At 31.9% G+C, this 60,948-nt stretch overlaps 4 protein-coding genes across 5 annotated transcripts; 1 reads left to right on the forward strand and 3 right to left on the reverse strand.

Annotated features, from left to right (window-relative positions):
- Window positions 1-2,348: 2,348 nt before the first annotated feature.
- Window positions 2,349-11,312, reverse strand: LOC134725312 (uncharacterized). Its single transcript, XM_063589026.1, has 3 exons — window positions 11,024-11,312; window positions 4,337-4,511; window positions 2,349-3,595 (listed from the first exon to the last, which is right to left on the reverse strand). Exons 2-3 carry the CDS (start codon window positions 4,502-4,504, stop codon window positions 2,711-2,713), a joined length of 1,053 nt encoding a protein of 350 aa, XP_063445096.1. The 5' UTR covers window positions 4,505-4,511; window positions 11,024-11,312; the 3' UTR covers window positions 2,349-2,710.
- Window positions 11,313-23,829: 12,517 nt separating this feature from the next.
- Window positions 23,830-34,500, reverse strand: LOC134727139 (solute carrier family 25 member 16-like). Of its 2 annotated transcripts, none has more exons than XM_063591520.1 (9): window positions 34,228-34,500; window positions 32,040-32,174; window positions 28,650-28,742; window positions 28,335-28,468; window positions 26,644-26,707; window positions 26,089-26,274; window positions 25,205-25,367; window positions 24,686-24,757; window positions 23,830-24,062 (listed from the first exon to the last, which is right to left on the reverse strand). In XM_063591520.1, exons 2-9 carry the CDS (start codon window positions 32,143-32,145, stop codon window positions 23,891-23,893), a joined length of 990 nt encoding a protein of 329 aa, XP_063447590.1. In that variant the 5' UTR covers window positions 32,146-32,174; window positions 34,228-34,500; the 3' UTR covers window positions 23,830-23,890. The 2 variants fall into 2 exon arrangements, with proteins under 2 accessions (XP_063447590.1, XP_063447592.1); XM_063591522.1 differs by having other exon boundaries at window positions 34,361-34,441.
- A 204-nt stretch (window positions 34,501-34,704) lies between these two features.
- Window positions 34,705-39,728, forward strand: LOC134727140 (uncharacterized). The gene is made up of 4 exons (XM_063591523.1): window positions 34,705-34,889; window positions 36,568-36,962; window positions 38,969-39,028; window positions 39,421-39,728. The coding sequence occupies exons 1-4, from the start codon at window positions 34,775-34,777 to the stop codon at window positions 39,592-39,594; spliced, it is 744 nt and encodes a 247-aa protein (XP_063447593.1). The 5' UTR covers window positions 34,705-34,774; the 3' UTR covers window positions 39,595-39,728.
- A 7,604-nt stretch (window positions 39,729-47,332) lies between these two features.
- Window positions 47,333-60,702, reverse strand: LOC134725313 (transcription factor A, mitochondrial-like). The gene is made up of 10 exons (XM_063589027.1): window positions 60,596-60,702; window positions 59,615-59,763; window positions 56,831-56,904; window positions 56,398-56,559; window positions 53,591-53,689; window positions 53,086-53,142; window positions 50,269-50,388; window positions 49,136-49,207; window positions 48,451-48,489; window positions 47,333-47,489 (listed from the first exon to the last, which is right to left on the reverse strand). The coding sequence occupies exons 1-10, from the start codon at window positions 60,685-60,687 to the stop codon at window positions 47,337-47,339; spliced, it is 1,017 nt and encodes a 338-aa protein (XP_063445097.1). The 5' UTR covers window positions 60,688-60,702; the 3' UTR covers window positions 47,333-47,336.
- Window positions 60,703-60,948: the final 246 nt, after the last annotated feature.

Raw genomic sequence — 60,948 nt, forward strand, 5'->3', positions numbered from 1 at the left:
CAAGAACTTTAACAGGAACGAGACCGGTTTGTTGAAAGGGTTAGTTGCGCCTGCTATGCATGCTTCACTTACAATTCGATTCAACACGTATTTCAAATATTTACCAAATACTCTACACAGAAATTAAGACGGTTGATGTTTCGATGTTCTATTCTTGTATATCAAATTAGAAGAGAAAAATCAATGTATCAAATATTTACTGTGGGAATCGCATGAAGTCCTAAATAAACGACTGTGTGTTTGTGTAGGCGCTAGTGTTTGTGTGTGTGTGTGTGTGTGTATTGAAATAGTACGCATCTCCTAATGTACATGTGTCTTCCGCCCGGCAAATCTGAATATAGCAAAGACCTCCTAACCAGGAATCGATAAGAATTCAGATCAGTCGGTGATACTGGTATATAAACATATTAGACCACGTAACATGTCGCTAGTGAGCTAGAAACATCGACAAATCGTAACGGTCATCACATTCGTGATGGTGACAGTAAAAACTTTCTAGAATTGTCCATTTCGATATTTTAATTACCCTGTCGGAGTAGTATTTTGTGTTAGTATTATAAAGTAAAATAAGAAAAACACCGAAATACGGAAAATTCAAAAGCCCATAATCCAATGGCAAAAGCAAAAGATCAAACGCATCAAACAAATGGCTAAAACATGTCAAATTCCTGACTTAGAGGTACAGCAGTAAAAATTGTGTTATAATCTTAGACACTATAAAAACAAACAAACATTTCAATAAAGAAAACCAAAAAGGTATATGGACAAAGCACATAAGGAAAAACGCAAGGCAAAATACAAAAATGTACCATAGCACAATAACACAACAACGGGAAGTACCGAGCCACGCCAACTGGATATAACCAACAAAAAAAGTAAACAGTAAGAGTAATGATTTAAGATATAAAAAAACAACAAAAAAACAACAACAAAAAACACCAAAATACGTATTTAAGATTATAAATAACGTAAGTACCTAGAATCTACATTTTTAGACTAAGCAAAACCGAAAGACAAAATACAAAAATGTACCATAGCACACTAACACAACAACGGGAAGTACTGAGCCACGCCAACTGGATATAACCAACAAAAAAGGTAAACAGTAAGAGTAATGATTTAAGATAAAAAAAAAAAAATAAAAAAAAACAACACCAAAATATGTATTTAAGATTATAAATAACGTTAGTACCTAGAATCTACATTTTTAGACTAAGCAAAAACGAAAGGCAAAATACAAAAACGTACCATAGTACAATAACACAACAACGGGAAGTACCGAGCCACGCCAACTGGATATTACCAACAAAAAAATAAACAGTAAGAGTAATTATTTAAGATAAAATAAAATCTAAAAAAAACCACCAAAATACGTATTTAAGATTATAAACAACGTTAGTACCTAGAATCTCCATTTTTAGACTATCATGTACTATTTGTGAAGTTGATCCATAAGGTCTTGGTATCTTCAAATAAACATTTTTTAGAAAAAGAAGTAAATGTTTTTGACATAATCCTGGCTCATCATATTTCTACTCAGATACTGGTGACGTTTTACAAAGTAGTTTTGAATTTCGATTGAGTTGTGAAATGTATATCTCAAATGCATATGAAGATGGTGTATTGCTACTAAGGTATGGGAGATTGATGACTTTAAAATTTAAATCGTCTCTTTTGTCAAAGATTCTCTACTGAGATAATCGCTTGTATCAAATTCGAGCTTAAGTCTCAAACTGAGTCAGAGGAAGCCGTGTCTGTTGTTTTTTTTAATTTCTAGTTTTGGAGAACATAAAAATGGAACGAATCAAAAGAGTCTGGATTGTTAATGGAAAGGAAATCATCTCTTTACCTAAATGGGAAATTGATTAATAAGGCTTCTTATATCTTCTTATTAATGTACAAAATGTACTCCGACTCATATGAAATTAAGGAACATGAACAGTTCGACCCCATAGGAATGCCGACAATTTGTTAAAACAGACTACCGACAATTTCAACAAATATGTTGTCAATAAGAAACTCCATTTTACATAGTCGATCATTCACACAGTTTTTACACTTATAAGTTCGACGTTTTGTCAGATACATATTTGTTTTGTTCAATTCTGTGTCCATTTTTTTTCTTCTTTTTTTCGTTTAATCCATGCTCTTATATTTAATTCATTTGAGTTAATCATCTATTCACCGTTGTTTGGTGCCCTTTAAAATTTCCGGTATGCAGAACATCAGATGACATTATATCATACTTTTCCAAGAGGAAATTATCAGGTTCAAATTATAACTATATGTAAAAATTTGAAAATGAAGAGAGACTTTCCAATCGCAGATGCCACAATGAAAGAAATATATAATAGATTCATTTTTATTGAGTCTAAAGCAAAATGATTTATCAGCACTTTTATTTTGGGCTTAAACAAGTCAAATAAACTGTAAAACAGTAAAAGAATGTGTTCCTTTATAAACTCCGTGTTCAATTGTCTTGCAACACATTCTCCACTCGAAATGTGCATATAAGAGCATGTAGCAGCAAATCCTATCTACGGATTCCTTCATTGTTAATGGCACTAAAAACTGTGTTCAGCATTTTGAGACAAAAAATTAAGCATAGCGCTTTGTGTAATTTTGTCTTTCATAAACGCTATGTATCACAGACGTGTATCTTGTAACTTTAAAGTCACAAAAAAGATGAGACATAATAATTTGAATTAAATCAAATCAAAATAATTGGTATTAAGCATGATAGAACACTTAAAATATACACAAGCCAAGAGCTGACACCGTCGGATATAAAGCTGTCTGCTCGTGACATAGGGAGACATTCGCACACGCAAGTATTACCTACACAGCTATGACACACGCATGGCCTAATGTTTTTGTTTTTGAACTTTCGTTGTAGTTTGTTAAATTCCTCTAATAGTGACACTTCACCTCCCTTATCTGTATGGCTTACTAGAGAGTCCCAAAAACTAGTCGGTGTGTCATCATTGTCCCAGTTTGTATTTGTATTGGTATTTGTTTCTTGTGATTGTTCCTTTTCTTGGATAACAGGAGGAGGGGGAATGTAGTTTTTCTTTTTATAGTTATCTCCCGTGATTAAGGAGTCACCCTCTTCAATATCATCGTACCCAATTGCAATATCTGCACATCCATAAAATTGTTCTTGATTTCCACAACCCAAACATCCTCTACCACTTGAATCAACGCCCCAGCTATTTCCCGCATTATATTTCCATTGAAATGTGCAGTCACGACATTTCACATTTTGTGGGAGACGCAGTTTGACAACTAATGTTTGGTAGCCATTTTTGTTCGGAATGTAATACCTATTGCCACTTCCGTCTGCGAGTTCCAAGACATAATTATCTAGACACTTTTGGGTTGTTTTCTGCATTGGATCATTTCTCGGACACAATTTGAATTGGAAATAACCTTTGTGGCTTGCAGTTAGTTCCACTGTTACTGAAATTTCTTCTCCTGTATCGTATGTTTTTGCAATTATTCCATTTGCATATTTCCCGCCTTCTTCATTGTCACGTGGTCCTGGCCAGGGATCTCCACACACTCCGCACTTACCATTGTTCATATCATATTGCACCTTAAAAAAAAGAAAACAGTTTTAATAAATGAAAAATATGTGTACCTACTTTATAAAAAATGTATACGTGAGATAATTTGCTTTGACAAAAAGCGAGTTAAAAATATTCTCATCAAACACTTGTTTTTCCGGTGATTTTCTTCTGCTGTATACTGTTCCTGCAACAACTGAATAAACGTGAACTAATCAAGTATTTTTGTAATTAAGATGGGGTTTTGTTTTAGATGATTTGGCGTTAGTGGTACTTTTAACTAATTATCTTTACATTATGGACAATTAAGAGCTTGTTGTGCCTGTTGTTGGGGACTAACTGTACATTGACTTCTAGGTGAATTTGCATCCCGTCGGATTATTGTCTCATTCCATTAACCCTTACATGACTTACATCTACTTCGAATCATGTTTTTTAGTGATGTATTTTCTTAATAACAAAATAAATAAGTATAGATTTACACGATGCGAGACAAAAAATAGTCCTAATATAATACAATAATGGATTTTCTTGTATATGCTAACTTTTTGTACAATATTTTTCGACTCATTGTCATTTTTGTAATATATATTCTTTAACTTTGTATTCACTGCCACGGTAAAAAAATACCATTCTGGTAGTAATTTGGACAAATTAATCACTTTCTTACATAAAAGTACGTATGTAGAACTGACTTTAGTCAACTGAATAACATTTGATCATTTCCATTTTTGTCAATATGTCATGGCGAAAGGAAATGTGTATCTTACTTGAGCTCCGCCACAATAGAGTTGATTATCATTATAATTTGGTGGATTGTTATATCCATATCGCCACATGCTGGATCTGGATGGCGGATCAATCAGTCGACCATGTCCTTTAACTTCACCGAACCAGTTCGAAATTGCCACATACAATATGTAGATGTAATATTTCATTTTCAATCTAAACAAAATAAATCAAATTTATGATTAAACTAGAGTCATTCATCAGTTAAACAAAACGATAAATAAAGTATATGTTATAAAAAGGTTTAATTTCGTTGTGCAAAAAGGCAAAATAAACTTTTTGCAAGACATATGGTGTAATCATGTAACATGACAGAACGAAATGACAATGTATCATTAGTTTTTATGTGTCGCAGTTAATTTTCTTTTTTTATGAAGCGGTTTCTCTTGTTAATGCTGTCAGTTTTGGCGATTTATTGAATCGATTCATTCAAAAAAATATCTTCGATTGGTTCGTTTCTCACCAGTCATTCGGTAAATGAATTTATTTTGTGTGTGTGTGAGATTTGTTCTTTTTTTTACCGAATTAATTTATCACATTATTAAGCCATAGTTATCTTATCGCTCGTTTCTGTGTGTGTTTTATTTTCGTTTGTGTTTTGTTGCACTTAGTGTTTAATTTGTTTCGTTATATTCCTCTTATAGTTGATGTGTTCCCCTCGGTTTTAGTTTGTAACCCGAATTTGCTTTCCTTCAATTGATTTATGACTTTTGAACAGCGGTATACTACTGTTGCCTTTATTTGGAATAATGCTCTTCTGTTTGGTTAATGACTGTATGCCCGTTCTCTTTTATTTGAGATTAACAGAATTACTATTTCAGTTTATTTCATTAACTTTGATATATATTCTTGCTTCTACTGTCACAATTATATAGTTAAAATATTGATCAGTGATTAAGTTATGTTCACCACTTAAACGAGAAAGGTAATTGTAACTGTTTTAAATTTCAATTAGATTTTTACAATTCGACTTTCTGTGGGAACGGTTCAAATAATGGGATCGCATCTCTTTCTAAGTACCGGTACATAAATGCACCCAGGATTGTGTTAGTAATAGCAAGAACGCATTAAATCAAAGAAGATTAGCTGTAAATAGTTATCAAAGGTACCAGCATAATAAAATAGTATGCAAAATGCGCGTTTTGTCTAAATAAGACACATCAGTGAGGCTCATATCAAAATAGTTATAGAGCCAAACAAGTACAGAGTTGAAGAGCATTGAGGGTCATAATTTCCAAAAAGTTGTCCCAAATAAGGCTCAAGTTATATATGCCTTGCATAAGAAAATCCTTAGTTTTGTAAATAGGAAATTTATAAAAAAAAAAAACAATTGCCACTTAATTGATATTCATGTCAACACCGAAGTACTAGATACTGGGCTGGTGATACCCTCGGGGGACGAAATGTCCACCAGAATCGACCCAGTGGTGTCAATAGACCAGAATTATAATTTAGTACGCCAGACTTATATTGGAAATATCAGTAACAAAGACAAATGGACACATGTCGATGTGGTCGCTCTTATATATGTAAATGAGAAAATGTTGCTCTGATTTAAATACAGCTCTTAAATAGCTTACAACATTATTCATAAATATCTATAAAAACCTTTGACAGTGAGTTTGATTACTTTTGTGACAACGATATGTTATACACTATGTAATTAGAAATGAAAATGCACATGCATTAGTAAATGAACAAAAGGCTGATTTAAGAAAAAGATGTTCTTAAGTTTAATTAAACAAAACCCCTTCGTATCTTCGAAAATAAGGCTGATTCCCTTTATCTTGTAACTCATATTACCTTTAAAATAAAGACTCATTAGTTAAACTTTGAATGCTATTCATAGGTAAATATTTTTAACCTTTTATCGAGCCTGATATGTTTCAGAATTTTGGCAAAATTTGTCGCCATGATTAGTCCGATTTTCTTTAAGTCTGATTCAACTTGTTTATTTCATTATTTGATCTAATAAAAATGACAGTTGTGCATATATACGTCCTTTGATTGTGGCGAATGGTTGTGTTATTGCATGACAATTATTATAATCTGCTTATTTTTCCTAAAAACATATCATCATAAACTCATTTATATCTCATACATGTGCAGCAGGATCTGCTACCTTTCAGACCGGGTGAACCTGATATCACCGTAGGTTTTTTTACGTGTTCCTGATACGCGTCTTTTAGTTATCGATGTAAGGGTATAATCAGGCTTTCCATGAACAAATTGAATTTTAAGGTGTCTAGTGCGTCTTAATTAAAATCGATAAAAACTAAACCATAGAATTTTAATTTTGATATAAAAGGGGAGAAGATAGCTCTTATAACATGCTTTCAGGTAAGAAAAGAAAAAGTGGGGTCACCGGACTTGCCACATGTTAAATTCACAAATTAAAGCTACAGTAGAATAACGCTGTTTAAAAGCAAGAATCGATTGAGAGAAAACAATTCACAAGACTTTCTATTATAAATAAACTCATCATAGATACCAGGACTAAATTTTATATATACGCCAGACGCGCGTTTCGTCTACAAAAGACTCATCAGTGACACTCGAATCCAAAAAAGTTGTTTTTTAAAAGCCAAATAAAGTAAGAAGTTGAAGAGCATTGAGATCTAAAATTCCTTAAAGTGTTGTCAAATACAGCTAAGGTAATCTATGCCTGAGGTAGAAAGCCATCTTAAGAAAATTATCTTATCTGATTCATCTCCCCTACTATATATTTATTTTTATAGTTATTTTCCTTTATTTGGTAAGGTTGAAAAAAAATGAGTCAAACACAAATAGTATGGGGTTGTTTTTTTTTAGAAAATTTCATTAAAAATATATACCAATTGTTATCTGACACTTCAAATTCAAAGTTGGAGAAAGACAACCGGGTCATCTCATAATTCCTTAAATAATCGTATAATACTATAATTTAAACATGTTCTCTAGCATTCTTCTGTTGATATCCAAGTACACAGTATTGTCATTCGCGTTTGTACATTTTGGGATAAAACTTATGTTATTAAATACACTTAAATTGGAAAACAAAATCTAAGAAACACTTTTGACTTTTCAAAAAATCTAAAGACTCACATACAAAAAGATTAAATACATTTACACAGAATGCCAATATCATATCCATTTTATCTTAATTTTATAAGTAATATTAATTGAATTATATTTTGAAGAGGTTTGCAAAATTTATCGATTCTAATATTGAGCCCCAGTCAACTGTTTTTTGTAATTTTCTGCCCTCCCCAAACACTCGATAATTACTGTTTCTAGCTGTATAATGATTAAAAAAACCTATTTAGCTTGTATAGGGAACTACTTTAATATGCTCATGTGTCTTTTGTAACAAATTATTTGTGATAAACAACTATTTACAAGGAAGAAGGCATTTTGATGTGGTCATAATCGACAAGATATAAAACTGACTCTCCATAATACATTCCTAATGGCAAATGTCCACCTTAAGGGCATATTTTTACATTAATATTGTGTCCAAAGCTACGCTTATAAATATGCTAAACACATACTTATATGACAGGAGCTTAAGTATACCAGTATTCAAAAGGAATGCTGGTCTATTTCATTTTGATATAATTGTATTTTAGTGGTTCGCAATAATAACAAAATTGATGAAATTTCGAAAAATATACAAATATATTAGAATAATTGTAATTGTAATTGTAATTAATTTAAAGTTTGTTTTTTTAAAACATATATAACGATATCATATTTTGAAATGCAAAAATTCAAAACCTTTGCTCCATTAAATGACCAAAAGATAGTCTCAATCTTCTGAATTAAGTTTTGCTGCGTAAAACAAAACAGCTGGCAAATTTCGAAATTAGACGTCCATGTCATCAACAACAACAAAATCTTAAACGATTGATTGATAAACTACGTGAGAAAAATGTAAAGTTTGTTTTTCAATAATAAAATGATTTCATAATACGCAAAATAATGTTACTAAAATAAAAGGGGTGCAAGTAATATTCAGCGGATTTTTAATCTAACGTATAAAAAATGTTTATGTTCTATTTTTAAAAAAATGAAAATTTTACTTCATTATACTAGTATTTTCAAAGTATAATTGTGTTAGAAATGTATAAAAATCATATGTATAATCAATTGAAACTATAACAACACTAAATACATATCCATTTTAATCAGAATTGTTTATGAGTTTGTAAGAAAAAGAGATAAAATACATGTTATACAATACCGTGTACCAAATATATCATTATTTAAAAACGCGAAAAAGTGTAATTTATGATTTCGAAATTTCAAACAATCATCATTTAATATCCATGAAATATTGTTCATTAACATGCACTTATCTTATGAAATCGCTTTTAACACAATTTAAGAAGAATAAAGCTTTACCTTAAATGGTAGGACCACTAGACTTTACATGTCAACGAGTTTCCGGTAAGTGAAAATGTTACCTCCAGAATGCAATTGATAGCCATTTTCCTCTCTCTATACACATAAACATATGATATATTTGTTCTTTAATATTCAACCTTTCGGCTTATAATGCACCTAGTAAAATCTATTACAGAAACACTTGAAGACTTTTGCATGTATACAGTTTGTCTCGGGCTGTTTATAAATTTACACTAAAGCCATCTGATGTGTAATGATTGAAATGTTACATTGAGAAAATATGGTTCATCAATTTGTTGCAATGGTTTTTAACCAGCTTTCAGTAACTTCAAGTTACTCTCAAATCTGTACTTTGTGTGTTTCTTCTTGTATATTGTTGCTACATTTGCTTGGTGTTGATATGATAAGTGATACCTTATTCAACCCATTTATATAGTTTGTTTCTGTTGTACTGTTTCACCACTGTCCCAGATTGTGTGGAGGGGTTGAGTGTTAACTTACATGTTAAACACCACAATATTCTTTATATTCTTGTTTCAGGTCAGCAGCCTTTAAATAAGTGGTTGTCAATGACTACTTTCTGTCTTACTTGTTTTTGTGTTTCTTATTTTAGCCTACAGTAAGTCGTTTGTTTTAATTTTTTACTTTTTCAATTTTTGTCATGCCTGGGTCTTTTGTAGCTTACTCTAAAGTTTAGGGTTTCATTATAGGTGAAGCCTCAGAGTACGATACACGTTAGTTAGTTGATAATATGTGTCTTATTGGAAATCATACCACTGTGACAACTCCCTATTTTTATAAGCCGTTGTACATCTAGTCGAAAATGGAGACACTTGAACAGTACCAAAAAATGTATGAAAACTTTCAACGATATGAATGAATGAAAAAAATAAATTTTGAATAATGATTTATTGTTCTTCATAAAAAGAGGCGAAAAGGGGACTTGGATGGAGAGTTGTCATATTGGCACTCATACCACATCTTCCTATATCTATATTGTTGACCAATATACGTAATGAAATCAAAACATATGAAATGTATTCAAGTTACGCTACGAATCAAAAGTACATAAACGTGTATATAACAATTAACATCAAAGACTGATGACGGGTTGTAGGGAAAGGGATAGTAGTCATATATTAGTCAGTACTTAATGTTATATAACGTATCATTACACAATGTTGTCCTCACTAGAACAAACTCGGACAATTCTTTTTATTATTACTAGTATCTTCGTATGACAAATCGCCATCTGTGTTATTACAGATAAATACATAAATCTGCCTTTGCTGTTTAGAATACATAGTTCATACGAAAGATTAAGGACTATATGTTCACCTTGGATTTATTTCCAAGGATGGTGAATCTTAAGTAGTCTTTTAGTTCTAACCAAAATACATAGTATCATTGCATTATGAATGGTCAAATAGGGCAGCTCAAATAGGTTGGTTATACACATTGTTGGAATTTAATGCCTCAAAATAGCTTAAAATTGCAATTTTGTTAAACTTGAGCAATTGATGAGTATTAACCCAAATGTATATATGATGGATAATAGACAGTATGAATCAATATCCATCATTCTGTTTGAAGTATATATTGCCTTTCAGGTACATTTCATTTTAAATAAAGATATCAAAGTCACTAGTCAAATTTTCAGTATTGTCTTCGACAGCATACGCAGCATCAAACAGTATTTTTATCTTATGAAAATTATGAAACTTGATCATATCATATAGGTTCTTTGATATTGAATTTGAATATGTTTAAAAAGGTGTCTGATATGAACCCCTCCTTTTTTATGGGAAAGAATAGATGGCTGCTTCCCTTTTTTATACGATTACATATATTTAGAACAATTGTCAAGGAGAAAATTGCAAAACTGTGTCCTAATATCTATGATGAGTTTATGTGCATAACACTAAGAAACATAGTCTACATGTTAATTTGTACATATCATGCCCTACCCTTAATAAAAATATACCACATGGTTTCAGACATTGAAAGAAATAATATACTAGAAATATTAGACAAATATAAGTAAATGAATATGAATCCTGTTTCTCTTATGTCAAGTTGCAATTTAAAAGATGTTGCAACAGGAGTGTCTATGGTACGAAAAATAAACTACTGTATAAACAAAATTTGATATAGCACATTGTTGATTTTCATCATTTGAACAAAACATAATTAAAGATTGGAAATGCAGACTAAATTTTGTAATAATTCTACACAATAAATGTAAATAATTGAAAATATAGATGTAAATATATCGTACATACCTCTTATGGTGTTTAAAGTGAACATGTGCGTCAGTGATTTGTCATTTTTTTACAAACTGTACATCTTAATTTATGATATACGATTTTTACACTATGATTAATCATGTAGTTTCCTTTTATGTTTCCTTAAAAATTAAATCAAATTTTAAATATTATAACGTTTTTTACCACTATTGACAAGCTGCAGTTGTAGAACTGCCCATGCCAATTTCATACGAAAATAAAGACGTTAATATTTCTGAAGACGGTATAAATCCTCGAGGCGATATTCATACATGCGACAGAACAACGAGGTAATGATCATTCATGACACCTGTCCTTAATTATTCCGAATGTCAATGTACAACATTGTACATGTAAATGTATCTAATAAACATTTGTTCTTCATATAAGTATATGCGATGTTCAATATGATATAATAATATAAAGTAAGCTGTTACCTTCTGTTCTTCAATTGAAATTTTAAAGCTTCTAATTTTTTTCCAAATCTAAATGGTCATATATTTATTTTCATGGGATTGCCTGTCTTGTCCGCCTTCTTTTCAAATGCAGAAAAGATGTCATAAATTCATAACGGAAAATGAAAAAAAAGATAACATTTAAATGATTTTTAAGTTTTATACTTTCCTGTCTTTGCATAAAAAAAACTATTAACATAGAAACTAATCCATAATACGTGGTTTTTGGTGTTTTCGATATACCTGAAGTAAACATGTTTGGAAATACATATTCCATTTGAAAAGCATTTTAGAGCTAACAGCAATTTAAAAAACCTCGATACATTGAACAGACGACAGGGAATTATTTTAATAGAAGTTGAATCTTGATTTTTCTTTTTCTTATATAAAAAGTAGCCAGTTTGACATCAATTTCGATCAAAATAATACAATAAATTTTAAGTGTATGAAAATTAATGTCTGAATGTACCTGTTTGCCTAATGATGTTTGGACGGGAAATTAGTAATCAACGAAACGTTATCATCCCGAATATTATTTCATTTATTCACGGATTTTAGTCAAAATAATGATGACGTCTTGGAAGCTTATTTTCGTTTACTGTGGTGCCTTACAATGACAAAGGATCGGGGGAGGGAGGGTCGAAAAACTGAAAACACTCAACAAACTTCATGAAACGTTTGAAGTATTTGCAGCTGGACATCGACCAGTAAGAAGCGTCTTAGTTTAGAACATCACATTCAGACACGGACTAAAAAAATGTTGCTTTAGTTTTTATATGCCTTGATATCATTTTATATCATACTTTAACTAGAGAGAAGATAAAATGATTTTTATACTTGCCTTTTATTTTGCACTGTAACTGTCCAAGATTAGGAAAGGATTTGGCACCATTAATCTAGTTTAACTCAGCCACATTATATACATATATGTGACTGTACCAAGTTCGTCTGTCATATTTGTTTTTCGTTAATTGTTTTGGTATCAAGTATTTTTCTTAATTGAATTGTTTCATGTTTTATATCCCGACTATACGATATGGGTTTGAGCTATTTGAGAATATTACAAGTAAAATTTGCTGCTAGACATGTTTTTAGTAAAGTAGACTTTATTTGAGTGTAAAGCATGCAATAATTGCTGTTAGACATAGACAAGGAAGAAGTGGTTTCAGTTTAGGTACATAAAAAGAGGGGCAAAAGATACAAGAGGGAGTCAAACTCATAGATCAAATATAAAATGACAACGCTATTGCTACAAAAAAGAAAAGACAAACAGACCGATAATAGTACACAAGACACAACATAGAAAACTAAAGAATAAGCGCCAGCAATCCCCATGCGAGGAGATTGCTGGCGCTCCGTTATAATAAGCAGATCCTTCCCCACATGTGGCACTATTCGTGTTGCCCATGTTATTATAAACCAAGTCATTAGTCTAATTCGTTGATCATATTCGTGAAAAGGGAAAGTGATTGTAGTTACGACATATGGAAAATATCCGATATCATCTGTAAAACGGTTATTCCATAACGGTCAACCAACTGGTACTGGCGTCCGTACAATTTACGATGGGATTCCCATAACTGTACCATTTGGAACTCTTGGTTTAATAGCTTTCTTTTGAGAAGCAATCCTTTATCAAGGAAATCATGATATAATGTTGCTACATAGAAATGAAAAGTTTACAATTGGGAAGCTGAAATAATTTTGAAATTAGTTAGTATTCACATCTGATTCACACCATCTATAGAATAGGCAATTTCACAATGACTTTAAAGCCCGATTTGATTTGCTGATAAAATAGATCTTAATAATTTAGAGAGAGGTTTGGTGGAGCACTTGGAAGATGCAGCAATATACTGTTGTTTGAAGGACACTTATGTAGTTTTGGTATCAGTGTTGAAAGATTCAGTTCTTCATCGTTGGTTAAAATTACAAAGGAACATAGATAAAGTAAACAGTAGTATACCGCTGTTCGAAAGTCATAGATCGATTAAGTGAGAGAAGTTTTCAACCGACCCTCATTTTAAATTTCTAGATGTAAGTCAGATATGAGGCAGACTTAGCTGTATCTGTTGTATCCTTCATCTCTAGTTCGATGGGATAGATGCGTTTAACATAGTCATCAAATTTTTAATTATTTAGTGAGAGAACATCATCTTAATAGCGGAGAGTAAAAGTTAAAGGATATTACTCTTATCTTATATTTCTTCCTAAGAAGTTCCCGTATGGAATCGGTCTAATAATATTAGAGGAACAAATCGGCAAGAAGAGGGACACACTTGGTTCCCATTGAAATACCGACATTCTGTTGAAAAATACCTCCTCCAAACGTTACAAATATGTTCAATCAAGAAATCAAGCCTCTTGATAATGTCAGTTTTAGAGATTTTTTGGCTTGAATCAGAGTGATTCTTTACAAAGTACTATTAGGATTTATCCCGCCCTAAGACAAGATACTTGTATCTACGTTGACCATTCTTTTTTATGAAACAAAGCAATACCATCTTTTTCAATTTGTCTTTAAGTTTGGAATGAGGAATAATTGTGTCACGTGTAGAAACGTCAAATGTTTTGATGCTATTGCAAGATGAAAGAGTCTTACATTGTATGTGCCATAAAAGATCTTTGTTATTAGTAAGTATCCACATCTGATTCACGCCACCTCTAGAATAGGCAGTTTAATAATAACTTTGAAGTCCGGCTTTGATTGCTTATATAGATGTTAATAATTTAGAAAGAATTTTCGTGGAGCACTTGGGAGACCCAGCAATATACCGTTGTTTGTAAGGACACTTATGTAGTTTAGGTATCCAATACAGTAATGGAAGATCCAGTGCTTCATCTTTTGTTAAAATGCAAAAGGAACACAGATAAAGGCAACAATAGCATACCGCAGTTTGAAAGTCATACATCGATTGAGAGGAAAATAAATCTTGGTTATAAACTGAAACCGAGGGAAACACAACAACTATAAGAGGAAGACAACGAAGCAACAGAAACATTGAAGTGCAACAAAAACCTAAAGTTAATGCAACACACACAGAAACGAACAAGATCATAACTGCAACTTTCCTGACTTGGTACTTGGTATAGAACAGACCTACGATTATCCGGGATTTCCTTAGTGTAATATTTGTAATACTTGTGTAATAATTACTACATAGACATAGAGTAGGAAGGAGTGGCTTTAGTTTGAGAACATGATAATAATATTTGCTTCCAGAAATGGACTTGGGAGAATTGACTTTAGTTTGAGTAAATAAGTGTAATAAATTTGCAGGTAAAAATTGATAGGGAGTAGTAGCTTTAGTTTGAGTACATAAAATGTAATATGTGCTACTCAATATAGACTAGGAGGAAATTGCTTTAGTTTGAGTACATAAGTGTAATAAATTTGCTGCAAAAAAGAGCTAGGGAGAAGTGGCTTTAGTTTGAGTAAATAAAATGTAATATTTGCTACTAGACATAGACTTGGAAGAAGTGTCTATAGTTTGAGTACATAAGTATAATAAATGTGCTACTAGAAATGGACTAGGGAGGAGATGCTTTAGTTTCAGTACATAAAACATTTGCTGCTAGGTCTAGACTAGGGAGTTGTGATTTTAGTTTGAGTACAATAAAGAGAGGCGAAAGATATCAGCGGGACAGTTAAACTCATAGATCGAATTTAAACTGACAACGCCATTACATGGCTTAAAAAAAAAGACAAACAAACAATAGTACAAAAGATACGACATAGAAAAAGAAAGCAACACAAACCCCAACAAACAAGAATGTGTCCCAAGGACACGGATGCCCCACTCGCACGTTTATTTTCTGTGTTCAGTGGACCGTGCGATTGGGATAAACTCTAACTTGTCATTAAAATTGAAAGTTCACATCATAGGAAACATGTCTACTAAGTTTCAAGTTGATTGGACTTCAACTTTATTAAAAACTACCTTGACCAAAAACTTTAACCAGAAGCGGGACGAACGGATCCACAGACCAGAAAACATAATGCTATCGTAGGTAGGACATACAAATAGGGGTATCTCAGGTGCTTCGGAAGGATAAGCAGATCCTTCCCCACATGTGGTACTGTTCATTTTATTTCAAAAACCGGTAAAACGTCTAATTTGGTATGTCACATTCTTGAAGAAGGAACGGTTTTGACATAAGAAACATATCCGATATCATCCATAACGGTTCGTCCATACTGTTCAACTAACTCGTGATGCCGTAAAATTTACGAAGGGAAGATTCCAAATGCATAGCGTCTTTGCGAGCAGCAGCCCTTTATCAAGGACAAATTGTAATAGCTTCCTTTTTCAAGGAAAAATAAGCCCAAGAATATCGTATCAATTGGAAGATATATACTCCGTATGCAGGCGCTGCTGGAACGTTGCTACATATTTTCTAGATATAAGACAAGATATGAAGCATAATTGACTTTATCTGTTGTATCCTTTATCTCTTAATTCGATGAGACAGATGCGTTCAAGATAGTCACCAAATTTTGAGATATTTAGTGAGAGAACATCATCTATATAGCGGAAAGTAAAGTTAGTATATTGCTAGTTTCTATAGGAGTCAGACTCGTACGAATAAAGGAGCAAGTCGCTAAAAAGAGGGTCATAATTCGTTCCCATGGGAATACCGATAGTTTGTTAAAATATACGTCCTCCAATCAAAACAAATATCTTGTCAATCATTAAATTAAGCATCTTTATAATGCCAGTTATAGAGAATTGTTTGGTTGAAACAGAGTGATTTTGTTCAAAGTAGGATGTATCCCTCCCTAAGACAAGCTAATTTTAATAGTACTATTTCATAAAGTGTAATAATTGCTTCTAGACATGAACAACGGAGAAATAAATTTAGTTGGAGAACATAAAGTGTAATATTTCCTGCTAAAAATGGACTAGGGAGAAGTGGCATTCGTTGAAGTAAACAACATGTTATGCTGCTTGAAGGCGAGAAATTACCATCAATCTTATGTTGTGTCTTTTTGTTTTACTTTGAATTCTGAACCTGAGTTTTTGTTATACTCTTAGATCTTTACATTACTTTATGATGACATTACACCTTTTTCTAATGTACTAACGGTATCTTGTAATGGATGAACATGTATTTAGATCAAGGATGCAACTTTTTTGTCTGAGTCAATGTACTAGTAAGTATGCTTAAGGCAATAATACCACATCTTCTTTTATTTTTGTTTACATTTATTGAGAAAGTTTACATTGTGGTAAAATAGGGAAAAAAATAACCACAAATTAATGTGTTTACTTTTTTTTTTAACTAACATTAATTGATGACTTGTTGGAGACGATAATGCAATGGAAATCCAAAGACTATTGACATTTTTGTTTCCATCAAAAGAAAAACTTGTTTCTTTCAGTAATCATATATAAAGGAAATATGTCATTCAAAAAATAGATGGGGTAAAAGGAGTATACAGAAAACTGCTGTAAATAATAAAAACATTTCATATTCCCAGCCAGTTACAATTTCATTTCATCATTGATGTAACTATTTGGTATTTTTACGTGCACCAAAGTATTTCTCATATATATGTATGTTCCTGGTGGCGATTAAGTGCTGCAGAAAGGTATGCAGGTCAATGAGATCATACCTATAGATAAAGACAGGAGTTTTGGTATATAATTTCATAATTCATTTAAAGATCTTAAGCTTTTTTTTCCCTTTCAAACGGATCTATTCTTCGAGAAGGAATTACTTCTTTTAGACGTAAGAATGATTGCGTTTTACCTTAATTGTTGTGTCGGTAGGTATAAACAGGGTTTTAACTCAGCTGAAGGATATAATTTCAGAACTTAGAGGGCCCATGTTACAGGCAATGACCACATAGTTAAGTAAGATTCAGATTCGATATTTTATTAAAGTCTCACCACATGTAAAACATAATACATTCCTGCTAGATCTATTTGGAAAACTAGCTTTGGCTTATCATGTTATCCTCTTGATTTGTTTATGAAAAGTGACCTGTAGTCCTGTAACTGTGTAAGGATTCATCCATGTCATCTAAGAGTGTAAAGTAGACTCTGACAAAACTGTCATTCTGACTTTTCTTTCACTCTTCGTGATTTTTATTAAGTTAAAGACCAAATTCATTCTCAGTAAATGAATACTAGTAAAAAGCATTTCGAACCGTTTCACACTGTAGTTCCACTCCAATTTCAACAAATTTAGATGGTGTAATCTTTGAATATATAGAACAATAATGTCTTGGTATGCAGTTTAATCAAGATGAGTTACAGATCTTTTTCACAACAAGAGTGCACACGCTGAAATGTCTCGCATTCTGTACTAATCATTGATATTATGTTGATAGTCCTAAGTATAAAGCTTTATTACAACTGTCACATAAACTTAACATTAATCAAGATAACTAAACAAAGACCAATGAACCTTGTAAATGGGGTCGAGGTCAGATATACCATGCCAGGCAGACATGTACGGCTGACAATGCTTCTATACAACATATATAGTTGACCTATTACTTATAGTTGAAGAAAAATAGACCAAAACACAAAAACTTAACACTGTGCAATGAACCGTGAAAATGAGGTCACGGTAAAAAAAAAACTGCGCAACTGACATAAAGATCATAAAACATTTTTATACACCAAAACAGTTGACCTATGGCATATAGTATTAGATAAAAAGACCAAAATTCAAAAACTTAACTTTGACCACTGAACCATAAAAATGAGGTCAAGGTCACAAAGCATCTGCCCGCTAGACATGTACACATTACAATCATTCCAAACAACAAATATAGTAGACCTGTTGCATTTAGTATGAGAAAAACACACCAAAACACAAAAAACTTAACTATAAACATTGAACCATGAAAATGAGGTCAAGGTCAGATGACACCTGCCAGTTGGACATGTACACCTTACAGTCCTTCCATACACAGAATATACAAGCCCTATTGCTTATAGTATCTGAGATATGGACTTGACCACCAAAACATAACCTTGTTCACTGATCCATGAAATGAGGTCGAGGTCAAGTGAAAACTGTCTGAGAGACATGAGGACCTTGCAAGGCAAGCACATATCAAATATAGTTATCCTATTACTTATAATAAGAGAGAATTCAACATTACAAAAAATCTGAACTTTTTTTTCAAGTGGTCACTGAACCATGAAAATAAGGTCAAGGACATTGGACATGTGACTGACAGAAACTTCGTAACATGAGGCATCTAAATACAAAGTATGAAGCATATAGGTCTTCCACCTTCTAAAATATAAAGCTTTTAAGAAGTTAGCTAATGCTGCCGCTGTAGCCGTCGCCGCCGGATCACTATCCCTATGTCGAGCTTTCTGCAACAAAAGTTGCAGGCTCGACAAAAATAGAGTACTCAGAAATTGGCAAACGTATTTGTGTACTTTTTTGTCATACATATACCTGGAGATACCTTAAAAATCTTCAGTTATGTAATAGTGAGTTACAAACTGTAAAGTGGTCTTTTACAGACTGCAGATTATCCTCAAAGGAGTAGATATACCTACTTTAAATGATGAGTTACAAGTCAGGCTTTCATTTTGTTCTGTTTAACATTTTGACAGGATAATGGCCCTATAGATATAAGATGTGGTATGAGTGCCAATGAGACAACACTCCATCCAATCCATATCTTACTTCCTGTTAGTTGATAATAAATGCTATAAATTGTGCAGTTTTAACAATGAAACGCACTGTCCTTGCAAGTGACAGTTTTTTTTTTACAAGAATGATGTTCACAACTTGATCTACACACAGTTTGAGAGAAAAAAAAAATGGAATTTATAAGTGACGGCAACCTGAACTGTCAGATACTGTCTTTCACCATATTGATTTACACAGCACTGTCCTTGACAAGTTCTCAAGGATGATTCATAGTATGACAATCACTGATAGTCCTGGTAAAAGATGTAAAAGACAGTGACGTTACTGTCGCTAGGGTGAAGTTAGCTTTTTGGTTCATTTGTCTCTTTGAGGTCATAGACCTAAATGATTATAAATAAATCTGATGGATGTATCAATGGTGTCAACTTGATGATCCATGGAAACTTAAATCACTCACTAAAACAATTGCCATGGTTAATGATGCACCTTTGTTTTATCTTAAAACAGGGGGCATCAAAGCTGATCATGACGACTAAGCATCAAGTTGATGTGACCATAAACTGACCTAAACCAAAATATTAACCTGATATTACGCAGATGAACTACTTAACAAATATCCCAAATAAAACTATTACTTTATGACAATAATTTATTTTTTATATTCAATTAGTATTTATAATTTAAAAAATCATGGGATCTTATACAATTATTTTCAACAATTATTTTAACAGCCATTCAAAACATAAAAATAAATAAAAATACATATTAAACATTTCACGTGAAGCAGATTTAAAATCCTACTTTTCATGAATAATATTCTCACATTTTTGTGTCTAACCAAACAAACAAAATAATAGGATACACAATATCAATAAATCTGAAGTATAAACAATTCATCTGCAAGCTTCCTCCTTAAAGAAAATATCATTAAATATTCTATCAAATTATTTCATTATTATTGACCCAAACATTTACTTCTTTAAACACATAATAAGAAAGCATTTTTTGACAATAGCAATGCACTCCCATATTTAGTTTTCACTTTTAAAAGATTCAAACTCGAAACTAGAAAATCAATGAAAACTAAGCTTAAATATACCAATTTATAATTTGCATATGCATGTGTAAACTTCAAACATTCCATATTGTGCCAGTCAGGTTTACACTCGGTGGTTATAAATCATGCTGTTATCCACAATGAATTTAATTAACTCTAAGTGTATAATTAACAGAAAGTTTGAACATCATCAGTAGATATACATAATCAAAAGCATCAAAATAAATCTATTTCAATTACTTTTCAAATAATCATTTTAATGAAGTTTTCCTATTAGTATTCTCAGAACATTTTACACAATAAATTAATGCCCACTAAAACAAATACCTTGATGTATATCAATTGTCACCTCACACTTTTTCAAGTGCACAGCACAATTCACAATCTTGTGATATAGTACATATACATTAAACATAAGATGTCAACAGATTTGAAATGTTTAAAAAGATCACAGGTAAATTAGAAATGCTTTCATTCATGATCAATTTAAACAAATTCCATAAAGGTAGTGCCTTTACACATTGTTACACTTTCCCTACCAACTAAAAAATGTTTAAGACATTTAGATGTTTAAAAATAATTTGCCAAATGATCTCTAGCTGCTCATAATTAAATTATATATTAAATATCAGCTATTAAAAGGATGTTGACAAAAAAAATGTTCATTAAATTTTCTATGTCAAAGGGATGTAACTTGGTTGGAATCTCCGATATTTGATATAAACTATCTGCCATGGATATCACAAGTTAAAATAACACTACTTTCACTTTTTAAATGTCCATCACTTGATTTTTTCCATTTCAATAAAGTGATAATGGCAATTGGTCATATTCAGCAATTGAAATAGAAATCTATTTTAAGTTGACAATTAATCAGCAATATAAATTTGGCTGTTACTCTCAAAAGAATTTTCATGTATTTCACACAAATTCAATAAATAAATTTCTCATTTTAACAAAATTATAGACTCTCTAGCAAATTTAAAACTACCATGTTATAATCATGATCTGAAACAAAAGTCTAAATCCTTATTTACAATAATAGTCTCTGTGGCCACATCACAAGTCGTTAATAACATAGTAAAGAGTAAACAGTCAATCTTACTTTTCAATTTTTCAGATTTGACCTCATAATTATTTAAGCTAATACTATAAACATAAAATTTAATTGGACTTTTCGATGATTCAACAAAACTTAGACTACTTTAGTCATTGTCACTTTCTACTTCTCTTGAAAATATCACAGACATCTGTTTGCACCAATCTCAACTTATTTATTCTCAAATTTAATAATTATCAGATAATTAAAATTCATGATATTTTGACATCAATAAATCAATAAATAAAAATATAAATAAATAAGGGCTGTTCCAGAAAATAGTATGTCCCCCCCCCCCCCAGGGAAGGCAATTTTTTTAAATATTATGTGGGTGGTTGTATTTGAAATACCAAAATGCAAAGGGAGTGCTGTTCTAATAAAATTTTATTTCTGTGGGTGGTGGGGGTTAAAAAAAAAAGTGCCGTCCCTGGGGGGGACATAGTATTTTCTGGAACAGCCCTAAGGATAACAAGTCTAAAAAATAATACATTGAGTGGAAAAAATTGAGAATAGGATATGTCTAAAAAGTTACTACTGGTACATTGTGTTGAAAAAAACGTAGAAGAAATGGATATGCTTTACATCTTGGAGATAGTTATTCGATAAAAAAAATTTTAAAAATCTAGAGATAAATTTAAAAAATCTAAAGATCAATCAATTCTTTACTAATTGTCGCCCTCTTTGTCTAGAAAAGATGTGCAAAAAATTATAAGTTTAAAGTGACAACCAAAAATCAGACATCAACATATAACATAATAGATAAAAACACTGAGATATGTGTGAAATCACCCATACAAGATTTTGGTGCTGTTTTTTCTGGTTTGTCATTTGTCATGAGTAAAAGTTATGAAATTAATCAGTTATTGTCATTGATGACATATAAAAAAAAGTATGAAGTTTAAAAAATATCTGTCAATAAACAAAAATATCAATAGCATCATGATCACTGCTACTAGTGCTTTACAAATATAAATACAAAGATGTTTAAAAGTCTTCCCTTGATTCCCTCAGCTTAAACACTAAGCATATGTCAAAAGCTCAATAGAGCTTATATTGATGATTTAACTTATGCAGATTCAAAATAAATTTTTGTTATTTTTTCACACAAGTATTATTAATATCACCTGACAACATTAGTCACATATTAAGAACGAAAGGTAAAAGAGTTCATCAACAGAATTTTAAATTAAGTCATTTGATAAAAGCAATTAAAATCAACCTAAAATGTATACATGCATGAAAAGACTTTATAGACACTAAAAAAAATCAAAATGAATTTTAAGAAACTTTCAGTAAGATTTTATGTGGCTATCAATGTTATCAAACATCATTCATTTTTAATTATTTACAATTATTTTTTTCAATTTTTTTTTTACAAATAAGTGGATAGATAAAAACATCTCTTATCCTATCCCTTACATTAAATATGGAAAAATATTTATAAATGATGCAAACAAAAACATAATGAAATTATAATGATAATTGAATTTGAGATTCCAAAAAAATCTGTAAAAATACACTTATGCTTCAAAAAGCCTGAAAGATTATCTAAGTTAAAAATCTCAGACACAGAATAACTATAAAGAGAAGATAAAGTATAATCCATGATCCCAGTGAGTGACAGCATTACACCTCAGTCCGACTAAAAGCATTACAGACTAAGGGAAAGACAAACACATGGAAATGAAAACACAAATCCCCCTCCTATCATATTTAGGGCATACACATAGCAATATAAATATAAATATATAGATTTTTCAAGTGCATCAATGTTTTAATTTATGATGTTTCTCCTTTTAACAATAATAATAATCAAAGAAATTATAACTCAATGTATTATAACTCACAATCAATCATATACTAGGTGCCAAATAAGTTCTATATGTAACCTATTATAATCTTGTATCTCACAACTCAATAAATGAGACAGCTGTAAACAATTATATTAAGATTCTTTGGAGCAAGGATACAAAAATGCTATTCCTTTGAAATATCTTTTAAAATGTATTTAAAGTTAAAACACATTTCCTTATTTTTATACACACCAAATAATAGATTATTTTTTAGACTGTTCAAGTTATAATTGCTTAGGCAGGATTCAGGTTAACTTCTGACAATTTTTTAAATACTGGCAATAGTCTGAATAGATTTTATCATTCAATGAATATATTTAACATTTGGATATCTTCGTTTCAAATGATTTGTTTCATAAAATATAATAATGTAAAATAAATAAAATAAATTATGTTGAGAGTTAGCTCTCTGGCAATAAAACACAATTAATCAGCTGTTCTAAGTGAGATTTTCATAAATACGTTTTATACATATACATTTTACTATAAAATGTTTAAATCGTTGATGACAATTATTACAATGATATCAAATTAACTGTCATTTGAGAATATTTAGATACATAATCTATATTCAATTTTTTGTCAAAGAGTTGAAACTATCTAAAACATAATATTCATATCTAAAACTTAATATTCATTAATACAATGCACAAACATTAGTTGAAATCACTTCATTTTTTAAAGCAATATATCAAAAACAGAAACTTTTAACTGCAGATCCCTGATCAAAATTTATGCAAAACTCTAATCTAAAAAGCTAAAGCTAAGCCATCATTATCTGGTGATACATGTATCCATTCCCATCCATTGTTTTAACTGTTCATATACTGTGAAAACAGTGGCTTGCATAGGTATAATCCTGATATAGTTTATAGACATTCCTCTATATAGTCCTTTACTGATACCATGCTCTTTGTACACAATGAAAAAGATTCTGTACCAACGACTGAAAACATAAACATTTACAAGTTTAATGTATGTTGTTTTGCATATTTTAACCAATGTTTAGTTAACAGATAAGTGCAAAATTTCAATGATCCTCATATAAAAAAAAATAAAATCCAAAATTCCAAGGGGCCTCGGTGGCCATGTGGTCGAAACTAGTAACTACTGCTATCACTAGTCAGTCAACACTGAGGTTGTGAGTTCAAACCCAGCTCGTGCTGGTGCACCCTACTCCAAACATAGTTAACTAGGATTTTCAGTTTTCCTATTGAAGGTCAGTGGTTTTCTCTGGCCACTCCAGCTTCCTCCAACAATCAAAACTGGCTGCCACAAAATAGCCCAAAAGCAGTGCTTAAAAGTGGTGGTAAAACACCAAAAATCAAATCATATAAAAAGAAGTGGTGTAAATGTCAATTGTAATAATATCAAAACATTTCTTACATATCATAGTTATTGGTTAATTTTCACATTTCCATACACATCTCTTTCATTTGGCTTAGCTCTTCAGAGTACCATAGTATCTCAGTTTTCTGACATCACAAAGAAATGACCAGATGAAACTTAGTTTGAACTTGTGAATTATCAACATGTTAAAAAGTTTAGTTGATTTGATAACATACTTACACCTTATATTTATGAGATTCTGGTAACATTTCTGACAGCTGTATTTTCCTCTTCACAACATCAAATGGATAACTGAAAACAAAGCAGTATTTTTTACTGGCAACTAATTATCTGAAAGTACTTACTGAACAGCCTTTCAAAGAGAGTTGGATGATTCTTATTTCAACTTTTTTATACTTTTATCTGGGTCTTAAATACTTTTAAGAATTATGTGGTCGTCTTTCACAACCTTTATGATGTCAACTTCTCTAATAACTTGTCTATACATGCATATTTCTTTTATGTAATTTTTGTGAAGTGTATGAATCTGTATTTGAATCTATACATGAAACTTTCTGTAAAATCATTTCATTTAAAAATAAAATGTGAAATTTAGGGCTTAACAAACTCAATATTTACAATTGAGTCTTAACAAATTATTGTATTATCTAACACTCATGTTTTATCGCTGAATTATATTCATATAATGTCTACCCATTACATTCTCTCTACTTAATTACAATTTGCAAATTAACTTACGATACAGTCTGACCAATCAGACCAGCTAATCCTCCACAAAGACTTTTCCCAGGAATAGTAAGTACTATCCCACCAGTATCCTGAGGACAAGGTTTACCAAATAAGTCGGGGAAATAGTCAACACACATTCCCTTTAATGTCTCAAAACTGAAGAATGTTGTACCTGAAATGTAGTTTTAAAATACTCTATATATCCAATCATTTCATGTGTGTTCATTTTGTACTGCAAAAGTCTGACAAATAAACATGATTCATGTGTATATGATGAAAAATTTAGATTAAGATATATAACTGAAGTAAAAATATTTGTCCATAGCACATCATGCCTTTATATATATTATCACATTTACATGTTCAGTGAACTGTAAATTCTAAAGAGTACATCATAAAGAATTGTTGTACTGATATTAAGTTGATATGACCAAAATTCATGGTAAACTAACTAACAAAACCCAAAACTTTAAACATGTGTATATGGTTTAGGACTGGAACAGATGGACATTTTAAATACTAACTTAAATATTTCTTGAAATTCAAAATTTGGGGGTTAAAGTATATCTAAAATGACATTTGGTTTATACGACCTGAAATTAGTCTGATATAGGAATAATATGACCTGCCAATAAGCATTTCTTTATCTCATGTGCAAATAGTAAATATGGATTTGGCTAAAACAAGTTCCTACAAGTACATTTGTATCAGAAAGTTTCAGAACAAGTCAAATGTCAAGTGATGCTATAGCTGATTTTCTATACTGGCCATGAACTCTTCAAAAGAAAGTTACATCTTTTGTCTTTTCCTTTAAATTGTTACAAGTTTTTTTTTTAGTGTTTCCATTAAATGATGAATACTATAAATAATAATTTGAATGAAAAACTGCTAACCTGCATAAGGTATCATTCCCAATAGAGTAGGTGTCATGCCTCTATAGAGACCCATTATACCGTCCTGTTTTATAATACAACCAGCTGTCTCAGTCAGTCCAATACACAAATGATCACCAGTTACTTGGAAAGCTATTCTGGCCCTGATTATATCTAGAGGGTAAGTGATAGACACAGCTGATATTCCTAAAATCATATTCAATGTATGCTTTACTGTAAATTCAAAAATTATTGCATTCATTTATTGCAATCTTGAAGATTTGAGAAAATTGTGAAATCAATTATTGTAATTTTAGAAAAATCTACATAGAAATATATGTTCCAGATATCATAATGTGAGTTCTTATTATTGTGATACCCACCAAGTTGAAATATTTGCATTAAAATAATCTTGCAATCATCTGAATTTACATTACTAAATAAATTTGAAGCTAATTGTTAGTGTATTGTACTTAAATAAAGTTAATCTATAACAAATTTACTCTTTTGTAATCATACATGTATACAGTAATACATTTCTTGGTTGTTTATCTATCATTTAACATGATGACCTACCTGCCATAGATCCTGCTAAGAATTTCCCTATTTGTGGATAATTATGTAAATAAGTTTTGACTATCTGCAAAAAATAAAAACTTTAATGCAAAAACAATAGACTAAATACATCCAAAAACATAAACCAGAAAGGATTGAAAATAAAATTTACTGCAAATCTTTTTTAAAACAAAAATCAAACATTTCAAAGACATGCCAGGTATGCACACCTTGAGCCCACTAATAAAATGTATCAAAGGTAAAATTTCAGCTAATTTTTTTTAGCAAAAAACAAGGACCACCAATTCGCATACTATATTTTGCCTAGATGGTTTCTGCATTTTATTTCCTGATTTTGTGTAATTTTTCAGTATCCCATCTTTTTTTATGGAAAGACATGAACTGGTCTTCTACTTCAACAAGAAGCTGTCAAAAAGTACCAAGTAAAATAAATGGAAAATGTGTTCCTGGGACACAGATGACGCCCCACTTTCATATATATAAGGGACAGAACTCAAGAACTGTGAAAGTGACTAAAACCAAGTTTGTACTTGATCTGAGTTTTGTGTAAAGTTACATAACATTTGGTTGAGGCAACCTTGAATTGGAGAACGGAAACAATATTTAGTATTTTTTTCATTTGTAAAGGGCATAACTCTAGAAAGTAAAAGTGACGCCACCCAAAATTAAAATTGGTCTGTTTTATGTGGTAATAAGCAGTGTGGACAAGTTTCATAACATTTGATTGAGACAAACTAGAGAACAGAAATCACTTTCTGGACGTTCTCGGGTATAGAAGGGCAGACACACAAACAGACAAGGGTAAAACTTAATGCTTCCTCCTCCTACAGCCATTTTGTAATTTAAATTAGAATGCAATTTCTTTTTTGCCATATGGAGAAAAATCCTGTTTAATTCATATAAAAAAATCAAAATATGATTTTAAATTATTGGGATTATAACCCTGTCACATCTTACGTATTAATAATAAAAACATCGCAATAATTTCTGAATTTACAATATAAAAGTAAAATTGTGAAAATTTAGCTGGACCTTCATTTAGCCACATGAAACAACATATCTAAATTTGAAAAGATTTCATCAAATCATTTTCAAGTTAATGCACAGACACTGTTTGGTCTATCTTCATACATTTTTAACTATAAAAAGACAAAAATCATATCTACACCTGCATTTCACAAATCAACAATGCTGTTTAGATGGATAGTCTCCAACACCGTAAAGATTTTATTTTCTGAAGTGTGAGAGTTTTGACACTTTTCATTAAAATGTATGAACTTAGTTGTTAAAATGGCCTTTTAAATGGGTGTCAATAGTACCTTCAAAATTCTCAAATTAAGGAATTATCAATCTGTCCAAAAAACATCGAACCTTCAACTTTGTGTAATTACTAGGCAAAGTATAAATAAAGTTTGAGTGAAACTTTTGGAGTTACAGATGACACAAAGTATCTCTATAACATTCAATGACAAAATGACTAAGTTTCACACATGGGAAATCTCAAAAAAAAATCAGTCTTTAATTATAAGAGATGCACATCTTCAATCTTAGTGCAATTGTTTGGCTAGGTTTAAATCATGCTGAAGGAAAACAAGATGAGTAACACATGACACAAACAAGATACCTCTATGTGTTAATGAATAGGTCATCCGTGGAGCTATTACTAGACCTGGTGTTACAGGTTATAATACCTCTTTAGATTTCTCATATGCCATGAACTGTACACCGGCATACGGAAACACTCTGATCATATGGATACCATTTCCTTTGTATAGACCAGAAATATTTTCCTTTAATTTCACTTTCACTAATGTTGACCAAACACCTACAACAAATCAAACACAATTTTTAAATTCCAGCTGACTGAACGCATAGTGGAAACCCTTCCCAATTATACATGTACTTGGAATTTTAAAACTTAGCCCTTTGAGTGTATAAAAATGTTCGTGTTTCTTTTAAATATGAAGTTTCACAAATAAAAAATTGCACTTGAGATCTATAATTACCTAAATCTTTATAGTGATGGTTGTGAGCTTGAAGCAAGATTTTGATTCTGTCCAAAGGAGCAACTAAAGACTTGGCACAGCAACCTGCAACACCTGAAAGATAACAGATATACAATTAATACTTCTTTGTTGTTTCTTAATAATTCTAAATTGAGATTGGAAAGAAAAAATAAAATAAGGAATTTATAAAAAAAAAAAAAAAAACTTCTTTTATCATGTGTTTCTCAAAATGTATTTATTTTCAGAACAAAAATTATCATTATTTTCATTATAGATTTGAACAAGAATGTGTCCAAAGTACACAGATGCCCCACTTGCACTATCATTTTTCATGTTCAATGGACTGTAAAATTGGGTAAAAATCTAATTTAGTATTAAAAATAAAAAGATAATATCATAAAGAACAGTTGGTTGGACTTCAGCTTCATCAAAAACTACCTTAACCAAAAACTTTAACCTGACACGGGATGAACGGATGAACCAATGCACAAACGAACAAATGGACGGACAGATGGACAGACCAGATAACATAATGCCCCTCTCCTATCGTAGGTGGGGCAGGCATAAAAATAAATTATTACAAAAGAAATAGATCATTTTTCCAGAATCAGTTAGTGTTTACATAGCTTTTTAAATCTAGGCAATGGAAACAGTCTCCGGTATAAGGAAATAATTCGTAAATATAACTCAACATGCAGACATCTTATACGTTCAGGTATTTCACATCCGAAATTTTATGGAAATATTCTTTATAAAGCACAAAAATGTCAGTATTCTCCTCAGAAACTAACAAAACCTTTAAATAGACTTATTAAATAGAGAATAATACATGGCAAAATCCGTATCATATGTCGTATCATCCTGAGACATCAATATCAGCCCGAGGGCCTTTAGGCCCGAGGGATGATATTGGTCGAGGGTGATATGGCATGTGATACGGATTTTGCCATGTATTATACGCTTTATCATATATTTCAACAGAAGAGTATTAAATTATATGAACTGTTTTCTGATCCATAGCACTGGGTTACATTCAGTTCTGCTTTTTTTTTGTTTCAAAGCAATAACTGCTCAATTATTTATACGAAGCAACTGGGTTGCCTTACAATTGTTTTGAAAATATTTTGTTTATTATTGTATTTATTTGAGTGTTTTGTATTTTTTATAGTTGCATTTAGTGTGCCAAAAAATATGTTGTAAAAACTGGATGTTCGTGACGTCACATACAATATGAAAACTTGACGTTCGTGACGTTACATACCAAACAATGACGTCATTAAAAAAAATTTTAAGAGTTTTTTTCTTAAGCAAAAACAAACAAAAAAATTTGATTTTATGTAAAAAAAAAAAAGGTATGCGATACGGGTTTTACCATGCGATATGGGGTATGCGATACGGGTTTAGCTATGCGATAAGGGGTATGCAATACAGGGTAGGTGATACAGACTGGAAAAACGAACCTTTATTAGATACAAAAATAGCTGTATTTTGTACTAAATATATGATAAAAGGGGATATAGTTACGATACTGTTGTCAGGTCATTAAAGATTGCATATTTTGGCTTTAACGTTGATTCACTGATAGGGTCTTTGCATCGGAACTAAACACATTTATTTCTAAAAAAAACAGTTGTTGGCATGACACGGGTTATGTTCTTCTCATATATTTTATGATAATATGATACTAAACCCCTAACGGGAGGTATTGTACCTGATATTCATATGATGAAGACATAATCTTTCAATCAGTTTAATTGAGGTCTGGAGCTGGCATGTCAGTTAACTGCTAGTAGTCTGTTGTTATTCATGTATTATTGTCATTTTATTTATTTTCTTTTGTTACATCTTTTAACATCGGACTAGGACTTCTCTTGAACTGAATTTTAATGTGCATATTGTTATTCTTTTACTTTTCTACATTGGCTAGAGGTAGAGGGGGAGGGTTGAGATCTCATAAACATGTTTAACCCCGCCGCAATTTTGCGCCTGTCCCAAGTCAGAGCCTCTGGCCTTTGTTAGTCTTGTATGATTTTAAATTTTAGTTTCTTGTGTATAATTCGGAGTTTAGTATGACGTCCATTATCACTGTACTATTATGCATATTTTAGGGGCCAGCTGAAGGACACCTACGGGTGCGGGAATTCTCGCTACATTGAAGACCCATTGGTTGCCTTCGGCTGTTGTTTGCTCTATGGTCGGGTTGTTGTCGCTTTGACATATTCACCATTTCCTTTCTCTATTTTATCATTGAACTCATACAATAGCTGTTTGTGGGGTTCATTTAAGAAGAACTTTATCGTTGAATAAATAACGATCATTTGGTTTTTTTGGTCCCAAATATTCCAAAATGACCAACTGTTATAAATCATTCTAATATGACGTGCTTCTTTCGCTTTGTAAACAACACTGTGATAAAATTCTCGATATATCTATACTTAGCACAGACTCCGTGGTGTACAAAGTAATGGCTGTTACAATATACTTCCCACGTAAATCCACATGTATTGAAACCTATTTGCAAAACCTTTGTCGATTTAATTGTTTTAAAAATTGCAATTCAGAAAAGACAAAATCACTTTTATTCTTATTCGGATGCATAATAAAAAGAAGTCATGCATAAGAGCTCGGAGAAACCAACAATATAAAAATAAAATAAAATTCCGCGAAAGTCTATTAATGTTTTTGGCGCATTTAAGTCATTTCAAAACATGACGTCATACAAATGAAAACTCTAGAGTTGAACGTTTTCTGTTACGTTAACTATTGACATGTCGTTTACTATTGTATTAAAATTGATTATCAAGGTAGGTTATGTTTGATTTTCTATTCTATTGCATTATTCGCATATGTACTGATTTCAGCAAGTAAACATGGTGGCTCATTGGTTACGAAATGTCAACTTTGGATTTGACGGTAGCTCACGGGAAAAACATATAAATCAACATGACAATTGTTGGTTTTGAGAATGAAACAAATTTTTTTTCAGCGGTTGTTCACGAAATAATCCGTGCAAGCTACGGATCTATTAAAATGATGAGCTTTATCTAACAGGGAGTAAAAAAGAACAGCCATACACACAGATTTACCCACCCTCGCTTCAGTTTTTTAAATGATCGTATTTGTCCTATTAGAATCGAAATAATTCATGGAAGCCATAGATTATTGGAAATTTACACATGGCCTGGGCCGTGATATTCGTTGATTTTATCCCTCGCTAACGCTCAGGATAAAATTCGAATATCACGGCCCAGGCCATGTGTAAATTTCCAATAATCTATGGCTTCCATGAATTATTTCTTAAATCTATCATAATACTTAATATAATCACATGACTGCTAAAACTGCAAAAAAGACCTGCTCAAATGAAAAAACTTAGAAAGACTTTTATACCTCCAGCTAAGAAATTCTTTCCCTTTTCCTTCATTTCTCTCCTACTATCTGTCTTCATAGCTGTTGTTTGTAGATCGGGTAATGCTGCTTGTGCTGTTTTGGTCATCTGGATATGTCTGCCAAATCATGTCAGATCTATAAATAGTAACACAGTTTAAACAAATGTTTTCACAAACAGAAGCAGCATTATAGATTTATAACTCTGGTAGAGGTACACATAACAAGAACACATAACAATTTAGATATACCACAGTTATATTTAAAACAAAACTTTGTAGCACAAAATAAATAATATTTATTGACTTTAAAAAAGTATTAAAGAAGGATTTTAAAATTGACACAATTTAGCATTGGAATATTTGTCAGAGGTTCTCATAAAATTTATCCTTATGGTTCAGTGACTGTTGAAAAAAGACCACACTGAAACATCTTGTCTTGTGTGCTTTACATATCATGATTGAATTTATGTTTTAAGTCTATAATATGTTGAATTTATGTTTTAAGTCTGTTATATGAAGGTTTAACTACAAGTTTAACATAAAACATTTCAAATTTATCATTGATCCATATAAATAAGGTCAACATCAGATGAACCCACCAAGACAGACATGTCTGATGTTCAGTAGTTGGTGTTTGCTGATGTGGTTTATAAGTGTTTCTCATTTCTTCAGGTTTTTTCATAAATTAGACTGTTGGTTTTCCCGTTTGGATGATTTCACATTAGTAATTTTTTAGGGCCTTTTCATAGCATGATTGGATGTGAGCCAAGGCTCTGTGTTGAAGACAGTTCTTTGAACTATAATGGTTTACTTTGTATAACCTATGCCATTACACTGCCAAATCCTTAACTGGTCATTAATACTGTTAGTTTGTAGAACTAGCTGGTTTCTTCCTTTAAAGGTCAAACTAATGTTATACAGAGTCTAAGTTCTATATATACATGTTTATCATAAACATATGGATTTAAAATTCAGTAACAATTACATAGGTTCATGGGAAATGCATGTAACAACCTGTCTTCCAACTATTAAACAATTACTGTAACTGTCCTTAACTACATGGTCAACTGATATATAATGTAATTTCATTATTCAATAATTCATAGCATCTATACTCAATATCTCTACTTTACATAATAATACATGTAATAAATATTTATCTATTGTGTGACCTAATAATCAAAACTAATCATATAAGTACAAAATCCCTTTGTATCTAACAAACTTAATTCTATAATTTAACCCTTAGGGAGACTATATATACATGATATAATAAATCACTTCAATTGTAATAAAATATTTTTATGAATCTGTTTAAATTTTTGTCAATCATGCATGCACAAAAACATCATGTAATCATCAGTACTGAAACCTTGTTAACCTAAAAGAAGAGGAAGAAGTATCCCTACAGTTGAGAGCTTCAAGCTTAATGCTCTCCAACACCATCAATAGACGTCTCTCTCTCCAGTTGAATAAAAGACAGAATTTGGTATCTTCAATGTACAGATACAGATCCCAATTCAGCAAATGGACAATCATACTTCCGCTAAGATGATCTCACCCTTACAATAATAGGGTGACTGTAGATCTTCAACATCCCTATCAGAGTTCTGGAAATTTCCGAATTTGGTATTGTTAACGAATTTGGTAACAGTTACCAAATTCATTAACTGAACCATTAACAAATTCGTTAACATCAGTGTTTATTTGATTTTGGCGTTTAAAAATAAAAAAAATGGCATGCTCGGAACAATTTCAGATGGAACTATAGAAAAATTTCTAGAATTCTGCCTGTTAAATTAAAATCTATCTACAGGCATGACAGGTTGTCAGATGAAAACCAATGTCAAAAGTTCCAAAACCCTTCATCTTTTCATTATATATTTTTAAATATCAAACCTAAATAAATTCTGAAGTTACCTAATTCATTAATGGTTCAGTTAATGAATTTGGTAACTGTTACTGTATTCGTTAACGTAACAGAATTCAGAGATTTCTAGAACTGATCACAAATGTATATTTAATGCCAATAATGGATGCCAGGTCTTAAAACTTTTACATCTGAACAGACAAGTCAGTACTCAGAGTAGTTTTAAAGGTCTAAACATACTCATAGTCATGTTTTTCCATTTGTTATAAACCTTTAAACAATAATAAATAGACCTAGTAAAATAAAAATGCCAACATACCCAAGGCCTTAGGGTGAATGACAGATTGATTAGGTCTTGTCGAGTTTTTGTGTATATCTAAATGTATACAGGCATGTAAATATTCATCAACACACTTGGTTTGGCGTTTGTGAGAAAAGAGTGTTGAATTTACCATTCAATAATATTTTTGTCATTCGAAATCGAAAGTAACCATCTGGAAGGACAATGTTTTGTTTCGAAGAAAATAAGATAATTTAATGTTATCTTTATTTCATCTTATTTTATAATGCAAAAGCTAAAATTTCAAACGACTGATCTATGAATATGTCTTAAACTCGATATTAAACTTTTTTTTAATTCACGAGTGAACAAATCCGAAAATAATATTTTTTTCTTGGGTGGAGAGAAAATAAGTACACAATATCCGTTCAATATTTTTTTTTAAACAGAAACGGAGTCATCTATTATCGTAACAAAAGATAGCGCTATTAAGTTTTAAAAAAAACATATTTATTTCTTAATATAGTTCCACGAAGGAAAAGAAAGCAACCAATATTTAAAAACTTATATTCTTTTTCATTGACCTATGTTTCTCAAAATGGCTGATTCTGAGGCAAGACGTGAAGCCCGGAGACGAAAAATCTTAGAAAATGCCGACAAACGAATGAAAAGGCTCACAAATCAATATGAATCAGAAAAGGGTCAGTACAAAATTCTACATATTGATTAACCACAGAGATTTTTGTAAAGATTTTGATGGAAATTAGATGTTTTGGCCTCAATCTATTAAACAGATATAATTTTGGTCGGTTTGGTTTTGGTTGTTTCGGCCTAATGATTTTTAGTCATATCGGCACCTAGTTAATTCGGCACCTGGTCAAATCGGCACCCAGTATAGTCAGATCGGCACCAAGTCAAATCAGCACCTAGTAAAATGAAGTTGAATCAAGTGTATCACAGTGGTCAGTCCTACATGTAGGTCCCCCTTTTTCCTCTGCTACATCCATGATATGCAAACTTTTTTTGAGGGAGTTGGATCTAATCAAGAATTTTGCAGATGACACTATCATTTACCTTACTGCATGCACTATAACAACAGATGCAGATACCACAGCAATACATGAATATCTGAATAAACTAGCAGACTGGGAATATTGATGGCTCTTGAAGTTCAATACAAACAATTGCAATTTCATACAATAAGCAAAAAAAGTAATCCCATCATGAGAGATTACCTCCTACATATCCATGTACTGAATGAGTATCAACTGCAAAAAATACCTAGGAGTTACCTAACCAAATGTTTATATAAAACTTGTCAAAAGGAAGAAAAAAAGAAACTTAACAACAGACAGTGTAAAAAATATGTCAACTTGCTAGTCATAAAAAGACCAGCGCTGAATAGGTACATGTAAATGCAGTAATGGACCCAATGTTAAGGTTCATGTGGACCCTATGGCTAAAATGGCCGTATTTTCACCTCAAAATTTACTCTGAGTACAGACAAACCTGCGCATCTGTAAAAAAAATCAGGCATAGCATGCCCTAGATAAATGAATTTTAAGTACGTTTTATGTTTTAGAAAAACTAAAACTTACCAGGATTTTGCCGTGCACTTTTTTTCATTCCTCAAGAAGGTGCCAAAATAAACTAAGTTGGGAAACAGGTTTGAGAACTCAGTGGCGGATCCAGGAATTTTCATAAGTGGGGGCCCACTGACTGACCTAAGAGGGGGCCCGCTCAAGTCACGCTTCAGTGATTCCCTATATAAGCAACAAAATTTTTTTCCCAAAAAGGGGCCCCGGGCCCCCTCCCTAAATCCGCCTCTGGAACTTCCCCACAGGTAAAAATTAAAGTGAGCATTTTTAATTGGCATGGACATTAGATGGACAATAGATACCTGAAAATAATTGGTTATTTAAACTGTGTACCTGAGTGGACCATATCAAGGTAAACTCAACTGTCTGTTAATTTTATCATCTTCTGCAGAGACGAAAAAAGTGTACGGCAAAATCCAGTTAAGTTATGAATTTTCTAAATCATACAATGCTTTTGAATTCTATTTATCTAGGGCATGCTATGCCTTAAAACTTTTCCAGATGCACAGATTTGCCTGTACTCAGAGAAAATTTTGAGGTGAAAATACGGCATTTTTAGGGTCCACATGAACCTTTACCAGCAACAATGTGTTAACCTTGGTTATTTGAAGTACTTATATATTTTCAAATCTTATCTCAAAGTTGTGTATTTTTTTTCTCAGACAAAAAGTATTCTAGACTTTTTTTTAAAGTGGGACCAATTAAGTGTATACCTTTTATATGGAGTGTCAGATAATTAATGTGTTTATTTCATAATTAATTTAGCTTTTTCTTTTCACAGAAGTTGCTGAAAATAAAACAGATGAAGACAAATTGACCAATACCAGTGGTAATGCTATAAAAGAAGAAAACCTTAAAGACAAAACTACTGCACCAGAATTGAACCATAAAGCTACAGAACCAGAAGTGCAGACCAGATCAGATACTCCAGTTCAACAGCAAAATATACAGCCTGAACTCAGACAGAGAGGGACTGTCAAGATACAGAGAAACATCGATATTCAGAATAGACAAACACAAGACAGCCAGAAACCAGTTATAAAATCTGAAAAATCTGAATCAGATATTAATTTGTCCTTAAAGCAGACTGAAGGGTTGAAGATTGCTAGTTTGATTCTGTTGGCTATAGTATGCAGGCTGGTTTTAAAATGTGGTTTTGGACTGTTTTATTTCCAGGTAAAAAAAACTACAATATGAGTACATCAGAGATATAGTATGTAGAATTGTAGTTTGATATATAAATACATGTATGGCATTCATTATCACTGAACTAGTATATATTTGTTTAAGGGCCAGCTGAAGGAAGCCTTCGGGTGCCGGAATTTCTCGCTGCATTGAAGACTTGTTGGTGACCTTCTGCTGTTGTCTGCTCTATGGTCGGCTTGTTGTCTCTTTGACACATTCCCCATTTCCATTTCCATTCTCAATCTTATGTTGATCCGATCTTTACAGGACTAATGAAGTTGATAAGTTTTTATAAGGTTTGCCAAGTTACATGTTCAATAGATATAGGAAGATGTGGTATGAGTTCCAATTAAACAACTCTCCATCCAAATAACAATTTATAAAAGTAAATCATTACAGGTCTAGGTACCGCCTTCAACATGGAGCCTTGGCTCACACCAAACAGCAAGCTATAAAGTGCCCAAAAATTTCTTATGTAAAACCATTCAAACGGGAAAACCAACATTCTAATCTATAAAAAAAATCAAGCATTTCAATTGATGTTAAGTAAGTAGAACTAACATCATAATGTCAAAACATGAAGTTATTTAGAGCTGTGCCTTAAGTGCATGATACACCAGTCACTTTTGCAATGAAGAAAGTTCCATACTCATTCTTGCGCCTGTCCCAAGTCAGGAGCCTCTGGTCCTTGTAATAGTCTTGTATTATTTTAATTTTAGTTTCTTGTATACAATTTGGAAATTAGTATGGCATTCATTATCACTGAACTAGTATATATTTGTTTAGGGGCCAGCTGAAGGACACCTTCGGGTGCGGGAATTTCTCGTTACATTGAAGACCTGTTGGTGACCTTCCGCTGTTGTTTTTTCTATGGTGGGGTTGTTGTCTCTTTGATACATTCCCCATTTCCATTCTCAATTTTATTCACTGATAAGTAACTCCACAATGTCATTTCTTCACTGATAAGTAACTCCACAATGTCATATCAGAAATTTAAAAAAAAAAAATCAAGGGAATCTAATATGACTTACTTCATTCACTTTATGAATAGACCCATGCTCTAAATCCAATAAAAGTTGTTTGCACATGTGTATAATGACTACTACAGAATAATGAGTTTTATCAAATTGGCATGCATTTAAGATATTTGATTATTTTTAAACATTCCCAACCTCTTAACTGATGCACATATTTTTACTAATTCATTTATTATGACTGTAACATGTTGCACTTTGAAATTGACATATTTGACCTAGGTACGATAAGCGTTCATGCTGGCTGTTCAAAACTCTGCCCTATGAAAAATCACGTTGCCAGTCATTTGCCTGTTTACAAACAAAAAGGGATGTTCATGGAAGAACCTATTCAAATGTTTTACACCTATACACATCAACTAGAAATTACCTTAATTATCCTAATCAGAATCAAAATAATTTGATTGATTTTAACCAGTCACCAAAGTTTCTTGAAATCTACTTGAGGCACTTTTCAGTTATTGTCCAAAAACTGGAAAATCCCTCTTTTCTACTTTTTCTGTTTGAATTTTACTTATTTGCATTCATGGCTTTTTTATTTTCATCTTTGTTACAAAAAAAAAAGTACATTATGTTCGCTACATGCTTATCTAGTTGTTTTTGTACAGTACAACACAACCAGATAAGCATGTACATATTATAGGAAAATGAACATAGAGAAAATGGAAAAAAACAAGAATGCAAATAAGTCAAATTTAACAGAAAAAGTACATTTAACATTGACAAAGATAAACAGGAAAAACAACATGGAATTTGATAATGTACACAATCAAAGTAGGTTATAAAAGAAGACATAGATAAATATTTATTTTAATTTAACAGATTTGTTGTGTGTTGCCACCAGAAAGGTTTATTCATACCATAAACTACTTTTGTTTGTTCAATAACATGTATATAAGTTACCAGCTGTTTAAGATTTAATGATTTATAATTTATAATTTTGATATTCTTTTCTTTTTACAGTCTATTTTTCTACCATTTGTTGCACTTGAGGTTGGATGGATTCATTATCAATTGACAAATGTAAGTTTAATGTGTGAATGTTTTCTCTTTATTATTCCTATGTCTTTCGACAGGGTATGTATAAGTTCATTAATAGTTGCCTTATCATACCCATTAAAGTTTTGTGTAGTACCTTTTCATGTTTCAAACACTTTTTATAAGTAACAACAATGTAATAAAGCCTTAAAGGAATGGTATATTGCCCAGTTGCAGATTTGCCAGGGGATCAGGGAACACTTGCTACCCCAGCTTCATCACATCTGATTTATTATAATAGAAGGAGTTACCTACCAAAATGTTGAATTCTTTAAAAATTTAGTGATGGACAATTTATTTTGGTTGCAGTATTTTCATAATATTCAAGTTTAATACTTGGTTATTTGTATTATATGAAGGCATCATATTTTTTTCAGTCACTGCAAATGCCAAGGAAAAAGAACAAGATGTCTACCATGTTAATGTTGTGTGGGATCAAGCCAGACCTTTTAGTTGTTTATGACACCATAATGAGTTACGTTACTACATTTTCTGAAGATTTTGGACTCTTTGTTTTTTCATTTTTCATAAGTAATTTATTAGTGTCCTAAGAGATCATTTTTTGTTGCATGTATGTGTTGTGTTACCATAGAAACATTTGTTAATTTATATAGATATAGATCTCATATCTTTCATTACATTTTATCAGAAAATTTATTAAAGGGAAGTTGAAAATGTTTTATGATATGCTTGTTTGTATATTAGTAGCATCACAGAAATTCTATTTCTATTTTCTTGCTTGGAAAACTTTTTGAAGCAAATTATTTTCCTACTCTCAAGTTATAAAGTATAAAGATAAGATGAGGTATAATTGTCAATGAGACGAGTATCCACCAGATACCAAATGATATAGAGGTCTCAATATGACCTTCAACAAGGTGCAAAGCCCATATAGTTGTCAACTGTAAATAGTCCAGTCAATCTAGCATAAATTTGACCCTAACTCGAAAGTAATTGCAACAGAAGATATTTAAGTTTTAATCTTGAGCATTATACCCCAAATATACACAGAAAAAAGTCCCATAAAATCTAACTTGAGGAAGATTAAAAAAATCACCATTAAAAATTTCTATGGAGATTTGCATTGAAAAGGGAGATATCTCTTGCTTAAAAGGCAGAAATCTCAATAAAAATTGATACAAAATTTACCACTTCTATTCATCAGAATGTATTGATTCTTGATATTTAAGCAGTCTTTAAAGTATAACAAACAACTCTAAAGGTGTTTTCATACATTTTATCAAGCTATAATCTAGATTTTGTAATTCATTAGTTGACTATTTATTCAATTTTTAACATGTCAATGTAAAGAATCTCAAATTTAACAAGTGAAACTGTGAGCTACTGCTCACTGATGATACCCCTGCCGCAAGTGGATAATATTAATAGTGTAAAAATATGCAAGTGTTCGGTAAACAGGAAGTTGTCAAGTGATGAATCTGAAAACGCATCACACGGTATAGCTGACTTATATAAATCCTAAAACCAAATTTCAGAAATCCTTGTATTGTAGTTCCTGAGAAAAATGTGATGAAAATTTTCAACTTGGCTATCATGTGTAAAATCATACAAGTGTTCGGTAAACAGGAAGTTGTTGATTGATGAATCTGAAAACGCATCACACGGTATAGCTGACTTATATAAATCCTAAAACCAAATTTCAGAAATCCTTGTATTGTAGTTCCTGAGAAAAATGTGACGAAAATTTTCAACTTGGCTATCATGTGTAAAATCATACAAGTGTTTTAGGTAAACAGGAAGTTGTCAAGTGATCAATCTGAAAACGCATCCCACGGTATAGCTGACTCAGATAAACCCTGAAACCAAATTTCAGAAATCCTTGTATTCACTATTGTAGTTCCTGAGAAAAATGTGACGAAAATTTTCAACTTGGCTATCATGTGTAAAATCATACAAGTGTTCGGTAAACAGGAAGTTGTCAAGTGATCAATCTGAAAACGCATCACACGGTATAGCTGACTTAGATAAACCCTGAAACCAAATTTCTGAAATCCTTGTATTGTAGTTCCTGAGAAAAATGTGACGAAAATTTTCAACATGGCTATCATGTGTAAAATCATACAAGTGTTCAGTAAACAGGAAGTTGTCAACTGATCAATCTCAAAATGCATCACACGGTATAGGGTGCAATCAACAGTTTTTTTCTATGACGTCATATTTTGAGGGACCATCTATAATTGACCCTTAGTGGTGCTAATGTTAATGAAGATACTTGTATGAAACTAGATATCATTAGAACCAGAATTTTCCCTAGTTTATAATGAAATAAAAATAAATTGTACTTTTAATAGTACCAAAAAGTTTTATCCAGAGAAAATGGGAAAAACATTGCCTAATCTATGCATAAAAAACATGAATCAGGCCATGTGCACACACATGCAGACATGATACATGCACATTTTTTATATTCAAAACTGTATGAATTTCATAGGTTTTTACCTGGTCTTTCTAAAAATTTATGCTTCAGGCTACGTTCGCCTGCTCCGAAAAGAGCTACAGTGGGTGCAAATAAGTTTTGCACTATTCACTGCCCAAAAAAACAGGATGTTTACAGTTTGTCTCCCCTTAAAACATGTGTATTTAATCTAATTTTTAAAAATTATTTTAATCATTCAACCTGTCTTAATTGAAGCTAATTAACTTATTTTTACAATCAAATATAAAAAACATGATACTTTTTTACCAATTGTGTTGATAAAAAGGGACTTCCCTTCAAGTCTATTTTTAGTCGGGGGAATAACCCCTAGTTTTTTATATGAAACTGTTTATAGCACCCATAGCTGACTTAGATAAACCCTGAAACCAAATTTCAGAAATCCTTGTATTGTAGTTCCTGAGAAAAATGTGACGAAAGTTTCATGGGACGGACTGACAGAGGTAAAACAGTATACCCCCCCTTTTTTAAAGCGGGGGTATAATAATAAAAATAATTGAGCATGTATTCTTCTTTTTTTGGTTTAAAATTTCTTTAGATAAGTTGCTGAAAAAATATAATATACAGATATAAACAATACCAATTTTTTTTTCTCAAAATGGTTACAAAGCTTCAAATTTGCAATTTCTTCAATGAAGAATGCCCAAAAAAAATAAAACTACCCATAACAATTTTGTTTTGTACATTTCATGAGCAGGAGATTATATAAGTTAGTCAAATACAAACTTATTACCCCACCAAAATATCATACTTTACATAAATTTCAAGAAAAACAACCAAAAAAGACTAATTTTTGCAAGAGTTAACTCCCCTTCCAATGTTAATTTCTGTAGGAAATGAAAAATGCTGATTTTGAGTTTTCCTCAAATTAGATTTTATGGGATTTTTTTCTCTGTATATAAAGGGCATAATGCTATAGATGAGAACTAAAATATTTTCTGCTGCAATTAGTTTGAGGTTAAATCTTAGTTTGACTGGACTAAAAAGGTTCATGGTAGTGAAACAGCATTCAATTCCATTTGATAATTTTGGAATATTTGGTTGATAAAAATTTTGGAGCTTCTTTTAATCTTTTCATATCTATCTAGTATCAAATAAATCCCAACATTTCTTTTGTGGTATTGAACCTTGTGGTACAAATTCATAGAGATACATACACTTATTCTCAAGTTATTGCCTGGAAATTAAATGTCTTTCGAGAACAAAAACCATGCCAATACATAAAACATTCTGAAGACATCTAAAGGGCAACATATACATGACATAATCTCCAACCATTGACATCTGTCTATACAATATAATAAGCTATATATCACAAGTCTTCAGAAGTTATGAACAAATTTAAGAACTACAGTCAAAGATCTGCCATTTGATAGATACAAGAAAATGTGGTTTGAGACAATGCTCCATCCAAGTCACAATTGGTAAAAAGTAAACCACTGTGTTTATTTATCTCAACTTGTTCGATTTGCTCATGTATGTATCAATGTATTTGAATTCCATGAAAAAAATCTGTATTACTGAACTAGAGGCTCTAAAGAGCCTGTGTCGCTCACCTTGGTCTATGTGAATATTAAACAAAGGACGCAGATGGATTCATGACAAAATTGTGTTTTGGTGATGGTGATGTGTTTGAACATCTTAATTTACTGAACATTCTTGCTGCTTACAAATAATATCTCTATCTATAATTAACTTGGCCCAGTAGTTTCAGAGGAAAAGATTACTAAGATTTACGGAAAAATGGTTAAAAATTGACTGTAAAGGGCAATAACTCCCAAAGGGGTCAACTGACAATTTCGGTCATGTTGACTTATTTGTTAATCTTACTTTGCTGAACATTTATTGTTTTTTACAGTTTATCTTTATATATTAATACTCAAGATAATAACCCAAGAGAGCAAAATTTCCTTAAAATTACCAATTCAGGGGCAGCAACCCAACAACGGGTTGTCCGATTCATCTGAAAATTTCAGGGCAGGTAGATTTTGACCTGATAAACAATTTCATTTCAGTCAGATTTGCTTTAAATGCTTTGGTTTTTGAGTTATAAGCCAAAAAATGCATTTTACCCCTATGTTCTATTTTTAGACGTTGCGGCCATCTTGTTTAGTTGACCGGGTCACGCCACACATTTTTTAAACTAGATACCCAAATAATGATTGTGGCCAAGTATGGTTTAATTTAACCATGTAGTTTCAGAGAAGATTTTTGTAAAAGATTACTAAGAATTACGAAAAATTGTTAAAAATTGGCTATAAAGGGCAATAACTCCTAAAGGGGTCAACTGACCACTTCAGTCATGTTTACTTATTTGTTAATCTTACTTTGCTGAACATTATTGCTGTTTACAGTTTATCTCTATCTATAATAATATTCAAGATAATAACCAAAAACAGCAAAATTTCCTTAAAATTATCAATTCAGGGGCAGCAACCCAACAACAGGTTGTCTGATTGATCTGAAAATTTCAGGGCTGATAGATCTCGACCTGATAATCAAATTAAACATGTCAGATTTGCTCTAAATGCTTTTGTTTTTGAGTCATAAGCCAAAAACTGCATTTTACCCCTGTTTTCTATTTTTACCTGTTGTGGCCATCTTGGTTGGTTGGCGGGGTCACGCCACACATTTTCTAAACTGCATATCCCAATGATGATTATGGCCAATTTTGATTAAATTTGGCCCAGTTGTTTCAGAGAAGATTTTTGTAAAAGATTACTAAGATTTACGAAAAATGGTTAAAAATTGACTATAAAGGGCAATAACTCCTTAGGGGGTCAATTGACCATTTTGGTAATGTTGACTTATTTGTAGGTCTCACTTTGCTGAACATTATTGCTGTTTACAGTTTATCTTTATCTATAATAGTATTCAAGGTAATAAATAAAAACAGCAAAATTTCCTTAAAATTATCAATTCAGGGGCATCAACCCAACAAGGGATTGTCCGATTCCTCTGAAAATTTCAGGGCAGATAGATCTTGACCTGATAAACAATATAAGCACTTTTAGATTTGCTCTAAATGCTTTGGTTTTTGAGTTATAAGCCAAAAACTGCATTTCACCCCTATGTTCTATTTTTAGCCATGGCAGCCATCTTGAGTTGTTGACGGGGTCACGCCACACATTTTTTTAAACTAGATACCCCACTGATGATTGTGGCCAAGTTTGGTTAAATTTGGCCCAGTTGTTTCAGAGGAGAAGATTTTTGTAAAAGTTAACGACGCCGGACGCAAAGTGATGGAAAAAGCTCACTTGGCCTTTCGTGCTAGGTGAGCTAAAAATGATTAAACTGGGGTTTTCCATATCACAAACTAGTCAAAACATTTACTAAATTTTATTTTTATTGTAAAACCAGTTGTTGGCATATGGCATATGATTCGGGCCAGGTGAGCTAAAAATGAAAATACTAACAATAAATCTGTAAGTGCTTTATTTGTAAAACAATTGTACAAAATGGAACATATCAACAATATCAATAACAGCTAGACTTTTTTTACTAAATGGAGTTGTTCATACAGAATATCTTTTAACTGGAATCTGTGTTAAACCTGCACAGTTCAGTCAGTAATATATTAAGCCTGTGAAAATGTTCAAATTCAAATTAAATTTATCACCAAAATTCTTTCACCCAATTACATTTATAATACAATTCTTCTTCCCCCTCCTTCAGAATACTTATTTAATTACACTTCACAACAAGTAGTATCATCAAATTGTGGTTTATAAGAATCAGAACATTTAACTTTAATACTGCTAGGGATTCACAAAGTTAAATATTTCTATAAACTGCATTTTCATATTTCTTTTCTGGAAACTTATCATCAGTAATAAGAATCTTAAATGATTGCATATGCAAGTATGTTTAGGACATGAATCTCTTGCTAATAGAAGTCAATAATCATTCTCTCATTTCTACATACACAAGTAAAAAATCAAAATATAAGAAATATTCAAAAGGGCCTGAGTAGTTGAAAGTTTCCATGCATTCACTTTGTGTGTCAAAGTAATTGATGGAAAAATAGTAATGACAACCCAAAACACACAATGATTGAGGTTAATATGTGTTGGCAAATAAAAAACAATTATAAACAGGTGGTTTTATAAAAAGTGAACATAAATATTTTCCACATCTAAAATTTAACATGCTCTGTACAGTAACAACTAATTGTCTGACAGACCGGTTTAACATCTAGATCTATTATGAACACATATTTGGTCAAAGTACAAACATAGGACTAGTAGCATATAGTTAAATGCGATTTACTCAATAGTAATATAATATGAATTTTCCTTTTTATGATAATAAAAAATTTTTGGACAGCAAGCAAATAGCATTTAAATATCAATAAATTCTTTTTTACAATTTAATATTTCACAATTTTAATATTTCTTAGTACATGTACTTGTATCTACAAAGTCAAATCTTTAGAATATCCGACAAATAATTTCCTTGGGGTCACAAGGATTTTGGCATCTCTTGTTTTTTCCTATCTTTGATGTTTTTAGACAAAGTCAGTATACCTCATCCAGCCTGAATACTCATCCAGAGTGTTAATTCACTTCACCCTTAAATTTTAATATACATTCATTTTCCACAATTTTTTTTATTAGTTAATGTAGTTGTAATCCTGAACTGCCAGACAATTACTGTAAACCATTATAAGACCATTCACATAGTTTAATCCCGTCAAGAGTGTGGTACTACTCCAGTTAAAATGAAACAACAGACAAACACCACTGGAAACATAAACATAATATCCATAACTCTAACTGACCACTTCTGATAGTTAATTCCTCCATACAGTTAAAATACAGGTCAAAACATACAATATAACAAACACTTTGTGAGATATAATAAAACACAAATAACAGCAAATCTTTCCTGGCTAAAAGGAGTACGATACAATCAAAGATATTTCCTATATGGGAATAGGTATGATAAGATTAGTTAATTGCTCGATTAATAAGTATTAGTTAATGCCCACCCTTTCAAAAACAACGATGCATCCATTTCTAGTTGGAAAAGAATTATAAGAACCTTTGTATTATAACATTATAATGTGAATTCAAAGATAAAGTTCTTAATTATTTGCAAACCAGAAAATATAATTAATAACCATAGATACCATTTATATGAATGTGCACATATATGAATGCATTTTTGTAACAAACTTGACAATTTTAATTTTAATATGTTCAATTTGTTTTTCTTTTAAGAGCTAAAAATACTCCATTTCATCATCTCTTATGTCAACATTCTAAGGATTTAATATATAGCATTCATTTTGAGGAGCAGAATATTTTCACGTATATAGGAACATAAGATAACAAATTCTGATAAAAAAAAGATTCACATGATATACAAAAGTACCTTCATAATACACACAACTGTTCAATATAACTGCCATTGAATCAGTCATAACTCACTTTGTTATATGAAGCTATGATACAACCTAACCTTTTCATGTTTGTACTTGTCCTTATTGGCATCATATTCCAGACTTAAATGAATGATGATTTTCACTTGAAATTGCATACATGAAATCACAGAAGGTTACTTTTATTTCCCTTATTAATAATGCTGATTGTGGCTTCAATCAGGGCAATAAAAGACCATCTTTAATGACCACAAGTTGTTTGTTTCTACATTAACAATATAAACAGTAGCCAATTGATATCAACAACAAATTGTGGAAGCAATCAATTCTACCTTCATTTGATACAGTACATGTTTCTTAACAGTCAACAAATACAATGATAGTTTGCATCAACTCTCTTTTAATTCAGTCTTTGGATTCTTTGGCCTTATTTTAGCTTTTCACATTTTTGCTGATTATTTTTTTGTTGGTTTCTTTTTATTTGCTTTAATCAGCTCAAACACCTCCTCCACAAAGTCTGTTTTTCCTTTATCTTCAATTTTCTGGTACCATTCTTCCATTTCTTTTTCATAACGATGTTGTTCTTTTACTGCCTTTTTATGCCATTTCTACAAGAAAAATAATTAAAAAGATAAGTTTCTTTTAAGTTTTATAAATCATTTTATTTTGTCTGAAGACTACATGACTTTAGAACCTGGAGGTAATAAAACATCAAAATGGTAAGGAAACAACATAGAGATATTATTTATGTATGTGCCTGTCCCAAGTCAGGCCTTATGGTCATAAAACTTTCGAGCATTATTTTTGTACTCAGACTCGAAAATCAACCAATCATATTGCTGGATTTCATGTTTCGAGCATGATTTTTGTGCTCCAAGCACTGAGCAAAGTTTTATGCCTTCAAGGCCAGGAGTCTGTAATTCAGTGGTTGTCGTTTGTTTATGTGTTTCATATTTGTTTTTCGTTTATTTTTTTACATAAATAAAGCAGTTAGTTTTCTTGTTTGAATTGTTTTACATTGTCTTATCGGGAATTTATAGCTGACTATGCGGTATGGGCTTTGCTAATTGTTGAAGGCCGTACGGTGACCTATAGTTGTTAATATTTGTGACATTTTGGTCTTTTGTGGATAGTTGTCTCATTGGCAATCATACCACATCTTCTTTTTTATATAGAGAACCAATTTCCAATAAATCAAGAACCATAAATTCTGAATGGTAAAAGTGAAAATTGTCAATATTGAACCCTGCCTTCATTTTGTCTTCAGTATTAGCATATTTATTAGAAAAGCATTGGTTGAACTGTTCATAATTATTCCACGGAAACTGTCGGCAGCAGTATGAAAAGCTAAAGGAATTATTTGAGGATCAATGGCGGCATATATTTTCTCAAACACTGTAAACCAAGTAGAAGTTGATATACACATACAAGCCATTATAACTTTTCTAATTGTCTAGTATTATGCCATCAATACAAAAAATGTATACATGATTGTATGGGTATCATATTGTTTTGTAAATCACAATTTTAACAGGTAAGAAAAGAGAAATATATTAGTATTAAAATTACCTCCTTCTCTTCATCTGATAATGTACTCCAAAGTGGTCCCTAAAAAATAGAAAAAATAAAACATATAAATAATCTGATACCCCACTGGATTACATTGCATATGTTTCTCTAATTTCAAGTTTAAATGTTGGAAGAGGAGGAATATTGCTTCTCTAATTCTTACACGATTTATACTTTCCTGACCTGTGGTTCGTTTGAGCACAGTTCCTCTAATTCTTACACGATTTATCTTTTCCTGACCTGTGGTTCGTTTGAGCACAGTTCCTCTAATTCTTACACGATTTATCCTTTCCTGATCTGTGGTTCGTTTGAGCATAGTTCCTCTAATTCTTACACAATTTATCCTTTCCTGAACTGTGATTTGTTTGATCACAGTTTCTCTAATTCTTACACGATTTATCCTTTTTTGATCTGTGGTTCGTTTGATCATAGTTCCTCATTAGTCAAAATTCTGGTTCGTTTGATCATAGTTCCTCATTAGTCAAAATTCTATCAAATTTTCTTGATTTCTTCTGAATTTATTTTTGTGTGATGTCATGAACAAATTTCAATATTTATTTATTCTCAGCAGTTTAATTCTAAATATTTATAAAGCTCAGCAAGCCTTGCGTTTTAAATTAGAAATTAAACTGAGTGGATAAATAGTGTTTTTAAAACTAGTTATTTAATTAAATAAAATATTTACCTCCCTGTGTTGGTGCCGATATATTTGATAAGCACCCATATTTTTCTTTGGAACTTCTAGTTTTTCTAATTCCTGCAATAAAAGAAGTATTTGAAATTTAAGAAAACTGTTGATTTCTTCGGCTTTCATAATAAACCTTAGTAATGAAATTCATATATGTCAAAAAGAGGCAATCTTTTAAGAAATCTGCTTATATATCCCTTGTCAGCTACAAATTGGTTGTTATGCATAGATACTTGTCATGTGTCTCAGAATAAAGTTATCAAATAAACATAATGTCAAACTTAAATATAAAGGACATTGTAGGTATAAATCACATGTTAATTTTATGATCAGAGGTCTTAAAACACTAGTTCAATGAATAAATAATATATATTCAAGGTATGTTTTTACAGTAAACATAATGTGAAATGTTTTGCTATAATTTTAAAGGCTGTGCCAGTCAAGTTAAGTTCGGCTGATCGGTTCTATGTTTTAAAACGGAACAGTGTTGTAATTGACATAAACTTCTATATATATCTGTTTTGTTTTTGTTTTTTCACATTTTTATTAAAATATTCTTCTAGAAATGCTGGCTCACAAAGCAATATTCCAGAAAATTTCTATTTTAATATTCCAAGAATAGTTCATTTGCAGAGACTATCAACCTAACATATACCCTTTTGATATAAATGTCATAGATTTTGCACATAAAATGTAGACAAGAGAATGCTTACCATGCCATTGTCAATATAAATTTACTTTTTAAAGGGAAATAAGTCCTGCAAGAAAAGTTGATAAGCACTGATTTTCGAAATCATTGTCTTCTCAAACTTTTATGATTCTTTAATGGACTACAACTTAAAATTTTGATTTTCTGTATTTAGCACCGCTTTTAAGCACTGCTTTTGGGCTATTTCGTGGCACCCAGTTTTTATTGGTGGAGGAAGCTGGAGTGCCAAGGGAAAACTACAGACCATAAATAAGAAAACTGACAGTCCTAGTCAATTAAGATTAGAGTGGAGTTCACCCGCACAAGCAGTTATCAAACTCACAACCCCAGTGTTGACTGGCGAGTGATTACAGTAATTACTACTTAGACCACTCGGCCACAGAGGCTTGACTTCACCTTACAAAGTATTTTTGTTTTATACCTTTTGCAATAATGATACTTTAACATCTGCTCCATCTCCTTGTTCCACCATATTTTCCACCCATTCTGTCATCTTCAGGTCGTATTCTTCCTTAGCTTCACCAGCAAGTACTTCAAAAGACTGAAAAAATCACGGAATACTGTAAATTCAAAAATTATTGCTATGTTTTTATTATTTAAAAATGCGACAGGGCTGTATAAATAGCAATAATTTAAAACTTGCATTTTGATTTTTTTTTATACAAATCAAACATGATTTTCTCAGTATCCCAAACATTACAATTGCTTTTAAGTCTAAAATAACAAAATCGCAATAATAAATGCACACAATAATTTTAGAATTTACAGTTAACAATTGTTGTAATTTAATTACTTTGTGAACACTAATGGGTACTTTTAAATACAGCAGTCAATTGCATCAAAATTACATTTTTATCTAATTCTTCCATATATATATAAACTGTTACAATGTGCCAACTTTTAAACCTACAAACTTGTTATTTCTGGATAGAGGTTTGCTTTAGAAATATTTCACAATGTTTTCTTGTTATTTCATCTGATTTTAACAGTATAAAGAGACCCATTTTTTCAGTCATAAATCTTAAGTCATTTTCAGTCATAAATCTTAAGTCATTTCACATAACTATAATTGAAATGTCATTTAAAAGAGAAAATAAAAAATTCATGTACTTCACTTGAAATTGGGTAAAAAATCTAATTTGGCACTAAAATAACAAAGATCATACCATATAGGGAACATGTGAACTAAGTTTCAAGTTGTTTGGTCTTCAACCTCATCAAAAACTACCTTGACCAAAATCTTAAACCTGAAACTCCCACTTTCATTTTCTATGTTCAGTGGACCGTGAAATTGGGGCCAGAAGTTTAATTTGGCTTTAAAATTGGAAAGTTCATATCATAAGCAACAAGTGTACTAAGTTTCAAGTTGATTGGACTTCAGCTTCATCAAAATCTACCTTGACCAAAAACTTTAACCTGAAGTGGGGCGAATGGACAAACAGACGAACAACAAACGAACTGAGGCACAGACCAGAAAACATAACTAGAGGCTCTCAAGAGCCTGTATCGCTCACCTGATTCTACTTGGGTTTTTGAAATCATATAAAAAAATATAAAATTTGGCTAAAAGTGACAACACAACCTCATTTATAAGAAAAGGAACATGTTTAATTTCATTCAAAAGTCCCCCACTGGCGGCCATCTTGGATGACGGATCGGCTACAAAGTAGCAACACTTGGTCAGCACCTCATAAGGAACATTCATGCCATGTTTGGTTTTATTCCATTCAGTGGTTCTCTAAAAGAAGTCATTTGTATGCATTTCCCATAGGGTCCTATGTTAAACTAAGTTCCCTGCTGGCGGCCATCTTGGATGATGGATCAGCTACAAAGTAACAACACTTGGTCAGCACCTCATAAGGAACATTCATGCAATGTTTGGTTTTATTCCATTCAGTGGTTCTCTAAAAGAAGTCATTTGTATGCATTTCCTTATAGGGTCCTATGTTAAACTAAGTCCCCCGCTGGCGGCAATCTTGGATAATGGATCGGCTACAAAGTAACAACACTTGGTCAGCACCACATTAGGAACATTCATGCCATGTTTGATTTCATTCCATTCAGTGGTTCTCTAAAAGAAGTCATTTGTATGCATTTCCCATAGGGTCCTATGTTAAACTAAGTCCCACGCTGGCGGCCATCTTGGATGATGGATCAGCTACAAAGTAACAACACTTGGTCAGCACCACATAAGGAACATTCATGCCATGTTTGGTTTCATTCCATTCAGTGGTTCACTAGAAGAAGTGATTTGTATGCATTTCCAATAGGGTCCTATGTTAAACTAAGTCCCCCGCTGGCTGCCTTCTTGGATAATGGATCAGCTACAAAGTAACAACACTTGGTCAGCACTCCATAAGGAACATTCATGCTATGTTTGGTTTCATTCCATTTAGTGGTTCTCTAGAAGAAGTCATTTGTATGCATTTCCCATAGGGTCCTATGTTAAACTAAGTCCCCCGCTGGCGGCCATCTTGGATGATGGATCGGCTAAAAAGTAACAACACTTGGTCAGCATCCCATAAGGAACATTCATGCTATGTTTGGTTTTATTCCATTCAGTGGTTCTCTAAAAGAAGTCATTTGTATGCATTTCCCATAGGGTCCTATGTTAAACTAAGTCCCCCGCTGGCGGCCATCTTGGATGATGGATCGGCTACAAAGTAACAACACTTGGTCAGCACCCCATTAGGATAATTCATGCTATGTTTGGTTTTATTCCATTCAGTGGTTCTCTAAAAGAAGTCATTTGTATGCATTTCCCATAGGGTCCTATGTTAAACTAAGTCCCCGGCTGGCGGCCATCTTGGATGATGGATCGGCAACAAAGTAACAACACTTGGTCAGCACCTCATAAGGAACATTCATGCCATGTTTGGTTTCATTCCATTCAATGGTTCTCTAAAAGAAGTCATTTGTATGCATTTCCCATAGTGTCCTATGTTAAACTAAGTCCCCCGCTGGCGGCCATCTTGGATGATGGATCGGCTACAAAGTAACAACACTTGGTCAGCACCTCATAAGGAACATTCATGCCATGTTTGGTTCCATTCCATTCAGTGGTTCTCTAGAAGAAGTTCAAAATGTAAATTGTTAACGACGACGACGACGGACGACGACGACGACGGACGACGGACGCCAAGTGGTGAGAAAAGCTCACTTGGCCCTTCGGGCCAGGTGAGCTAAAAAGTGTTCACAGATAATGAAATTTTGATTTCCTTTTTCTTTCATATTTTACCTGCTTATCTTGTTCAGACATTTCTTTCCACTCATGTCCAATCATTTGCATAAATTCCTAAAAAAATAAAATAAAAGAATAGAAGCATAAATAATTTTTCAATGGAAAAGGATCAAATGTAAAATTTCAGACATATTTTTCCATGTAACCGTATATATATATATTTGTTATTGTAGAGCCTAGGTGGTCAAGTAGTCTTGCGCATCCGGTATAGTGCAAGGTGTTTGGTGCCACAATATCTAAGTAGCACAAGTTTAAAATCTGAGTGAGGGAAGAACAAAACATTTGCGAAAGCAAATTTACAGAATAAATAAAATTGTTGGGCTAATTGTTAGACAAATTAAATATATATATTGAATGAGAGTCATGGTCATTTCAATTAACTATCAATATCCAAGATAAGACATGGCTCTTTGTGAATACATACTATGAAGCACTCTATTCAGTAAGAGTTGTAAGTAAAATTGTATAAAGAATTAGATGGTGTCAAATTGTCAATACTTACTTTAGCAGACTTATCAGAATATGGATTTGGCATTTTACTGTTCACAAAAATGATGTAGGATGATAAAGGCCTCTTAGGTAATCCATGTTCTGTATTCTTCTGAAATCACAAATAATCTAAATGAAGTATAAATGTACATTATGCAATTTACCATGTATTGTGAAACAAATCAAAATGGACAACTCAAGATGACCAATAATGGAATTTCATATGGACAGCAGAAGGGAAACAACTGCGTGAAACATCAACAGTTGCTGCCATCAATTAGGAAATGGATCATGGCAAAAACTGTTTTACTGGCAAAATATCAATTTTGTATAATTTATTTAATGCAAAACAAATCACTCAATATCACCATATAAGATTCTAATTGCAATATATGCATAACAAATTTCCTCAAATATCAATATTTTTATTTTCAGTACTTTTTTCCCCCAATTTATGAAACATTCTGATGAACCTGTATGTGTACTTTATCATGATTTCAACATTACTCAAAAGTTTGATTACAACTAATGCCATGAGTAAACTCAAATTATGTGATGAACTTTTTACACATATATACTGGGGTGCCCTGTGGTTGTCTCAAAAGTGTTTGTATTGTTTCCTGTTTACGACTTAGATTGAAAAACAATTTTTGAATGACAATTTATGTATCACAGTGTTTTTATGCCCCAGCTACAACAGTAAAGGGGCATAATGTTTTCTGGTCTATGCATAGGTCTGTCTGTGTGTTTGTCTGTCCGTTCCTCTGTCTGTTCCGCCTCATGTTAAAGTTTTTGGTCTAGGTAGTTTTTGATGAAATTGAAGTCACATAAACTTGAAACTAAGTACACATGTTCCCTATGATATTGTTGTAAAAATGTAACTACCCAGCGGAATAGTAGACAAGGCTGCAAATTAACAAAGAGTTCTAAATAAAATAATTTATTATGCAGGAATATTAATTTCAATTCTTCAAAGTCAATATATAATTCACACAATTTAAACCAAGTCAAAGAACCTGCATAATGTCAGTGTTAAGACAAAAATAACAATAGCAATAAATACACGTTTCAATAATATAAAATGAATAATTCCAAACTTAGGCCAGGGTTGGGCTAAAATTGCTTCACGGCAAAAACGCCACCGTCAAATAAAATGTGTAACGGAATTCACCGTCTCTTTACACAATTAATATCTGAAGATGTGAAAATAAATGCTAAAATAGCTTAACTTTACTTCTTAAATCAATTCACAATGCCAAACGTGAAATAAATAGGTTAGGAGAACGAAAAGCATCCGATCTCTGGGACAGTTAAATTTCAACTTACCAAGTTGTTTACGTTTGTAACCAAGATGTCATTATCACGGACTATTTCCCGTAATTACTTACATTTCGCGGATCTCGTATACGCGATCGTTACACTGACAAATATGCATGACCATTAATTATATACAATAAATAGTTTTATTCCATAATAACAATATTTCAATAAGCACACCCGGAATTAAATCCCGTATTTCAGAAATAACTTCTTTGTTGTGAAAAGAACGACAACTCTTGCACTAAACATGGAACTACGGTTTGGCGGAAAATGTGTCAACACAGTAAACTCTACCGAAAACGTTGATTAATAATTTAAACAAGACTAAAATGTGCTTTACCAGGTCTGTCATACCTTTACACAAATTGGGCAAACAGAAATAATACTTAAGGGATGAGATTTCATGAGAAATCATTATTAAATATCGAGGTTTAACCAAATACCATTTCAGTTTCACAACAATATGATATGATCTTTCTAATTTAAATCCAAATTAAAGTTTTGAGCCCAATTTCACAGTCCAATGAACATGGAAAATGATAGTGTGAGTGGGGCATCCATGTACTATGGACACATTCTCGTTTTTAAAGGTTTTTTTTATCTTTTGTTATAAATTGTAGTGGGTTTTTCTAACATTGTTTTTTGGTATGAATTTTTTTTTCTTTCTCTTCAAATGCAGATACCAGATTGTACTTATGTGAAGTTTAATGTCACTAGTACACAATATAAACTAATTGTACTGACATATTATAGCTCTTTTAAAATTCACACACCTGCTTCTGCATTTGTAAAGATAAAACTTTGTCTTTCCTTGCAACCAATCTTCCCCTCCCCAAAAAAGAAAAAAACCAAGAACGGATGCCCCCTTCAAACTGTCATTTTCTTTATTCAGTAGACTGTGAAATTGGGGTAAAGAATTTGGCATTAAAAATAGAAAGATTATATCACAGTTAACATGTGTTTTAAGTTTCAAGTTGATTCGATTTCATCAAAAACTACCTTAAACGAAAAACTTTAACCAGATCCTGGACAGAGGAACAAACAGATGGACACACAGACTAAAAAACATAATGTCCATGAATAGGGCATTTAGGCTCACTGGCTGTGAAACATGTTTTTCTACAGGAAACCATAAAAAACTATTATAGGTACACAGTGCAATACACTTGATTTCAATAGTTATCTATTCATCAAATTACCAAGTTACAATGCTTCACACAAAAGATCAGATATGAAGACAGTTCTTTCCTCATTGTTCAAGGCCATACGATGACCTATAGTTGTTTATGTCTTTGTCATCTTGTTCTCTTGTGGACAGTTGTCTCATTGGCAATCATACCACATCTTCTTTTTTATCTATACCCAATACAGAAAGCAGTAGTATAATGAAAGTAACTCTAAGATAGCAATGCAGGAAATTTTTTCTGCAACTTTTTTATAATGGAGATAGAGAGATGAGTCTGAAGCAAATACCCTTATCTAAATTTTAAGAATGCAAACCTGTTTTTCTTCTTTTTTCTCCTTCTTTTTGATTTTTTCTTCTCTTATTTGTTTCTTTGCTTCCTTGAGTAATTCCTTTTGTTCAGCAGTAAGACTATCTTTGAACTTTTTCATTTCCTTGCTATAAGCTTCTAATCTTTCTTTTGCACGGTCTTGATACCCCTTCAAACATTAAAAGACGAAATAAAAAAGCTTGCATAAACAAAAATTAACAACATTTTTGTCATTTAAGACTATAATGCATTTTCAATTTTTGCAATATTGAGAAAAGGTCCTGTTTATTTCATAAAAAAAATAATTCAAAATGCGAGTTTACATTATTGTGATTATAACCTTGTTGTATTTTTTCGAAATAATAAAAACATCACAATAATTTCTTATTTACAGTACTGTTTGTTCATAGGGTCAAACATATGCATAACTTGTACTTTACCTTCCTTGTAACATCGTCTAAAGATTCCCACATACCACTACATATCTGTACAGCTTTTGAGGCTTTCTTTTTGTCTGGAAAATAGCAAAAGGTTAAAATAATAACTCATCATACAATTACTTTTTGTTTAGGAGCCAGCTGGAGTCCACCTCTGGGGGCGGGATTTTCTCACTGTGTGGAAAACCCACTGGTGGCCTTCAGCTGTGTTTTTAACCCTTTGGTCAGGTTGTTCACTCATTGACACATTCCCCATTTCTATTCTCAATTTTATTCTCCAAATACTGAATTACACAATTACCCTTTCTAGCTGGCTTCTCAGTAATTTATTTCCATAATCTGTTTATAATGCAGATATATTTATATATAAGTTGAAAGTCTTCTACACAACTTATATACACCATATGTTTCTAACCGTGAAAGTTGCAGAAATAAGTTGGATTAAAATACTTTAGTTCTATCAATTGTATCTTGTCTGACTGGTCCAATAGAGTTTATTTTCTGCATTTGAAACAAAATGTTAGTTAATCTATTTTTTAACTGTCAATGCACACCATTAATTATAAATTTGAATACTATATCAATCATTACAAATAAAACATATCTGACAATACTAATGGTCTATATGTTCATCAAGTATATAATGATCTGGTTTATTTTTCTTTCTACTGATATAATAATGTCTGGAAACAAAATAAGAAGTAACTCTGAAATTGGAGCGTCACTATCAAAATTCATAAACATGTTTTTTATTGTTGTTTTCTATAAATGTAAAAATACTAATAAATGATGGTCCTATATGATATCCTAAAACTAGAGGCTCTAAAGAGCCTGTGTCGCTCACCTTGGTATATGTGAATTAAAAAAAGGAAGCAGGCTGAGTTTATTACAAAATTGTGTTTTAATAGGTGATTGTGATGTGTTTGTATATCTTTCTTTACTGAACATTCTTGCCGCTTACAATTATCTTTATCTATAATAAACTTGTCCTTGTAGTGTCAGTGGAAAATGTTAGTAAAAATTAACAAATTTTATGAAAATTGACCATTTTGGTCATTTTGACCTATTTTTGAGTCTTAAATTGCTGTACATTATTGCTGTTTACAGTTTATCTCTATCTATAATAATATTTAAAATAATAACCCATAACAGCAAAATTTCCTTAAAATTACCAATTTAGGGGCAGCAACCTAACAACGAATTGTCCGATTCATCTGAAAAATTCAGGGCAGATAAATCTTGACCAGATAAACAATTTTACCCCCATGACAGATTTGCTGTAAATGCTTTGGTTTTTGAGTTATAAGCCAAAAACTGCATTTTACCCCTATGTTCTATTTTTAACCGTAGCGGCCATCTTGGTTGGTTTGCCCGGTCACAAAACACAATTTTTAAACTAGATAGCCTAATAATAATTCTGGCTATGTTTGGTAAAATTTGGCCCAGTAGTTTCAGAGGAGAAGATTTTTGTAAAAGTTAACTAAGATTTACGAAAAATGGTTAAAAATTGACTATAAAGGGCAATAACTCCTAAAAGGGTCAATTGACCATTTTGGTCCTGTTGACTTATTTGTAAATCTTACGTTGCTGAACATTTTTGCTGTTTACGGTTTATCTCTATCCATAATAATATTCAAGATAATATCCAAAAACAGCATAATTTCCTAAAAATTACCAATTCAGGGACAGCAACCCAACAACGGGTTGTCCCATTTATCTTAAAATTTCAGGGCAGATAGATCTTGACCAGATAAACAATTTTACCACTTGTCAGATTTGCTCTAAATGCTTTGGTTTTTGAGAAATAACCAAAAACTGCATTTAACCTCCATGTTCTATTTTTAGCCGTGGCAGCCATCTTGGTTTGATGCTGGGTCACCGGACACATTTTTTAAAATTACTACCCCAATGATGATTGTGGCCAAGTTTGGATTGATTTGGCCCGGTAGTTTCAGAGGAGAAGATTTTTGTAAAAGATCATGGAGAATTACGAAAAATGGTTAAAAATTGACCATAAAGGGCAATAACTCCTAAAGGGATCAACTGACCATTTTGGTCATGTTGACTTATTTGTAAATCTTACTTTGCTGAACATTATTGCTGTTTACAGTTTATCTCCATCTATAATAATATTCAAGATAATAACCAAAAACAGTAAAATTTCCTTAAAATTACCAATTTAGGGGCAGCAACCCAACAATGGGTTGTCTGATTCATCTGAAAATTTTAGAGCAGATAGATCTTGACCTGATAAACAATTTTACCCCCATGTCAGATTTGCACTAAATGCTTTGTTTTTTGAGTTATAAGCCAAAAACTGCATTTTACCCCTATGTTCTATTTTTAGCCATGGCGGCCATCTTGTTTGGTTGGCCGGGTAAAAAAATACAAACTTTAAACTACATACATCAATGATGATTGTGGCCAAGTTTGGTTTAATTTGGCCCAGTAGTTTCAGAGGAAAAGATTTTGTAAAAGTTAACGACGACGGACGAAGACAGACGACGGACGACGACAGACAACGGACGACGCCGGACGCCAAGTGATGAGAAAAGCTAATGATTTGAAAATGTATTCACAATAGGATCAATATTGTTTTTGATAAAGATAATGATGGTTCACTTCTCATTATGGAAAATGATTATTACTGAGCTAGATGAATTGTTCTCAATTGTGTGGCCAGTTGTTTTATCCAAAGAAATGAAAATGCTATACATGATAAAGCTATAAATTGTGGCATTACGAGGCATAAAAATATATTTTACTCATGTTACTGTAAATGCATACCTGTTTGAAGATTATTATTTTCTACTATTTCGTTATAATGATTTTTATAGAATTCCAAATAAGATGTCATAGGTCTTTTAGGAGCCTGTGGCAGACTGTGAATATCAATCTTTTCTTTCTTGGTGACATAGTTTCTGTTTAAACTCAACCTGTGAAAAGAAATAATATATACATTTAAATCAATATATTGCAAATAGATATAGGAAGATGTGGTGTGAGTGCCAATGAGACAACTCTCCATGTACAATTAAGGAAATCCTCTCTCTCTTGAATTCAAAAACTTGGTCAAGTGGCATAGGAACTAGCTTCCCTTCACTATTGACCGCACTTATTTGGTCCAGATGACATTAGACAGGATCAAGGAGGAATGGATCGACGAGGGACAGATCGACATGAAACTGAAAGTCTAAAGAAGCCATCAACTTTTAAATGTTTCCATATGATATCATAAATTTCAAGAATATATACCATATAAATATCTGAATAAATTTATTCAATTTCAATGCCTTGATCGCCGCAATATACAAATGTACCATTTTAGCGCTAATGTGGTGTAATGCAAACAATCAATGCCCTGAAAAATAATATATTTTAAGTAGGGCAGAGAGACCCTATGTGGAAACGCACTTAAAGCAAACAGACCCAGGCCGAACATGTTACTAGGGTGAATGGACCCTTGTAAACCTCAGTTAGTTTAATATAATATCCTGTTTAGACATTCTATAACCAATCTAGGTGCCGAAATGAAGCTCTTATGTTCTCAAATTATCAAAAATTATCATTTGTACCACAAGAGCTTCTATTCGGCAACTGTAACCGATATGTAAAAATATAGAGAGATATTTTTAAAAAAATAAAGGTGAGGGTTACAGTTTGGCTCTCTTTTATATATTTTGCTGGAAAGGCATGTTGTCTTTTTTGTTGACTTGTTGTTTCAGCTATTCTATTCTACTTGCAGGATTCAAGCTATGCATGTCTTACCCAATGCTATAGCTAGAGGAACATAGTTTAAATACACCACATTTTGAAAATGCAAATGTTCCAGACTTGGCACATGTTGCCAATAGCGCCATTTTTAGTAGGTCACAATGATGTGGCTGAATACCAATATTATTTCCATATTCTTCTATATAAAATATAAAATTATAAAGCTTTTATTGTTAGATCGTGTATTATTTTCTCTACTAAGATTATTTTTATTATAAATGTGTTGTAATTCTGGTTGCTGCAGTTTATTTACAACTTTTCTTTAAAACAAACCAGTTTTCGGTTTTAAGATGTAGTTTTACAAACTTTATGGATTGTTGTACAAAACGAATCCATGACAAATCGCC

This window comes from Mytilus trossulus, chromosome 7 (assembly GCF_036588685.1).
Source record: "Mytilus trossulus isolate FHL-02 chromosome 7, PNRI_Mtr1.1.1.hap1, whole genome shotgun sequence".
Taxonomy (NCBI): domain Eukaryota; kingdom Metazoa; phylum Mollusca; class Bivalvia; order Mytilida; family Mytilidae; genus Mytilus; species Mytilus trossulus.

Excerpts from the sequence above, each read along its gene's own strand:
- LOC134725312 (XM_063589026.1), bottom strand. The coding sequence starts at position 4,504 with ATGAAATATTACATCTACATATTGTATGTGGCAATTTCGAACTGGTTC. Across the intron at positions 3,596-4,336 it reads TCTATTGTGGCGGAGCTCAA|GTGCAATATGATATGAACAA; the intron begins GTAAGATACACA and ends CTTTTTTTTAAG.
- LOC134727139 (XM_063591520.1), bottom strand. The coding sequence starts at position 32,145 with ATGACCAAAACAGCACAAGCAGCATTACCCGATCTACAAACAACAGCT. Across the intron at positions 26,275-26,643 it reads CTTAGCAGGATCTATGGCAG|GAATATCAGCTGTGTCTATC; the intron begins GTAGGTCATCAT and ends ATATGATTTTAG. Across the intron at positions 24,758-25,204 it reads CTGATTGGTCAGACTGTATC|TTATCCATTTGATGTTGTGA; the intron begins GTAAGTTAATTT and ends CTTTGTTTTCAG.
- LOC134727140 (XM_063591523.1), top strand. The coding sequence starts at position 34,775 with ATGTTTCTCAAAATGGCTGATTCTGAGGCAAGACGTGAAGCCCGGAGA. Across the intron at positions 36,963-38,968 it reads TTGGACTGTTTTATTTCCAG|TCTATTTTTCTACCATTTGT; the intron begins GTAAAAAAAACT and ends TTCTTTTTACAG. Across the intron at positions 39,029-39,420 it reads TTCATTATCAATTGACAAAT|TCACTGCAAATGCCAAGGAA; the intron begins GTAAGTTTAATG and ends TATTTTTTTCAG.
- LOC134725313 (XM_063589027.1), bottom strand. The coding sequence starts at position 60,687 with ATGGCGCTATTGGCAACATGTGCCAAGTCTGGAACATTTGCATTTTCA. Across the intron at positions 53,690-56,397 it reads AGAAAAAAGAAGAAAAACAG|AAGAATACAGAACATGGATT; the intron begins GTTTGCATTCTT and ends TTGTGATTTCAG. Across the intron at positions 48,490-49,135 it reads ATCGGCACCAACACAGGGAG|GGACCACTTTGGAGTACATT; the intron begins GTAAATATTTTA and ends TCTATTTTTTAG.